The sequence below is a fragment of the Nylanderia fulva genome, unplaced genomic scaffold, assembly GCF_048542155.1.
Source record: "Nylanderia fulva isolate GAGA-0341 unplaced genomic scaffold, ASM4854215v1 Scaffold223, whole genome shotgun sequence".
Lineage (NCBI taxonomy): Eukaryota > Metazoa > Arthropoda > Insecta > Hymenoptera > Formicidae > Nylanderia > Nylanderia fulva.
Window position 1 is genome coordinate 91,550 of NW_028190288.1, and position 72,089 is coordinate 163,638.

Consider the following 72,089-nt stretch of genomic DNA (forward strand, 5'->3'; position numbering starts at 1 on the left):
CATTTTGTGAAACAATCCACCATTACAAGAAGATATTTATTCCCTGACTTAGTCAATGGAAGAGGACCAAGGATATCCATTTGCATCCTTTCTAATGGAGCTTTGACGTTATAAATTTGCAAAGGGGATTTTCCTTTTCCAGAAGGACCTTTCTTTGATATACATATCTTGCAGGTTATGCACCACTTTTCTACGTCTTGCTTACAATTTGCCCAAAAGAATCTTTTTCGAATCTTCTCAAGAGTCTTGTTAACTCCGAAATGTCCTCCAGACGGAGAATCATGAATTTCCTGTAAAATCTCTTTGATCCGATCTTGAGGAACTATTAATTGAAGGAAATTAGTTTGAAAATTTGGGGCTTCCCATCTCTTATAGAGAATTCCATTTTTTAGAACGAGAAAATCCCAATAAGACCAATAAATCTGAACCGAAACATTCTTGGTAGGAACTTCCGAATGCAATGGTCTTTTTCCTGTTCCTTTTTCTTGTATAATAAATGAAATGCTTGGATCTTTTTGCTGAGCACGATGCCACTCTTCTAGATCTTCTCCCACAAGCATAATGCGAGCGACTATTTTCTCTCTTTCTTCTGCGTTTTTCGTCTCAACTTTAGCGCAGTATTCGCATCCGAAAGCCTCACATGACCGCCTGGATAATCCATCGGCATTCCCGTGAGATTGTTCTTTTTGATGAATAATTTCGAACTCAAATTCTTGAAATCTTTCGAGCCAACGAGCCAATTGTCCTTCTAGATCCTTAAAAGACATCAACCATTTTAACGATACATGATCCGTACGAATTACTAATTTTCTACCTGAAAGATAATGACGGAAAAATTTCAAAGAATCTATTATTGCTAACAATTCTTTTTTAGTCACACAATAATTCCGCTCAGTCTTGCTAAGCGTTTTACTAAAATAAGCGATCATTTTCTCTTTTCCCATCTGTCTCTGGGATAACACTGCACCGATACCGATATTAGACGCGTCAGTATCCAAAATAAATTCATCTTCCCCCTTAGGAAAAGATAATATCGGAGAAGACGATAACATCGATTTTAATTTCTCAAAAGCATCTTGGCATTTTTTTCTCAAAACAAATTTAACTTGATTCTCTGTTAATACGTAAAGGGGTTTTGCCAAAGAAGAAAATCCTTTTACAAATTTACGGTAATACGAACAAAAACCGAGAAAGCTTCGTAACTGTTTTCTAGTATGAGGGACCGGCCAATCTCTCACGGCTATAATCTTTTCGGGATTCGTAGTAATGCCTTCTTCTGAAATAATATGTCCCAAATATTTCGTATTTCTTTGAAAAAAAATACATTTTTTCGGATTTATTTTTAAATTAGCTTCTCTCAATCGCGAAAATACTAAATTCAAATTCTCTAACATTTCATCATAAGTTTTACCAAAAATTATTATATCATCTAAATATACTAAACATTTTTTGATAAAAGTCCATGTAAGACTTTTTCCATTAATCGTTCGAAAGTCGCGGGAGCATTACATAAACCAAACGGCATTACTGTAAATTGCCACAGACCTCTGCTGATCGAGAAAGCCGTCTTTTCTTTGTCCTCGGAGCGGACTTTTAGTTGCCAATAACCGCTTTTTAAATCTAATGTGGAAAACCAAGAGTTACCTGAGAGTTGATCTAAAATATCGTCAATCCTGGGAAGAGGGTATAAATCTTTTACCGTAACATTATTTAATTTCCGATAATCAATGCAAAATCTTATACTGCCGTCTTTTTTTTCACCATAACGGCCGGAGAGATCCATGGACTTTGCGATTCCTCTATTACTCCTTGTTCCTTCATGTCCTCAATAATTTTATCTACTTTCTTCCTTAAATGAATGGAAATTCGACGAGGTGCCTGCTTAATGAGGAGAGAGTCTTTTATGTTAATGACATGTTCTACAACACTACAGTTGCCAGCCACAATGTTTTCAGAAAATACATCAGAGAAATCATTTAAAAAATTTGCAAAAATTTCTTTCTCTGTTTCTTTCAAATTCAAAGAATTATTTTCAAAAAGATTTTTTAAAATAGTTGGAACTTTACAAGAGTTTTCAATTCTAGAACAATTAAAAGTTTTATTTTTTTTTTACTTTAATTCATTAAATTCATCATCAAAAATATTTTGTAAATTAATTTTTTTAAGAAAGTCTGTTTTCAAAATACAATTATCATTTATGGCGGCGACAAACATAGGAATAGAAACACAATATCTTCCAATCTCTACTCTAACTTCTACTAGAAAATTAATTAAAACTTTTTCTCCCGTAGGATATTTCAAATTACAATTTTTAATTCGAATCTTTTCTACATCTCTATTCAACAATTTTTCATTTATAAGTGAAACATCGGAGCCCGTGTCTATTTTCAAAGAACATTTTTTACCGTTAACCTTTCCGAGATAATAGAAAAAATTTTCTCTAATTCTACCAACACTAAAATCTACAGATTGATTCGATATCGGGGCTTTTTCGGAAAAAGTCGAGCTCACCCCGCAGAGCTCAACTAAACCGCGTTTTCCTTCTCCTCAAGACACTCAAATCGAAAATGTCCCGTTTTACCACACGTCCAACACTCTTTGCCCTTCGAGGAAAAATTATTTCTTCGCCATCCCCCTCTCGAAGGATTTCTATTTTCATGATCAGATTTTCACGCGCTGTTTTCATGGTAAGACTTTTACATCCTCCCAATTAAAATCATGATTCAGTAATCTATGCTCCGATATGACTGATAATTTTGACGCGTTTCTTTTTATGTTATTGCGATGTTCTTTCGTCCTAGTTTAATATATATTATATTATAGTAAAAAATATATACTATTGTTATAGTATTTTAAAAGGCTCTTCAGGTAAACTATAACAAAATGCAAAATAGTTAATTTCATTTAAAAAATTAAAAATGACTTTCCAACAATTATTTAAAGTCAAACTAATGACATTATCTCTTTTTCGAAACAAAAATTTTATACAAAACCTTTTTCCCGAAAATGTTTTATTTTGAAAATAATTAATTGTATCTTTTAAGTAAAATAAACTAACATTGCACACACACACACACGCACGCACGCACACATATACAAAATATCACAAAAATCTAGAAATGATATCTCATAAACTATGCATTTAAAAAAGTGTTTTAGACAATAGTTAAAAAGATGCATTTAAAAATAATTTGAGCTTAACCGTGAATAATATTGCCAATGTTGCCACATATTTCCTTTACATTATTGATAATATATATGCATATATATATTTGTTATGGTCTATTTCTATTGATAATTTTACCTTAATACTTTTATACACAAAATAGGGATATATATATATATATATATTTATATATATATATATATATATATATATATTCATCCCTATTTTGTGTATAAAAGTATTAAGGTAAATTTATCAAAAACTGAATGTCTTAAAAGTTTTAAACTGAATGTTTTGGTTCAGTAAATAGATCTTTTTAAACCTTATAACTTTTATCTGAAACATTTTTTTCATAAAACATATTTTTTGAGATATTTCAGTCAATCATATTTAACTTTTAAATTAAAAGAAATAGACCATAACAAATATATATGAAATTAAATGGTTCGAACTGAACTCTATTGTGAGCATAGTGGTTGATTTTAAAAATTATTTATATTGAAGAACGGAGAGATATGTATAATTTTTGTATAATAATGTACATATTTTGATATAATAAAAGTTGTAGTAGTATTTGAAACAAATACAACGATGTATAATTGAATATAATTTCATATATTATACAAGTTTTATTGGTTTGAAATATCGTGGGCGACGTCTACCTTTTCAGTTTCAGCCCTGCAATATGACCAACTTCTGACGTGTATTAGAGGTTGACGTATGTCACATTGTCATTTAATCATAATACACGAGTCAGAAGTTGGTCATATTGCAGGGCTGAAATTGAAAAGGTAGACGTCGCTCACGATATTTCAAATCGATAAAACTCGTATAATATATGAAATATTTATATTCAATCATACAAAGTTGCATTCGTTTCAAATAATACTACAACTTTTATTATATCGAAATATCTACATTATTATACAAAAATTATGCATACCTCTCCGTTCTTCAATACAAATAATTTTTGAAATCAACCACTATGCTCACAATAGAGTTCAGTTCAAACCATTTAATTTCATATATATTTGTTATGGTCTATTTCTTTTAATTTAAAAGTTAAAAGGGATTAGCCACATCTAGGTGGGACACGCTGTATACAGGGTAAGTCATTTTAATGTCCCACCTCAAATATTTCTGTTCCTATGCATTTTACGAAAAAATGTTTCAGACAAAAGTTGTATGGTTTCAAGGGGGCCATAAGATGATACTATTGGTTTGACCTTAAATAGTTATTTCAAGGTCACGTAAAGGTCTCCTTCACTTTCTTAAATGGAACCTACTATTTTTTATTACATATTCTTATAGTTTACCACGAGAGCTTTCTAAAACACTGTAATAAAATATTTTTTTATTAAATATTTTTCGAATTATAAGGCTCCAAAGTTACAGTATTTTGACATAAAATACAAAATATCTTGTAAAATATTCATTTTCCGATTATCATACCTTAATGCACAGAATAATGAGACGAATCAGGTGATGTAAAGAAAACACATAGTTGCCTTAAAAAAAATATGAAAATTACAATAAGCAATTGCACAATTTTTCTTAAAGACAAACATGTGTTTTCTTTATACCAACTGATTCGTCTTATTATTCTGATAATAAAAGTATTAAGACATGATAATCGAAAAATGAATATTTTACAAGATTTTTCGTATTTTATGTTAAAATACTGCAACTTTGAAATAACTCAAAAATCATTAAATAAAAAAATACTTATAAATAATTAATAAATAATCTATAGAATATAATGTATATTTACACATAGTGTTTTGGAAAGCTCTCGAGGTAAGCTACAAGAATATGCAAAAATATAGAGGGTGTTCCATTAAAAAAAATTGAAGTGACCTTTATGTGATCTTCCAATGACTCTTCAAGGTCAAACCAATGGTATCATCTTATGGCCCCCTCGAAACCATACAACTTTTGTCTAAAACATTTTTTCGTAAAATGCATACGAACAGAAATATTTCGGGTGGGACATTAAAATGACTTACCCTGTATATGTATACATATATATATATATATATATATATATAATTTATTTATCTAATATTATACACCTTCCTTCCTTCTCTTTCTTCCTTTCTCTATTTCTTCCGAATCCTCTTTTCTTCTTTTTCTTTCTTCTTTTCTATGAACCTCCTTTTTCCTTACTCTCTTTTTTTTAATTATTCTCCGTCACTTTTTTCTTTCTGTTATATATATAATTTATAAAATATAAATTAAAATATATATAATATATATATATATATATATGGAACATTCCATACCACACAAATAGACAACTTTTTTCCCTAAACATTTTTTATTTGCTTCATTTTTTAAATATTTTTGCACTTATTAAAAGTAGTTTCCAAAAGTAGTTTCCATGATTTTTTTTTAGATTTTTATTTCTATTCATACTTGAGTTATGTATTTCAATTTTATTATTTTTTTTCCCTTAATGAGATCCCTTCGATTTTTTTCCAAAAAATTGATAACATTTGAAACTTACATACAAAATTTTGGAGTTATAAGTGAAAAGGGGATTCAAATAACTTCGATTTTTTAACACCATTTTTTTGCAATTTTTTTCCAAAAATCACATTCTTTAATTTTTTGCATTACTCCAATAAAAAAGAAAGAGTTTACAAAGATAATAATTACTTATTTTAAAGTATTAATAATCGAGAAAAAATTCTAATATTATTTAAAACTATTTTTTTGCTATTTTGCTAAAAAATAATGTTTGTTAATTTCTTAGACGACTGGTATCAAAAAGAAAACTGTGCAAATAAAAGACATTAATTAAATAAAACATATATTATTTTATTAGAAATTATAACATAACATTTATTACGTACAAGTACGATAAACATTGAAATCTTTGATTTGCATAGACAGGTAGAGTCATTATATAATAGGATTTTTAATCTCACCAACAAATTATTTAATTAATAAGAATATTTGTAAGTCAGCTCTCCAATTGTTTTTAAAAACTCCATATTCATCTCGACTAAGAGCCAAACGCGATGTTATTGCGACAAATTAAGATAAGAAAATTTTTGGAAACTGAGGAATTTGAATCCTATGGTTGGGATCTCAGAAATTCCCCTTGTTCCTTCTCTAAACATCCCCTGTAAGAAAAAGACGAGAAAAATATTGGTCCGAAAGTCGGCTGAATCGGGAATCGAACCCGAGACCTTCCGCTTGCCGGGCGACTGCTCTTCCAACGTTGGAAGAAACCTTCTCAGGAAGGACTTTATCATTCTATTCAAACCACCCATTATGCCATAAAATTGGAATAATATACAACCTTGTAGATAGAGGTCTGTTGTTATCATATCCACAATATTTTAATAAAAATTTGGAGTTAATCATTAATATACTCATAAGCAATGGTTACCCTCTTGATCTGATCTTTAACAAAATTAATCGGCGGATAGAACACATCATATCTAAAGAAAGCATTATAAAGAGACAGGCCAACATAGAAAGAACCGAAATTATAGAAAAGGACTCAGTTAATAAAAAATTCTTTGTCATTCCATATATAAGTAGGATCTCTGAAATGATTGTTTCCTCGGTAAAAAATACAGAGTGTATTGTAGGATATAGATGTCTAAACAAACTTGATAATATTATTAAAGCACAGAAAGATAAAACTAAACATCCATGCAATTCGAATGTGGTTTATAAGATCAGTTGCAATAATTGTAATGCTTCTTATGTAGGCCAAACGAAGAGGCAATTACAGACGAGACTAAAAGAACATAAAAATAATATCAGGTTGGACTCAACGAAATATTCAGTAATTTCTGAACACATAAGAAATGAACACCATACATTTAATTGGAATAACGTAAAGATTCTGGACAATGAAAATAATTATTATAAATGACTCATTTCTGAGATGCTACATATTAAAGAACAAAAAAATGGTCTAAATTTAAACAAAGATACTGAGTTTCTCAGCGAGTCGTATTTTGATATCTTGGAAAAATTAGCGAATCAATAAATAATAATAAGACAAATAGAACATTAACGGTTTAAACATAGGTAATAGAGCATATATAAACACGCACACTCTCCGATCAAGTAGAGTTCAAAATGAGCTGTCTTTTCATACTGTTGGTTTTGTCTTGTGTCATCTTCAACAACTTTTTTAAGTAAGACGTGGTTAAAAATTGTCAAGAAGGACGATGTCAAGTAAGCATAGTACTAATTGTTGGGGATTTATATTTTAATTTCGACATACGTTAATCGTTAATTTTTATTAATCACAGCGCCTATGGAACATTTTAATTTTTCGCTTATTAACGACGAAACTTTTCGAGATCTGACTAAAATCAAAGATCATACCGAGGCGAACATTGGTTTGACATTTTTCCTACACATGATGGATTGAAACACGCGTTAACTGCTCATAAACTCTCGACTCCGAAGAACTAAAATTAATTTTCGACATTATATGAATTTTTTTATGATTTTATATTTTAATAATATACTGAAAAGACCGCGTGCGGCCGAAACGTTTATTTTAGAATGACTGTATTTTTGCGTTAGTTTTAATATTCAATGATTGTAACTTAATAATTTATATATGAAATAAATGTTATTTTATTGAACAGCTTGAATAATTGCTCAATAGTTGGCCTTGCATTTATCACTTTTTGTTATAACATTTATTTTTTAATAATTTAAATAATTTATTAAAATAATTTATTTTTTAATAATTTAAATAATTTATTAAAATAATTTATTTTTTAATTATTTTTTTTTCTTTGTTATAATTTTTAATAAAATGTATTATATTCCATTAATGTCTTTTATTTGCAAAGTTTTTTTTCGATATGAGTCGTCTAAGAAATTAACAAACATTATTTCGAGCAAAATAGCAAAAATTTAATATAAATAATATTAAAATTTTTTCTCGAGTACTAACATTTTAAACTAAGTAATTATTATCTTTGTAAACTTTTTCTGTTTTATTTGAGTAATATAAAAAATTAAGGAATGAGATTGTCAAAAAAAAAGTTTCAAAAATGGTGTTAAAAAATTGAAATTATTTGAATTCCCTCTTTGTTTATGGCTCAAAAATTGTGTATTTAAGTCGCAAATGTTATCAATTTTTTAGAAAAAATCGAAGGGGTTTTATTAAGGGAAAAAAAATAAATTCGATTAAAATTGACTAAAACATTATTAAGTTATTTTTGAAAATTTTTTAAATATTTTTTTTTTTTTTAATAATTTAAAAATAAAAAAATGGCCACTTTTTCAATAGCAACATCTTTATTCTTCTTAGAGTAATAAATATTTGAAAATTTTTAATTTCATTTTTTAACATTTTTTTTAGAAATTCATAACTCAAGTATAAATAGAGATAAAAATCTAAAAAAATCATAGAAACTACTTTCAATAAGTGCAAAAACAAAAAAAATGAAGCAAATAAAAAAATAGTCGATTTGTGTGTGGTATGAAATACCCCATATAAATATAAATATATATATATATATATATATATATATATATATATATACAATATATATACACTTATTAAATTTATAAAAAAATATAAATTTATTTACCTAATATTGTACATCTCCTTTTTCTTTCCTTCTGTTTTTCTCTTTCTCTATTTTTTCCAAATCCTTTGTTCTCTTCTTTCTCTTTCTTTTTCTTTTCTATGATCCTTCTTTTTCCTTTCTCCCTTCCTCTCGATTATTCTACGTCACTTTCTTTCTTTCTATTATATATATAATTTATAACACATGATCGTTACGATGGTATGAAATTGTAAAATACTACTATTCAATAATGTCTAAATAATTTCAAATCATGAAAACTACTTTCAATAAGTACAAAAACAAAAAAAATGAAGCAAATAAAAAAGTGGTCGATTTGTGTGTGGTATGAAATAGCCTATATAAATATAAATATATATATATATATATATATATATACACTTATTAAATTTATAAAAAATAAATTTATTTACCTAATATTGTATATCTCCTTCTTCCTTCCTTCTGTTTTTCTCTTTCTTTATTTTTTCCGAATCCTCTTTTCTCTTCTTTCTCTTTCTTTTTCTTTTCTATGGTCCTTCTTTTTTCTTTTTCCTTTCTCTCTTTCTCTCGATTAATCTCCGTCACTTTCTTTCTTTCTATTATATACAATATAATTTATAACATATGATCGTTACAATGGTATAAAATTGTAAAATACTGCTATTCAAGAATGTCTAAATATTTCCATAAAAAGGTAGATTTTATAATATATAAATATAGATAATAAAAAAAATATATATAAAGACAGATTTTATAATATATATATAAATATAGACAAAATAGAAAATATATAATAGAGAGGTTGTAAAATTATATTACTACATAACAAATAGAAATGTATATAATATATTACATACATACTTTCCTATTTTCTTCTTTTTCTGTATTTTTTTTTTAAACTTACACACACTATCTTTTATATATTTATATATATAATGTATTTTATTCTCTGTATTTTTTTTTCTTAACTTACACGCACTATTAAATTACATATACGCAGCCAGTATGACAGTTTGACAGTCGTATCGTATAACCAACATACGAGGATACAAGTGAAGCAAGTCATAGCGCACGAAATGCTCGACAACCAACAACCAATCGGCATCACGATAAAAAGGCAACAATACATTCGAGATATTGCGAGAATACATAACATGCACTTTTTAGAAAGGGACTAGATCGTCGCGCGCGCTTCGCGCGCGCCAATGCGATTATCTTATTTCGATATTTTACAGCATATAATTTGTATATTATTGCAAAACTAAAACTTATCTATTTTAATATATAATTCCTACCTTTTCCAATACCTCTCTTCTTTTTCTTTCTCATTTACTTTCTTCTCCTCTTTTACTCTTTCTCCATTTTTTTATACATTCTATTGTATATTTTCTTTTTCGATTTTCTTGCTTTCTCCTCATACTTGATCTCCATTTTCAATGCTCTCATTTTTATTTCTTTCACTTTCGTCTCTTCCATTATTATGTAATTTGGCGTTCTTCTGTCCAATCTTCTGTCTAATCTCCATTTCACATATTTTCTCTTTATTTTGTCTAGTTTTTCTTCCATCTTCCATATCCAGATCTCTGCTCCACATAATATGCTATGCTTGCTATTAAGGTTTCAAACATCTTCATTCTTCTCCTGTTTAAAATCCTGTTTAAATAACCTTTCTCCTACGCTCTATGTCATCTTTATTGCTATCGTTGCCTTTCTCATCTTCTCTATTATGTGTTTCTATGATCCTCCATTTTTTTACATATTTTATTTTTTTTTTACAGCATATAATTTGTATATTATTGCAAAACTGAAATTTTATATTTTGAACTATGTATTATTATATATATACATGAGCAAATAAATATTTTTATTAATATTATGTTTTACATCTGTTGATACTCACTGTATCTGCTTTACTTTAAAACGTTAATTAAATTTTATTCCTCTATTTGTTAAATTATCATCTTAAATATAATTTTTATATATTACAATTGTAAATCTAAAAACTTATGTATATTTTAATGTATATTATTTATATCATGAATATAAACAAATATTCTTATCAATATTATAATTTATACCTTACTATTATATATATGTTAAATTCTTTATTTAAAATTTAATATTTTTTATAAAAAATTAATTTTTTTAACATTCTGATTTTAATTGTATATAACATGCACATATAAAGTTTGTATCATTATATTCTTTTTTTTCTATTAATTTTACAAATACTACAATATCATGTGTTATAAATATTTAATTAAATAATATTTAATATAATTTTAAATTAATTTATGTTTAATTTTAAAATACTTTTGTTATTTCCTTTTAGATATTTTTATATTAAATATTGAATTCTAACTTATTGTTTCAATAATTTTTCTTGTCATATATGTACAAAATAAATTATTTTCTATTATTTTATTTGACAATTACTTTTGTAAAAGTAATTCGACAATTACTATTGTAAAAATGCATCCTCAGAGTTATGCTTGAAGAAATATGGAATAATCCATTTTCAAAAAGCATTTTTTATCACAGAATGCACTTTCGAAGAAATAAAAATATATAAAACATATTATATTATAATATATTAAAATTTATATCTGTTTGTAATGATAAATATATCATTACAATGTTTGTAATTGTAAATATATAATATATAATATAAAATTAAAAAATTGTAAATATGTATATATAATATAAAATTTACTATTATAATTTATTTAAAGTAATTATAATTTACACTGTAAAATACCAGCATTCTTATTGAAATATTTCTGTATATACATAATTTTTAACCAATCTACTTTGTTTTTCTTGTCCTAAATAAATTTTTAATGATTCCCAAGATCTAACTCGTGAAAATGCAACATAAAGTTGTCCATGACTAAAAACATCTTTTCTTAAATCGATTACAATTTTATCAAATGTTTGTCCTTGTGATTTATTTATGGTCATAGCAAAAGCTAATTTAATTGGAAATTGTCTTCTTTTAAATACAAATGGGTAAACATCTTCACAGTATAAAGTTATACGATTTAAAAAGATAATTTCTCCTCTTGTATCACCAGTCAGAATTTCACATTTTAACAAATTATTTCCTAATTCTAAAATTAATAATCTTGTTCCATTACACAAACCTTCGCTGATATTCAGATTTCTAATCAACATGATAATTGTATATTTTCTTAATCGGAGTTCATAAGGTGGAAGATTTGTTGGATTTAAAGTATTTAAATATTCTGTTAAAATAGCTTCATTAATATCATTATTATCATCAGTAGTTTCAGTAGTATCTATACTTGTGTATACTCTTTCTGTTGATTCATCAAGTAAATTTACAACTTGTTTGTTTAATTCATCCACATCAACATTTCTTGCAGAAAGTATAACACGTTTTGCTGCAAGTCTATACTGATTGTGTTTGATTATTTCTTCGTATGTATCTTTCGTTATATTTGCATTTAAATTTGCTACACATCTTAATGGAATTTCAATATTATTAGACTGATCATTTAGAGAACCATTACCCAAATCTAATAAAAATTGAGCAAATTCCTGTTCATGTGGTAAAATACGCATATTTTCTGTTAATGAAAAAATTTTGAAATATTGCCATAATGAACTGAATTTAATTGATAAATTTACAGTTTCAGAACGTGTGGCATTTTGTTTTACTGGCAATAATTGTCTGAAATCTCCACCAAAAATAACAATTTTTCCTCCAAATGGTATATCATTATGCATTAAATCTTGTAAGAGACAATTCATTACTTCAAGAGCATATCGCGGTGCCATTGGTGCTTCATCCCAAATAAAAACATCTGTTTTTTTTAAATAATCAGCTTCTTTGGATTGAACTTTTATATTCGATGTTGAATCATTAAAAAGAGGTACGGGCAAACCTAAAGTTTTATGTGCTGTTCTTCCATTTGGTAGTAATGTTGTAGCGATACCAGTGAAAGCCATTGTATTAACAACTTTGCCTTGAGATTTGAGTAAATAGTATAATGTTGTGTAAACAAAAGTTTTACCTGAACCTCCTGGACCGTCAATGTATAAGCATTTTTTTTGTTGACTGTTAGTTTTTGTTAAAAGAGTTAAAACATAATCAACAACATTTTTTTGACCATAATTTAACTGGCTATACTGTTGTTGACCACATAAAGCTTCTCTTTGCAATTGTTCTGCATCTTCTTCTTCATATTTTATCTTTATTTGTTCCATTTCTGGAAATTGCTTAAGTTTCCAACCTTCTTTGCGAAGTAATTGATTGATTTGAGCATAAGCTTTTTTTATTCCAATGACTCGTCCAAATCGTCGTATGTAATCTTCGGACATTGCAACTTGAAATTCATTCCATAATTCTTTTGGATGCAATGGTTGGCAATGCATTAGTATTCGAACAAAAAGATACCTAAGTTGTCTTGGCATCATCCATATATATAGAAGCTTCGCTAATTGCACGTTTCCATTCATCATCATCTTCAATTAAACCCAAAGCCAAACATGCAGAAGTAAATGTTTGATGTAATACACCATTAACTGTTTTTAAAGCATTATAACTTGTTGCTCCTTTAATATTCAATAAAAGAATACGTAAATGGAATAATTCAATTTCAGTTGGACTAACTGAGTACATTCGTCCAATACAATTAAATTTACTCTGATGTTTTTCCCAACGACTAATTTGTTTTCCATCAAGAATTACTTTCTTGAACACGTAATATAAAGGTATATCTGTATATACATATTGGTGTGCATCAACATCTCGTTTATTTAATTCAAAATAATCCATTAACATTGTTATACGTTCTAAAGCAGATTGTAAATCTTGTTCATTTAAATGATCAGAGATAATTACATTTTGTTCACTTGGCAAATGTACAGGTAAACGAATGATGGCATGACTTTTTTCTTGCAATATTTTATTTACAATACGCCAATAAGCTTCAACTGGTCCTACATAACGTGCTTCAATAAAATCTTTGATTTCGTCATGAACAATTTCCATATTATTCACATCTTCTTCTATAACTACAGATGCTGCATCGTGACCTTTGTAAATATATTTATATAAATACTTTACTGACTTGATACTTGAAACAACTTCAACATTAATATGACAATTAAAAATTGTTGATAATATTGGACAGTAAGGAACAACAAATCGATTATCTACTACAAATCCTCCAGGTTTCTCATACAAAATGCTAGTGTCTCTTCGACGGTATTGTGGATAACCATTTTCATCCATAGTTGTTTCCTTGTGAAAAGATTTTGGAAAATGCTTTGAACATTTTCCATTTACCATACACCAATTACCACATGGTCCATGAATCATATTTTTCATGACAATTTTATGCAAATTTTGATCAATAGCAGGATCCGGAATTTCAGCAGAAATATACTTATCAACGGTTTCCGAATTAATAATTTTGCATTGTTGTTTTAAAGTTACTAATATATGCACATGCGGCAAACCACGTTTCTGAAATTCGATTACATAAACAAATGCTTTTACTTCACCAAAAAATTTTTGTCGAACAATCAAATCTATCAAATAATTTTTTTTTATATCATACTCTAGCACAAATATCAGGTCTATCAGCAGGTTGTTGATTTGAAAGTAAATTTTCTTTAATTTCGAGCCAATTTGGATTACAAGTCATTGTAATAAAAACATCTGGTTTACCATATTTACGAACAATAGCCATCGCATCTTGATAATTTTGCATCATATTTCGAGGTGAACCAATAAATGTTGATGGAAGTATCATTATTCGTCCAACACGAGCATTAGCATCAGTCGCTTTTTTTTCTAAATAATCGATTAGTCCCTGATGATTTTCAACTCTCAATTGTTTTTGATTTTCTTTACACCAGTTAATTCTGTCTTTTTCTATTTTTACATAATTGTCAACAAGCCATTGTTGAAATAATCGTTTACCCATTAAAAAAATATTAGTATTGTCACGAATAGCTATTCGATATTGAATGTACATAGATCTAGTTACACGTTTTCCATTAATTTGTTTAATATTATCGTGCCAACCTGGCGTACCATGTGGATAATACATTGGATAAATCCAAGGTTCAACGTTTGGATCCATTGTACTAACGTATTTTAAAGTTTTATCACGTTTGTTTCTAATTGTAACATAACAATCAGGAATATCTCCATCTGCAGTAGTTGAAAAAATTGCAGCAACTTCGTTAGTTCTTTGAATATTATATCTTCCGCGATCAATACCTGTTTTCTTATTTAAGAATGCCATTTTTAAATTAGGCACATTTAAACCTGAATTTTCTTGATTACAAACTTCTTCATGCATCATTTGATATGACTGAGCAAACATATTATTGCTGCGAATAATACCATCTAATGTATGTAATAACTCTTCATCAAGATTTGTATTTACATTTAAACGACATTCTGTAGCTTCGTTAGCGTCAAGAATGAAAAGCTGTCCATAACTTGATTGTTCTTGTGCAGCAGGATATACTGCAGTATTAATTTGATAATAAATTTGACCTTGAATTTTGAAGCAATAAGGACTTCGTCTTTGTACATTAAAATTAACCAAGTTAGCATTAAAAGAGGCAAAAGAAAATGCACTATTATAACTTCGCAGATTTTTGAAAAACTCTTTAGATTTTTTATGATTTCCAAAAAATAACTGTTGTAGTTCATCAGGAAATGGTGATAGAGATTCCAATATAACTTTTCCATGACTACAACAATCATTGAATGAATTACATTTATTATAAACTTTTTCAGCGTGAAAATGTTTTGCTTTACAATATTTGCACTCTACTTCCATTTTTCCTATGTAATGTTGATTTATATTATGATAATTTATGTTTTGAAATCCTTTATAATTGGCTCGATAATTTTGCATTTTTCTTTTATCTGTGATATTTTGTAATTGTATATTATCAATTTCGGAAAAATTATCATTTATATTTACTGAAATTAATTGACTTGAATCTGTAGTATTTTCAACACTTGTAAGTGTACTTTGTTCATGGTTGAACAGTTTTTTTAATTATATTAACATTATCGTTATCAAGTTTTGAATTTGAAGTTATCAAAGAACTATTGCTCGATAACTTTGATATGCAGTTGTTAATTGTAGTAACAGAATTGCTCAAAGTCGACGTTGTAATAACACATTTTATTACTGATGAAGCAAGATAAATATTGTTTGTGACCAAAGGATTTTGCGATTTAGACACTGCAACTGATGAACTATTATTTAATAAATTTCTTGATTCACAAACTTTAGATGACTCAGCTATATTGTTTGTTGCATTTTCTTTTTTTCTCTCGCGGTATTTTTGTTGATTTAAAGCCTTTCGTTCTCTCTTTAATCGCTGAAATTCTTCTTCTTCCTCTCGAGTACGAATAGCTTTACGTTTACCCATTTTTAAATTATTTTAATTAAATCTTTTTTGTTAAATGTTTACACAGATCAATAAAATTTAAATATTATAAAATGTAACGAATATAAATGTATATACAAACAAAATATTTGTTTATATAAATTTTAAATTAATTTTTAGTTAATAAATTTGTAGTTAATAAATTAAATAACAGACTATTATATAATTTTATTAAATTTTATTTAAATGAAAATAGCACACTGATGATTTAAAATTAAATAAAATATTACATAAAATAACTGTTTTTATTTTACACAGTTGTTAAATTATAAATTTCAATATTGCACTTACATTAAATATCAATTTAATAATAAATAACTATAACACGATAATATTAATTTAACATTCAAATAAAAATTTAATTTAATTTTATATAGCGAATATAATTGTTATGTAACAAGTATATGTATAGTGTTCTTGATAATAAAATATTTAAATGTAAATCAAACATTCATTAATTTCTTACAAATTTCAAATATCAACAATTAAAATATCAAATAATACTTGTAGTGTTACAACTATAATGTCAAATATTTATGTCAAATTTTTATCTAAATTTTCACAATTATGTCCAATTGTCAAATTACAAAAGCTGGATTGGAGCTTTGTTTTAGCCAAAAAATATAAGTGGCTACCAAACCTGAAACAAAATATTTTTATTAGATTATTTATTATTTACATATATTAGCTTATTTATTATTTATATATATAAGCTTATTTATTATTTATATATATTTGTCTTATTATGTGAAATAATTATTATTAATTCAAATAAAAAATAAAATAATACCTGAATATGCTATATTTTGCTCATATATATTTAGTTGGATCATATATATTCAACGATAAAAATCAAATATCAATCCACTGTAAAAAAAAATTAAAATTATATTAACACATAAAACTATTTAAAATTATTATTTTATCTTTAAAACAAATAAATTTTTATATTATCTATATGTATATGACAATGTATTTAATAGGTATATATTATATATTATCAATTGATATTATTTTGTATTTTCAGCAAATATTTTGGCAGTGATATCATTTCTTTTCAAGAATATAGTAACAAATATATTATATAAAAAATATATGAAATGGTAATACACATTTGATCTTAAGTGTAGTCATAAAGAAAATCTCAAAGTCAACTTTAAAATTTTTAATGAAAACCCACATTTTTATTTGATATTTTTCTATACCTTATCTCGAGAGCTTTTCAAAATATTACAAAAAAATATTTTTTTATTAAATACTTTTTTTAGTTATAATATTTTAAACAGTATTTTGACATAAATTACAAAATATCTCGTGAAATGTTTAATTTTGTGTAATTTTAACATTTTATATATACATAATATTATATACATCGTATACTTAATATTTTATGCACATGAGACAAATCAATTAATGTAAATAAAATATAATTTTTTCTTTAAGACAACTATATATATATAATTTTACCGATCCCATCCTTTTTATACTATATCTTGTATAAATTTTATACAAACTAATTAATATAAATTTTACATAAATTTTTTAAAAACTACATACAATATTAAATTTATATAAAATTTATATACATTGTTCAATACTGGTTTTGTATATATCAAGAGACACGGTAGTGTCTCGCGACCAGTTAAGGGCGTAGCGGAGACACCGTGTATCTTAACGCGAGTCGGACATTTGAGTCTTTATAATATTTCGAATCCTCAATAATGGCTGAAGCAATCGAGTTTATACTAGACTTAATCGATAGATTGAGTTCGAATTATATAATAAAAGTGTCTTTATTTCTGCTCTACGTGATTTGTAAGCAGAGATATATAAATGCAAAGTCGAAATATGAAAAATTTCTATTAAGAAACGTCCCCGTCATCATTATATCATCATTATCATCATTGTCATCATCATTATCATCATCGACCACGCATTCATAGTAGTATCGTGCTACACGTATTCACACGTATACAACACATGCGCACACATATATCACACGTACACAACACATGCAAGATGCATGTAGTGGTAATTTTGTCCATCTCGCACGTTTTACAACAGATGGCGATAGTGGCGCTCCGCCATATCGGCAGCGTGCGGGGTTATGTTGGCTAACTCTCTCTCTCTCTCTCTCTCTCTCTCTCTCTCTCTCTCTCTCTCTCTCTCTTTCTCACACACACACGCACACACACACACACTCTCTCATTCTCACTCACTCACTCACTGTTCGTCTTATTTAGTACATTCATGATTAAACATCTATATGCATTAATGTGAAATTTACTTACAATTAGTTTACTTGAAATATTCAATCTCTAAAGTGTTTATCTTATAAGATAGACAAAAAAATCTGAGTAAATAATAAGAAAAAAAAACAAGGATTATTATTGTCATAATTTTTTATCAATTAAGTACTCTCAACTATCCAATAATTAAATAAATACGTACAAATGTGCGCGCGTGTACACACATACACATATTAATATTAAAGAGATTGAAGGAGAGGAAGGAGAAGATAAAAATTTAAATATTCACATATATTTTCAAATATTATATATGAATTTATAGTTTACATATCTAATTAATAATGAATTTCTAATTATATTAATCATATCAAAATAAAGACATACATGTATTTATCAAATGAATAAAATTATTGAATACAGACTTAAAAAATTTATTAAACATAGACTTAAAAAATTAATTAATTAAACATATTCCAAATTTAGAAAAAATAAACTTTATTTATATATGCAACAGCTTTTTAAACTAAATTTTTAAATTCTATTTTATATTAGACAATTATCTCAATCAACATCTACGTCCACATTAGCTGCACTGCAGACTACCTCTACAGCCACATTATCTGCTCCGCGGATATAGCGTTATGCCAATACGATACATTACATGTACTTACTTACTTGCCTTTACTGTACCAACTCTTGTTCTTTCCACGTAATCATGTTTTTACAGTTATCGTTTGCTGTATATCTTCCAGCAAACTTTATTTCGTGTGAAGTGTATTTAATTAATTAAATCTCTGCGAAAGATTGAGAAGATGAAGGGATAATTCAAACTATGAAGACATGGTTACATGGAAAAGACAAGAGTTGATACAATAATAAAGACATACATGTATTTGTATCCTGCTGGCATAAGGTTATAGAAGTTGATTGAGATTGAAAAATAATAATGAAAATAATAAAAAAAATAAAGACACATGTATTTGTATCGTGCTGGCATAAAGTTATAAAAGTTGATTGAGATTGAAAAATAATAATAAAAATAATTAAAAAAAGGAAATATTCAATCATCATTTAAAAGCATATTTGAAATCTGTAGAATAAACAGTTTTTGCAAAAAATGTGGAGCATTTGAGCTCTAGTAAGTCTAAAAATAAATGTAAACATCAATTAATAATAACTGATGTTATATATATATTATATATATAAACCAATTTGTTGCAATATTCACTATAAAAGGTTGTAAGGGTAAGATGGCTAAAAGTGAATAATTTAAAAGATAGTTAACATAATTTTACATAAACTGAAATATTTCATAAAATAAAATATTTGTAATATTTCGAAGTTTATGTAAGATTATGTAAAAATTATACCTTTACAACTTTTTATAGTAAATATTGCGAGTTAAATCGATTTATATGAGAAAAATTAAGGTAATTCTATTTTGAAAATATAAGTGACCTTTAAATAACCTTGAAAATCGCCGTTTAGGAAAAAGTCTGTGTCAACTTTTTCTTTTTCGAAATCCTGCAACTTTTATCTAAATTTAATAGAAAATGTATAAAAAATGCTCGACATTAGTACACACACACACACACACATATACACACACACACACATATGGGTAAATTTATATAAATAGGGTGCTTTAGGAGGAATGATCAGGATTCTAGGATATGATTGTACACATCATTTTAAGCAAAGAAGTTTAGATAAACATGTTTAATAATTGTTCTATTCCGGTCATAAAAATATACAAAAATGAATGATATAATCTCTAAAAACTCACCTTTAAAAAAAGGTAAAAAAAGGCGACCAGTTAAGGGCACGCCATTAACAAAAATTATCCATTGCAAACCCATGTAGAATCCTATCCTATTGCAAACCCATGTAGAATCCTATGAAAAATTAATCATTGCAAACCCATGTAGAATCCTAGGCAAAATTAACCATTGCAAACCCATGTAGAATCGTACCCATTGCAAACCTATGTAGAATCCTATGAAAAATTAACCATTGCAAACTCATGTAGAATCCTATGAAAAATTAACCATTGCAAACCCATGTAGAATTGTATTAAAAATTATCCATTGCAAACTTATGTAGAATCCTACATTGCAAACCCATGTACAATAGAATCGTATGAAAAATTATCGATTATAAACCCATGTACAATCGTAACAAAAGTAATGAAATAAAAAAAAATTGCGCCAAGTGAAAGTAGAAACTTGTACCAGTGGAAAATTAAAGTTGCAGACATATATAGAGTCGTATAATGAATCAGTAAAAATTTAAATTTGCAAATGTAGAATCGTACCATAAAAAAACTTATCTTTTAAAAAAAAAGATAAACAAGATGCCAAGTCCATGCGCCATGTGAAAAAGAAATAAAAAAATTTTAGTTAAAAAAACTGGGAGCGCTGCTAAATAATATTCTAACAATATTAAAATTAAATTGTTACTTTTAAACTCATTACAGTTAAAATATGTTTTGTGTTTAAATTAATTAATGTTACTTTAAGGTGCATTGTAATTTTGAAACTTAGCAGCGCGCCCAGTTTTTTTAACTAAAATTTTTTTATTTCTTTTTCACATGGCGCATGGACTTGGCATCTTGTTTATCTTTTTTTTTAAAAGATAAGTTTTTTTATGGTACGATTCTACATTTGCAAATTTAAATTTTTACTGATTCATTATACGACTCTATATATGTCTGCAACTTTAATTTTCCACTGGTACAAGTTTCTACTTTCACTTGGCGCAATTTTTTTTTTATTTCATTACTTTTGTTACGATTGTACATGGGTTTATAATCGATAATTTTTCATACAATTCTATTGTACATGGGTTTGCAATGTAGGATTCTACATAAGTTTGCAATGGATAATTTTTAATACAATTCTACATGGGTTTGCAATGGTTAATTTTTCATAGGATTCTACATGAGTTTGCAATGGTTAATTTTTCATAGGATTCTACATAGGTTTGCAATGGGTACGATTCTACATGGGTTTGCAATGGTTAATTTTGCCTAGGATTCTACATGGGTTTGCAATGATTAATTTTTCATAGGATTCTGCATGGGTTTGCAATATAAACTATACACGTACATACGCACGCACGCATGCACGCACGATTTGAAATGGAATACCTCATATATTTACATATAATATATATATATATATATATATATATATATATATATTATATATATATATATATATATACTTTAAATATATTTAAATTTTCCAATACTCAGCATATGTATTTTAAAGTTATATATTTACATAATCAATTATTAGAATATAACAGTATTTATATTTTTAAATGCGATTTTGTATTTTCTTTAATGATCTTATGATATATTATATTTCAAAATAATTTACCTTATTGTTATTATATCTGTCACTTTATATATTATTGAAACAAATAATTTCTTTGCTGCTCGACGAGAAATTTTCAAGAATTTTTAAGAATTCTTTTAAGGTGTAACGATATCTATAACCTTTTAAGTTGTCACACACAATTAGAGTATGTAATGTACCTACTATTTATTTTCAAATCAATTGCTACCAATCTTTAAAACTAAAAATTTTATTGTGCAATAAGTTGACATGTTCAGTTGATATTACATTTGTCGTAGAATAAATTTTTCAAACGTATTAATTGGCTGTAGCATAGAAAAATTTTCGAATCTAGACATTTTATTGGTCCATCAGCACATGCATAATAAAATTCAACCAATCAAATTCTTTATACACTTACATTATATGTCATGCAAAAGTGTGTGCGGCGGCCTTTAATGCTATCGCACACAAATTGCATAAACTGCATATGCATAGCATAAGACCTTATGGACCAATGAACATCGAGCATGTGATTCAATGCTTGATGCTCATTGGTCCATAAGGTCTTATGCTATGCATATGCAGCTTATGTAATTTGTGTGCGATATCCTTTAGTCCTAATAACGATGGTTGCTATGTAACATTGTATCATGGTAATGTTATTACGCATATATTTTAACATGTACATCGCTACGTAATGATGGTAACATCATCGTTAAAAGTAACAGACATCGTATAATTCATTTAGTATTATTAATTGTGCATAAAATTGAAATATTATTATAATTATTATATAAATTTGATTCTTTGTGATTTATTAAACTAAACGGTAAATATATATGAAGTTATATGAATAATTTATTTATACTAATTACAATTATATAACTTATAATTAAATATGTGCTTAAATCTATCTTACAATTAAAATATTGTATACATATATTGTATATTTTGTCTTATAGTCACTTAATTATGATATTTCAAAAAAATTTTCGCTAAATATTTGTTACATATATTAATTACAACTTATATTAATTATTTACAACTTATATTAATTACAACTAAACATTTATATATTTGCTAATATAAACTATTACAAAAAATTATTTTACAATTATTTATATTCCAATTGATTTTTGTTAAAAATATTTATATTATTTGTCTTAATAATAATATATTCTTATAAATATATATTCTTACTATATAATATTAAATTTTAGTTGCTATTTATATTTTTATTTTAAAATTGCGTGTGTACGTTACATTGAAATATTTTTTATTAAAAAATTCTAGGATAAAGCTACAAAGAAAATGGATAGCGAATCAGACATTTATCGTGAGTTGTGTGATAATCCAACATTATATGTTTCACCAAGAGAACTTTTCAAAGTTATGTTACCTAATGATGGTACAGTGTAAGTTTTAAAAATTTTTTAATATTTAATTTTTTATTCATAAATTACTTATTCTCACTATTTCAGTATTATCGTTAAATTTGTAAAATTCTGTCAGTTTAAGAATAAAACTATATAATAGTAGCATAAAATCATATAAATGTAATTGATGTATAAAAGATACATTTATTAAAAATTTTATTGAACTTTTAATTATTTTTTTATTTTTTTAATAAATATAAAATATTAATTGTTTATATATATATTTTTTTTTAAGGTGTTTTATCAGTATGGTGGAACAAATCGACAGTACAATTGCTGTTAAAACTAAAAATGGTGAAGTTCAACGTTGTCGAGTAATTTTGACAAATAATAAAGACTGGAAGGTTCAAGTTACTATATGGGGCAATAACATAAATCGAGTTATACATAACTTTAAAACATCATTTGTAAGTTTTTATCACAAAATTAAAATCATTTTATTACAAATGTTTACAACATAAATTAAGACATTATTTTATATATTTGTTATTACATAAAATATTAACTGTTCTTAAAAAATCTTTTTATAAATAATTATAAAATGTAAAAATCAACATAATTTATAAATAATCTTACAATAAAATAAATAATTAATTTTATGATGTCAATTCTATAAAAAATTGAGATAAAATTATTAATAAAAATATTCTATAAAAAATGTTTTTTTTCAATAAAAATCATTAATAATAAAAATTAATAACAAAACTAAATTTTAACATTTAGAAATAATGTTAATTTACTGTTAGTAAAATATTACAAATAAAAAAATCAATTTTATAATTTAAAAAAATTATTTACAATTGATCAATTAATTTTGATAACAAATTTTTTAATGTAAATTTATGTTTTTATCTTGAATATAAAAAACTCATATAGGAAAGTTTAAGTTTTATAATAAATAATGTAAAATGACTTTACAAAACACATTTTTTGTTAAAAAATCATTTTCTAATTATAAGTTATAAATATTGTAAAAGAAATTGACTTTTGTTAAATATTTATCTCATTATTTATTTCATTATAAATAATTTTAAAATGTATGTATGTATGTATACATAAAAACATTTCTTATTACAATATTTATAACTTATAATTTTAGAAAATTCTTTTTTAGTAAATATGTTTCAAAGTCATCTTACAACAATTGTTGCAAAATTTAAACTTTTCTATTGATGAACATTTTTAATAATAAATTTCATAATTAATAAGTATTTTATAAAATTAATAATTATATTTTTTATATGTATATAGGTGGTACATGTATCCGGAGCTTTTTCTCAAAAACGTTATTCTAAGAGTTTAGGAAATGTCCCTATGGATTTAACTATCAAAGATTATACAGTTGTGAATGTCATTGGAAAAATTCGAGAATATGAGGAAACTAAAATTTATGAACCAGTTACTATTCAAAACATTTTAAATTCTAAAACTCAATATGGTAATTATACATATACTCTTTATTTGAAATTATATACGTATATATACATACATGAAGTTTGAATTAATATATTTCCACCAAGTTTTTTATTAATTTTACGATATAAAATCAAGTTTTTTTTATTAATTTTACAATATAATAAAAATTTTTCTCATAAAAATAAATTAATAAAAATTAATTTTTGGCAATAAAGTAACTATTTAAATTTCATCTATACCTGATAGAATCCTTTCAATTTATACACATACACACACGCACACGCGCGCGCACACACACACACACGCACACGCACACGCACACGCACACGTACTTACGAGTATGCGCGCGCGCATACTCGTAAGTACGTGTGCGTGTGATTTATTTAGTTACACCCTGTATATATATATATATATATATATATATATATACTGGGTGTAACTAAATAAACATATATGACATATAATACCGAATTCTCTGGCCAATTTGGAAATCATTTTTCCTCAGCGAAAATGTTGAGAAGTCGATAATTTTCGAGTTAAAGCGATTGAAAAAAACGAGTTTCTCGCAAACTAAACTTTGTAGAGTTAAATGGTTAACATAATTATATTCTTCAGTTAATTTCAAGTGGAGTTTACTTTACTAAAATTTTAATTTAAAGCTTAGTTACAAAGATATATAATAATAAAAATTGGAAGTTTGTAAAAATTGATGACCTTTCTCGACATCTTCACTGAGGAAAAATCGTTTCCAAAGTGGCCAGAGAATCTGACACTATATGCCACATATATGTTATTTCATCTACACTCTGTATATATATACATAGACAAAAGTAAAAATATTTATATAATTTTAAGATTTTTTCATAATTTAAATTTCTTTCATTATTTTTAATTTTTTTTCCTATTTTTAAAACTTATTTTTTATTTCTTCTAAATATAAACATTTTATAATTTATTTTGAACTTGTTTTTTTATATTATATTTTATATTTTCAACAATTTTAATCAAAAAATTGTAAAACATTTTATATTTTGATTAATATACTTTAAATAATACGTTTTAATTTCAATAATTGTAGTGACTTTGGAGGCCTTTTTAAAATATGATTTTACTGAAGATACATTTGGTGAACGTGTACTCGTATACATTTCATCAGTAGGATTTGAAAAATACAGATTTGAAATACGATGTAAAGATCGCAACATTCTTGATAAATTTAAAATAAAAACAAAATTACAAATATCAGGTATTCTTATGGCTGACAGAATGCCTAATTTCTTGTTGATTGAGAATGTCTCAAATGTCAAAATTATACCGGGTACCATATCAGATTAAGATCTTGCGAAAGCAGCATTTCTCCCCAGAAAAAGAAAGTTCAATGATGATTCAGAAATGGTAAACTTTTTATTAAAAACAAAATAAAATAAAAATTTAAGCATTGGTCTAATCTATAACTTTTGAATATAATATAAAGTTTTATTTGAATAAAAATTAAACTAATTAATTTAATATTTTATTTATAGGATTAAATCAAAAGCTTTAACCTACAAAACATTATAAAATTGTTAAATTTGTAAGTATAGAAATTTTTTATTTTTAATAAACAAATTGATTTATTTTTATTTTTTATTCATATCTTTCTTTTTTTATTAAATATTATTTATTAAATATTTTGTTTTAAATTTTTTAATTAAAATATGATTTAACTTATGAAGTGTATAATTAAAATTTATAATCTAAAAGAAATATATTAAACAAAAAAGAATATTTAGAGTAAATATTATACATAAACAAAAGTAAAAATACTATATAACATTATTTTTTTTAAATTCATATATCACAATACATATAAATATAAATACTATATTTATTAAATATTTATTTATTAGTCTATAGTTATTTATTTATAAAGTTTGTAATTAAGAATTCTTAATAAAAATATTACTTTAATTTAGTAAAATAAAATTAAAATTAAAAATTTATTAATATTTATTTGTTTCTAAGTATCTTTTTTCCTTGATTTTTTCCAGGAAAGACAAATATTTTTTTTTCTTTAAATTATTTCTAAGGATTCTTTTTCTAGAAGAAAACATCAATTTTTAAAGTAAATAACTAAAAAAAATTAAAAATATTTTGTTTACAAAGAAATTTTGGAGCACCTTGTAGAAAATAATATAATTTTGTAAGTTACAGCAGCTTATTAATAATTATAACATTGATCATAATTATAGAATTAAATTTACACACACAAATATGTATATACACACACAAATACATACGCACGCATATACATACATGTGTACATACTCACGCAAATCACACATGTACACACACACGCACACACTAACATATGCACATACTTTACCTATACTACATACACATTATACACATGTATACATTATATACTTATTGATAATAATATTAAAATTTTAGTAATAATTTATGATCATAAATTTTAACCAATTTAGATATTTTATTCCTAATTAACAAAATATTTCAAAATTTTATTAATACAATTAATTTATTTTATAAAATAACAGGTTATAGCAGTTCAACATTTTAAATCAGATCAACCGAAAACCAAAAGGAATGGTAGAAACGCATCTTTATAATTTTATTATGAACAACAGTGAAATTATCATTCAAATTGCTGCCTGGAATGATTGAGCTTTTAAATATACATAATAACTTAAACAAAAGTAAGATATTTATATAATATTATAATAAAACATTTATAAATTAAAATAAATATTACATTAAAAACATTTATGTAATTATTTGTTATATTAATTAAAATCAATTATTAAATTTAAATTATTAATACAAAGTTTACCACTATTTATTGTGCCTATTAGCATTTATAAAATAATACTCTATGTAACAAAAAAAGCCGCGCCTAATTTCTTATTATAAATATTTTTAGAAATAAAGAATATAACGTAAAATTTGGACAAACATAATGTAAATATATAGGTATAGAGAAACTGTGTCATTATTTTCATTATTTTAATATATTAATGTGGAATAATATTATTAATTAAATTCTATATTATTAATTTTATTAATTACAATTAAAGTTATTCATATTTATTTGTTTTTAACTTTCTATTGTTTTTCAAGGAAAAACAAATATTTCTTTTTTCATCGTTTCTAAGGAAAAAAAAGACGCTAGCAAAAAACCGTAGAGCATTTCTTGTGTGTATCGACTCCAAGACGGTTGTGTAGTACATTCATTTTCTTTTTAACGTAAGTATTAAAGATTATTATGCTGAAAATATCAGTATCAAAATTAATAAATTCTACTTTCACAGAGCAAAATTTTGGTATAAAACTCAATGTTGAACATTATTTATATTATTAATAATTGTTAAAAAAGCATTTAATAATATAAACACATTAATATAGGTTTAACATGGCTTTAAAAGAAATAACAAATACCAATTTGTTTACAAAAAAAGAAATTTTGGAGGACATTATGGAAAACGATACGACTTTGTAAGTTATATTTTCTTAATGATTATGTATATTAATAATTAGTTATTATAAAGAAAATAAAAACTATAAAATTAAATTTACACACCTCGCGCGCACACAGCACATGCATACATAAACACACACACACACACACACACACACATACACGTACACTTAAATTTTCACATGTTGTAACGGCGTAGCCGTTACTAACGCCTCGCGGGCCGATCACCCGCCCGCCACTTGAGGCTATGGCGCCTAAGGCGCCCCTAAGCACAAAATCATAACTGATACACGGGTCACCCTACCCCAGGGGCGCCCCACTACAACCCCCAGAGGCGCCCCACTACGACGCCGGCGTTACCCCCACCACAGCCTCGAGGTAGAGTGGGGGAACCGCCGGCAGGGTATATAAGCCGGCTCGACGGATGAGCCGGCACCAGTCCTGTTCCGGACCTCCTAGCCAGGCAACGGGCTTCTCGTTGTTACGCCGGGTTTCTCGGTTTCTGGCCTCCTACCTTTAGTATCGGGCAACGGGTTTCTCGTTGTTACGCCGGGTTTCCCGGTTTCCGGTCTCTTCCTGCTATACACCGGGTGACGGGTTTCTCGTCATTACGCCGGGTTTCCCGGTTTCCGGTCTCTTCCTGCTACACGCCGGGCAACGGGTTTCTCGTTGTTACGCCGGGTTTCCCGGTTTCCGGTCTCTTCCTGCTACACGCCGGGCAACGGGTTTCTCGTTGTTACGCCGGGTTTCCCGGTTTCCGGTCTCTTCCTGCTATACACCGGGTGACGGGTTTCTCGTCATTACGCCGGGTTTCCCGGTTTCCGGTCTCTTCCTGCTACACGCCGGGCAACGGGTTTCTCGTTGTTACGCCGGGTTTCCCGGTTTCCGGTCTCTTCCTGCTACACGCCGGGCAACGGGTTTCTCGTTGTTACGCCGGGTTTCCCGGTTTCCGGTCTCTTCCTGCTACACGCCGGGCAACGGGTTTCTCGTTGTTACGCCGGGTTTCCCGGTTTCCGGTCTCTTCCTGCTACACGCCGGGCAACGGGTTTCTCGTTGTTACGCCGGGTTTCCCGGTTTCCGGTCTCTTCCTGCTACACGCCGGGCAACGGGTTTCTCGTTGTTACGCCGGGTTTCCCGGTTTCCGGTCTCTTCCTGCTACACGCCGGGCAACGGGTTTCTCGTTGTTACGCCGGGTTTCCCGGTTTCCGGTCTCTTCCTGTTACACGCCGGGCAACGGGTTTCTCGTTGTTACGCCGGGTTTCCCGGTTTCCGGTCTCTTCCTGCTACACGCCGGGCAACGGGTTTCTCGTTGTTACGCCGGGTTTCCCGGTTTCCGGTCTCTTCCTGCTATACACCGTATCTCTAAGTTATACCGGGTAATTTGTAAATCTTTTCCGGACACCGCTACAGGCTATACGCCTCCTTATTTTGTTTATACCGAGTAGTCAATAAGTTTCTCTATTTAGGGCTTTATGCCAACAAACATTTCGTTTATACCGGGTAGTCAATAAGTTTCTCTATTTAAGCTTTATGCCAACAATCATTTTGTTTACTTGTTTCTTTTTGAATAAACCAAAGTATTGTTAATAAGGAATAAGCGAGTCTGAATCTCCCCCTTCCTCCCGAATCCTGGAACCGGCGAGCCGATCCGCGGCGTCGGGAAAGGTGAACCGTTACATGGCGCCCGAACAGGGACCTGCCCAGTGGAGATCCCGACTCGCTTAAGCCTATCCAGATGCCCGCGTGGGTAAATCAATTATCAAAAACCGAAGCTATTGCCTTGGCCAAAAGACACGGAATCGATAGCCAAGGAACTTTAGACGAGGTCCGCCGACGCCTCCGCCGATTTGTCGGGCAAAACCCTGCGCTATTTCGAACTCACCTACCTGTGCCCACTATCAACGTCGAAATGGCCACCGGAAGCCCAACCAAAGACGAAGAAGCTACCACCCCGACACCTGTTGAACCAGCCAGGATCATGGACCAGATCCGAAAATGGGGGTGCCACTTCGAGGGCAAGGACCCCCTGGCATTCCTCGAGCGTACGGAAGAGCTGTGCCTGGGCTACGGCTACACCGACGCCCAGATGCTGTTAGGGCTACCCGAACTCTTACGGGGAGACGCCCTGCTGTGGTATCGCAACATCCGCGATACCATAGCCAGCTGGGCCGACTTTCGCCAAGCTGTCCGCCAGCAATACCTGCCAAGCGGGTATGAGAGACAGATGAAAAGGACGATCCAGGGACGTCAACAACGCCCTAAAGAGTCCTTCCAAAAGTACGCCACCGAGGTCCTGACCATGATGCGGCGCGCCGGGGGATATTCACCCCTAGACCAACTGGAACAGCTCTACGAAAACATGGATCCGGAGTACCAATTGTACATCCGTCGGGCGGACGTGCTCAGCGTCGGGGATCTGAGCATCCGAGCCACCGAATACAAAGAGGCCGACCGCCGAAGACAGGAACGACGAAGGGACGTGCCGCAAAGCCACACCCCGGTTGTAGCTTCCGCGGTCTACAGTCGGGAGGAATGTTGCTGGAGGTGCAAGCAACGAGGACATACACGCCTGCACTGCCAGCGACCTCCGAAGAAATTCTGCTCGAGATGTGGCAAGGACGGGGTCCTCACCCGTGACTGCCACCCCCCGACGGGAAACGGGGTGCGGGCCGGAGACGTCGCGGCCGTCGTCCAGCCCAACTCGGCCTAAAATACAACCCGAGACCGCACCTCCGGATCCAGATCGCCGGACAACATTTGTGGGGCCTCCTCGATTCCGGCTCAGAAATCTCATTCGTAAACGCTGAAACGGCCCGCCGAATCAACCGCACACCGTCTAGCCCAGATCTCAAGGCAGCCCAGATACGCCTGGCCGACGGGACGCAAGTCCCCATTGCCGAGACCATCGAAGCAACGGTCAGGTTACGAGGAAAATCGTACCGCCACCGCTTCTCCGTACTACCACAACTAGACAACGCCGTACTAATAGGCATAGACCTCTGGGCGAAATTAGGAGTCGAGCTGCGCCCGCCGCCCAGACCTGTCACCGAGACAACAACCAAAGATGGAATCGCGACAGCCAGTATCAGCCCAGGAACTACCAGCGAGGCGCTAAGGCTACAGGCCTTTCTAAATAACGAACTTCCAAAGTTCGAATCGGTCCGCGGCCCGACCGACAAAGCCACACACCAAATTCGGCTAAAACCGGGGCCGCCCATTAAACAACGATATCGGCCCCGTAATCCGGCCATGCAAGCCGTGATCGACCAAGAGGTCCAAAAGATGGAAGCCGAAGGAGTCATCGAGCCCTCCACCAGCGCCTGGAGCTCTCCGATAGTGCTGGCAAAGAAGAAAGACGGGACCTACCGATTTTGTATAGACTTCCGCCGATTAAACGCGGCCTCAGAAAAAGATGCATACCCGCTGCCTCACATTGCCGCCACCTTAGATAAGCTACGAGGCGCACACTACTTGTCCACGTTGGACCTACGCAGCGGGTATTGGCAAGTGCCACTAACTCCGGAGAGCCGCCCCGCAACCGCCTTCACGGTGCCAGGGAGAGGGCTGATGCAGTTCCGCGTCATGCCATTCGGACTGCATTCAGCACCGGCCACCTTCCAACGGCTGCTCGACACCGTGCTAGGACCCGAGTTAGAACCCCACGTCCTCGTCTACTTGGACGACATAGTTGTCGCGTCCCGTACTTTCGAGGAGCACCTAGGCCACTTGGCCGAAGTCTTTCGCCGCCTCCGTGACGCCCGACTCCGCCTCAACCCAGAAAAGTGTCACTTCTGCCGGCCAAGTCTTCGGTACCTCGGACACGTTATCGATCGGCACGGAATCCGGACGGACCCAGAAAAAGTGCGAGCCATTACCGATTGGCCTGCCCCCACGACCCTCCGCAGGGTTCGGCAATTTCTGGGGGTAGCGTCATGGTACCGCCGATTCATCGCTGACTTCTCCACTATCGCCGCCCCTCTCACTCGACTCACTAAAAAGAGAGCGCGCTGGACCTGGGCAAAAGAAGAAGAAACCGCGTTCCGGAAACTAAAACAGGCCTTAACCACCGCACCTGTCCTCGCCTGTCCAGATTTTGCGCGACCATTTCTACTACAAACCGACGCCAGCGCCCACGGGTTAGGGGCCGTATTAACCCAACACCTCGGCGAAGGAGAGCGGGTTATCGCGTACGCCAGCCGGACCCTCAACGCAGCCGAGAAGAATTATAGCGCTACCGAACTAGAGTGCTTGGCTGTCGTGTGGGGTATACGCCGGATGCGGGATTACCTCGAGGGCTACCGATTCACCGTCGTGACCGACCACCAAGCTTTAAAGTGGTTACAACACATCGAGGCCCCTACCGGACGACTAGCCCGCTGGATGTTCGAATTACAACAACATGAGTTCGACATCCAGTACCGGCGCGGGACACTTAACCAGGTGGCAGATGCCCTCTCCCGCCTTCCGGAAGCTTTGGCGGTGACCCGGCCGAAATGCCGGTGGTACCACCGTAAACTAGCCGAAGTACGGAGACATCCGACCGATCACCCGGACTATAAAATCCAGGATCAACGATTGTACAGGAATGTACTCCACGATCTGGACTTCCGGGAAACACCAGCCGAAGAGCAATGGAAGCAGTGCGTGCCTACAGACCAACGACCCGCCCTGCTTCAGCGAATGCACGACGACCCGGCCGCCGGGCACCTAGGCATTTCCAAAACATTGGCTCGGGTGGCCCAGCTATATTACTGGCCCGGCATGTTTCGGGAAATTGCCCGGTATGTCCGAGGGTGCGCTAATTGTGCGCGGCACAAGGCCAGTCAACAACGACCGGCTGGTCGGATGATGGCCACCTCTGTCCGCGCACCATGGGAACAAGCCGCCGTAGACCTGATCGGTCCCCTGCCTCGATCCACTAGCGGCCATACCTGGCTATTAACCATACAAGACCGGTTCAGTAAGTGGATCGAAATGGTCCCGCTTAGAAAAGCCACCGCCGTAGCCGTAGCCCGAGCACTCACCGACCGCCTGATTAACCGGCACGGGTGTCCGGTCGCCCTGGTATCCGATAACGGGACTCAGTTCGTCGCGCAACGCATTAAGGCCTTGCTAGCTTCCTACGGGATACAACATCGGACATCCCCCGTGTACACTCCGCAATGCAATCCGGTAGAGCGAGCGAACCGTACGGTTAAAACAATGATCAGCCAGTACGTAGGCCGGCGGCACAAAGACTGGGACGAGCGAATCCCCGCCTTACAGTTCGCCATCAACACCGCCCGACATGAGGCCACCGGATACACTCCGGCCTACATCCTGCATGGCCGAGAGCTCGCCCGCCCACATCCAGAGGATCGACCAGGAACCGCACCAGCACCAGGACCAAGCACCCGCCAGACCCAGTTGGAGGACGCCTACAAGGTGGTCCGAATCCACCTCGCCCGGGCCTTCCAGCGGCAAGAGAAGCCGTACAACCTGCGGCGACGAGACTGGCGACCGCAGCTGGGCGAACGCGTCTGGAAACGCGACCGCCCCCTGTCCAGCAAGGCCAACGCGTTCAACGCCAAGCTGGCCCCGAAGTACAGCGGACCGATGACTGTCCGGAGGATCGTATCCCCCGTAATCGTTGACCTCAAGGACGCCCGAGGACGATGGCACCGCCACATCCATGTGCAGGACCTCAAGGCGGCATCCGAGGAAGAGGACGAGGAAACCATCGGGGCGTAGGACAGGACCAGCCGCCGTGATTCCTCCAGCGCCATACCGCCCACGCCACTCGGAAGTTCCGAGCCACTTTCCCTACTGGACGGTGGATGATACGGTTCGACCGTTTCGGCCGATCACGTACGGTCCACCGTCTAGGGAGGGGGTAGTGTAACGGCGTAGCCGTTACTAACGCCTCGCGGGCCGATCACCCGCCCGCCACTTGAGGCTATGGCGCCTAAGGCGCCCCTAAGCACAAAATCATAACTGATACACGGGTCACCCTACCCCAGGGGCGCCCCACTACAACCCCCAGAGGCGCCCCACTACGACGCCGGCGTTACCCCCACCACAGCCTCGAGGTAGAGTGGGGGAACCGCCGGCAGGGTATATAAGCCGGCTCGACGGATGAGCCGGCACCAGTCCTGTTCCGGACCTCCTAGCCAGGCAACGGGCTTCTCGTTGTTACGCCGGGTTTCTCGGTTTCTGGCCTCCTACCTTTAGTATCGGGCAACGGGTTTCTCGTTGTTACGCCGGGTTTCCCGGTTTCCGGTCTCTTCCTGCTATACACCGGGTGACGGGTTTCTCGTCATTACGCCGGGTTTCCCGGTTTCCGGTCTCTTCCTGCTACACGCCGGGCAACGGGTTTCTCGTTGTTACGCCGGGTTTCCCGGTTTCCGGTCTCTTCCTGCTACACGCCGGGCAACGGGTTTCTCGTTGTTACGCCGGGTTTCCCGGTTTCCGGTCTCTTCCTGCTATACACCGGGTGACGGGTTTCTCGTCATTACGCCGGGTTTCCCGGTTTCCGGTCTCTTCCTGCTACACGCCGGGCAACGGGTTTCTCGTTGTTACGCCGGGTTTCCCGGTTTCCGGTCTCTTCCTGCTACACGCCGGGCAACGGGTTTCTCGTTGTTACGCCGGGTTTCCCGGTTTCCGGTCTCTTCCTGCTACACGCCGGGCAACGGGTTTCTCGTTGTTACGCCGGGTTTCCCGGTTTCCGGTCTCTTCCTGCTACACGCCGGGCAACGGGTTTCTCGTTGTTACGCCGGGTTTCCCGGTTTCCGGTCTCTTCCTGCTACACGCCGGGCAACGGGTTTCTCGTTGTTACGCCGGGTTTCCCGGTTTCCGGTCTCTTCCTGCTACACGCCGGGCAACGGGTTTCTCGTTGTTACGCCGGGTTTCCCGGTTTCCGGTCTCTTCCTGTTACACGCCGGGCAACGGGTTTCTCGTTGTTACGCCGGGTTTCCCGGTTTCCGGTCTCTTCCTGCTACACGCCGGGCAACGGGTTTCTCGTTGTTACGCCGGGTTTCCCGGTTTCCGGTCTCTTCCTGCTATACACCGTATCTCTAAGTTATACCGGGTAATTTGTAAATCTTTTCCGGACACCGCTACAGGCTATACGCCTCCTTATTTTGTTTATACCGAGTAGTCAATAAGTTTCTCTATTTAGGGCTTTATGCCAACAAACATTTCGTTTATACCGGGTAGTCAATAAGTTTCTCTATTTAAGCTTTATGCCAACAATCATTTTGTTTACTTGTTTCTTTTTGAATAAACCAAAGTATTGTTAATAAGGAATAAGCGAGTCTGAATCTCCCCCTTCCTCCCGAATCCTGGAACCGGCGAGCCGATCCGCGGCGTCGGGAAAGGTGAACCGTTACAATGTAACATACACATTATACATTTAAATATACATAGATGCAGATACACACAAATATACAAACGCATACGCACAAAAACACATATACATATACACATTATATATTTATTTACAATTATAGTTTTATATTAAATAATTTTAGCAATAATTTATAATTTTAAATTTTAATTATATTAGATATTTTAATTTTAATCAAACATTTCCTTATTTCAATCAAATAAATTCTTTCATTATAGTGAAATAACTGGCTACGTCAGTTCAATATTTCAAATTAAATCAACCACAAGAAATGGCAAAACAACGCATCTTTTTAATTTTATTATGAACAACGGTGAAATTACCATTCAAATTGCTGCCTGGAATGATTTAGCTTTTAAATATGCAGACATAATAACTCAAACAGAACAAGTAAGATATTTTTATATTTATATAGTATTAAAATAAGATTTTTTATATATTATTATTTATATAACATTACATTTTAATATATTTATATAATATTATTTATCATATTAATTAAAACAAATTCTTAAATTGTATAGGTTTATTCTCTACAAAAAGTGGTACCTAAAATCCCTTTGAGGAAAGAATATTTACATAATGCTTCATTTCCATACGAATTATTAATCCGAAGTTTCACTATTGTCGTTCCTATTGGCATTTATAAAATACCAAAAGAAATTGAAACAATTTCTTTGATTAAAATGCAAAATGCCAGAACCAAAAGTGGTTTAATAATAGGTAATTTAATATTATAATCTCTCTTATATGTTAATCAATATATTTAAATTTAAAACTTTTTGATTATCCAAAATCAAATTTTGATTTTTAATTGTAAATTTAATAATAATAATCAAATATAACAATATCAAACATAATAACAATAATCAAATATAACAATTTAACGATATCAAATAATAACAATAATCAAACATAACAACAATTATCAAATATAATTAAATATACTCAGTAAACACAAAGTAACTGTAACATAACATATATATTAAAAAGTCCGTTTTAATAAGATAACAGTTACGTGACATGCTCTGTTATATAACAGTTACATTATAGGAACAGACATTTTAATATATATTATGTTATTATTATTTTGTGTTTACTAACATAATCACAAAAGAATTTAATTTAAGTTTTAGTAGAATATGCTTCTTTTATTTCAACTATCAATTCTGAAACATTCTGTATATTTGTTTTCATTAAAATTCCTAATTATATGAATTAATTATTATCTAAAATATTTTAATTTTCTTTTCAGAAATGAAACATCATATAAAAATGATTTTTGAAAAATCATCTAATAATCATTTTTACATTGGAGCGATTACAGATGGTTATTATAAACTGTCTGTTTTAATAACATGTAATGGAGAATTTGAAGATAATTTCACTTACGGCTCACCAATTAAAGTAATAGGAAAAATGCAAGTACCTGAAAATAAACCTCCATATCTTTCAGTTTTTCGTCAGTGGAAAATGTGCAATTAATTGACGGCGAAAAAATGTCATTTTTGCAAACCTTAAAAGGATATCATCCTATTCCATAAATTTTAACAAAATTATTTTCTTTACGAAGAGACAATTTGATTTTAAAAATACAAATATTTTACATATTTAAAGTAATAAATAACATATTTTAAATACTTTAAATATTTAGCATTATTATACGTATTATTATATGTATTTTATATTAAATATTTAATATTACTATGTTTTACTTTCTCGTTCTCATTAGCAAATAATATATATATATATATATATATATATATATATATGTATATATATATTGATAAAATGTTACAAATAAAATTCAGAAAAAGAATAAATAAATGATCTTCAATTAAATAATTATCTCCATAATTTTATCTTATTCAAATTCTGAATTTCTTTCTAGCTAATATGCGACTATAAAAAGTTATTCATTATATTATATTATACTTATATTTTTCAGAGTATCAATAATACAGTCATAAAATATAATTTCTTTCTTTACTTGAATAATGACATAATATGTTATTTCGCTATAATAAAAAAAATTATTTTATTAAAATAAAGAAATGTTTAATTAAATAAAATTAAAATATATAAATTAATAAAAATTTAAAATTATAAGTTATTGCTAAAATTATAATTTTACTGTAAATATAAAATTATAAAAACTATCAATATTGGTAACATTTAAAAGACGTATTTTTTGTATTTTACATTCTAAATTGTAGTTAAAATTATATATATAATAATTCTACTTAATTATTTTAGTTGTAATTACGTATAATCAAATTAAATAAATAGTAAATAAATGTGAATAATTATGTGTGTAAAATATGATGTATTTATTGATAAAATGCTACAAATCTTTGATAAAAAAATTCCAAAAAATATATAATTAATTTTTAATTAAATAATTATTTATCACACGCGCGTACTTACGCACGCGCACACAAACACACACAAACACATATACACAGACATACACACACATGTACACACATGCACACACATGCACATACACATGTACGTACACACGCACACTCGCACGCACGCACGCACAGTATAAAATTAAAATATCTATACTGATTCAAATTTTAAGTTATAAATTATTGCTAAAATTATTGATTAAATTATGCTAAAGTCATAAAATTATTATGAATTATTATAAAATTATAAAAAAATGTCAATATTTTAAATATTTTTTTAAATACTAAAAGATTATCATTTTCTGCATTGTTTTTACGTTCTTATTTGTAGTTAAGATTATATAATATCTTATTTGTAGTTAAGATTATATAATAATTATAGTTATAGTTAATTATTTTTAATTCAAAATTGCAAGCTGTCAAACGAACATTGCATCGCTCATCGTCGCGCACTTCACGTCAACTTGCGTCGCGAGATCGATCGCGTCGCCACGACCAATCACGATCGGAATAAAGCGGCAACAATGGGATCGCGATTTTCGGCAAACTTCCTGGTATCACAGAGATTTTACTGTAGGGACTAGCACGTAGCGCGCGCTGACGCGCGCGCCATCTTCAAACTTTAATTAATTAATTACCTAAATACTAAATTAATTAAGTACAATATTTCGGTTTGTAAACTTCTCAATTTCTGCTTTGTTTTTAAATATTAAAAACCGACAATTATCACCGCGCGGTTTATACAGCGCTAACTATATTTCAATTTCTTTAAATAGTTATATAATTTTGAAATTCAATTAAGCACAATTTCTCTTAATGTTCTTAATGTCCTTTTAATGTTCTTTTAATGTATTTTATTAATTAAAATAAAAATCGTCGTTTATAATTAAAATACTGTAAAATTTATTAAATGTGTACTTTTTATAATAATTTTATAAAATGGTATAAATATTATCCTTTAATTTAAAAAAATTAAATATATATAATACAATATAAATAGGCTATAAGAAAAAAATAAAAATTGTTTAGTTAGTTTTCATTTTCACTTCAAATACGATTAAAAGAACAAAATAATTTCTAATCTTTAATTAAAATAATTTAATTATTAATCTTTAATTAAATAATAATCGTTAATTAAATTAAATATTTGAAATAAAAATCTTTTAAATTTTTATTTGTTTTATTATTTTTTATTATTATTATAACATAATCATATGTCACATATTTATTTGTTATCTTTTATTAATCTAGTATTTCTTTATAAACATAGTTTTTGATTTTTTTAGTCACATTATTATCTTTTAAATAAATTTTCAACGAATCCCAAGAACGAACTCGTGAAAATGCGACATGCAGTTGTCCATGACTGAAAATATCTTTTCGAAGATCTATTGCAATTTTATCGAAAGTCTGTCCTTGTGATTTATTTATGGTCATAGCAAATGCTAATTTCACTGGAAATTGTCTTCTTCTAAATGTAAATGGATATATATTTTCGCAATACAGAATGATACGATTAATAAAAACAATTTCTCCAATTTTATTACCTGTTAAAATTTCACAACGCAATAAATTATTATCTAAATCTAAAATCAGTAATCTTGTACCATTACATAAACCTTCATTAATACTAAGATTTCTAATAAGCATGACAATAGTGTATTTTCTTAAACGTAATTTATAAGGTGGAAGACACAATGGATTTAAAGAATTGAGATATTCTATTGGAATTATTTCATGTATATCTTGATTATCTCCAGTCGTTTCAAGAGTATCTATACTTGTATAAATTCTCTCTGTTGTTTCGTCCAATAAATTTACTACCTTTTCGTTTATTTCATCAACATCAACATCAACATTCCTTGCAGATAATATAACGTAATTAGTCATAGTTTTATATTGTTTATGTTTTATAATATCTCCGTACATATCTTTAACCGAGATCAATATCCGAATTTGCGTTTGCTACACATTTTTCTGGAATATGAATATTATCTGAATGGTCATTTAAAGAACCATTACCTAAATTTAATAAAAATTGTGTAAACATGTTTTTCCTGTGATAAAGTTCTCATATTTTGTGTCAATGAAAATATTTTAAATTGTTTCCATAAACTAATAAATTTTATCGATAAATTTATAATTTCACAAAGCGTAGCCTTTTCTTTTACAGGTAATAATTGTCTAAAATCTCCACCAAGAAGAACAATTTTACCACCAAAATATAAATCATTTTGCATTATATCACGTAATGTTCGATCTATTATTTCTAATACATAACGAGGTGCCATAGGAGCTTCGTCTATAATAAAAACATCTACAAGTTTTAACTTTTCAGCCTCTTTAGATTGAATTTTAATATTTGATATAGAATCAGCAAAAAGAGGAACAGGTAACCCAAAAACTTTGTGTATTGTTCTTCCATTTGGAAGTAATGTTGCAGTAATACCAGTAAATGCCATCGTACTAACTATTTTTTCACTATTTTTAAGTAAGTAATATAAGGTTGTATAAATGAATGTTTTACCAGAACCACCTGGACCATCGATATAAAAATAATTATTTATAAAAACAGTTAATCTCGGCTCGAATTATTGTGTTACAATAAAAATAAAATCTCAACGGCAATCGGAGCCTGTGCGGACGACATGCACAAAATTAATAAATTAAAATGAGATCTCAAATCAAACTCATTTATTAAATTCTAAACGTTTCGACCCACTTCGGGTCTTCTTCAGTAGCTGCAAAATACAAAGAAACAAAAATAAAAGATAATCGGTACAAACAGAAAATTATAAAACTCATATACATACAATCCGCAAATAAATTAAATATCATTCTCCTCCCTATTCAAACCGTCCGGCCGTCGGAACGTCTCCCTAACGGTGACCATCGTCAGGAAGGAAGCAGAGCAGTGACTCCCTTACCAACACTAATCAACATAGTATAGATTAAACGTAGAAAAATCCACAAAAATTAAAAATTAAAAACCGGGAAGTACACTCACCCCGACAGTAAAAACAGAGAGAAGACGATGCTACACGTGACACATCACTCTAACGACTGTGCGGTATTCTACCTCGACCCAGTCGATACATATATACGCAAAAAACAAATATAAAAATATAAAAATAAAATATGAAAATAAAAATAAAAACAACTAAAACTTATCAGCACTCATGTCAAAGGTCTAATAAAAAAACCGGCTATGTATAATCACAAAGCTAGATTTTGGTAAATTTTTCTATTAACAGATCAAAATTCTCGTTTAATTTATCAGTGTCGCTATGTAAATTTAAACTATTCCTCTGCCGTTTTATGTGGATCATTTCGGATATCAAACGTTTACCTAAAAAAGGCTCCTCGTCTAAAACTTTTACATCCTCCCAATTAAATTCATGGTTCAATAATCTATGTTCCGATATGACTGATAATTGTGACGCGTTTCTTTTTATGTTGTTGCGATGTTCTTTCATCCTAGTTTTCAACAATCTACCCGTCTGCCCTACGTACGACGCATCACAATCCATACAATCAATTTTATAAACTACATTGTTATGGAGTTCCCTTGGTAACTTATCCTTGTGTACTTTAATAAATTTACGGAGACTGTTAATTGCTGTATAGGATGGAATGACATCCAAATCACGTGTAATGTCCTCAATTCTCTTCGATACATTATTAATATACGGAATATTAAAGTACGAAACTTTTTTCTGCGTAAGGATCTTGTCATTGCATATATTTGCTCTATTGTTATGCAACTTATTATTGCAGCGGAAGAACAACTTTTTTAACCGCGCTTGTAATGTTTGAAATATCAAATTGAGAGGATAATTATTAGACAAAAGAACTCCAATCATAGACTCAAAGTTACCTTTATGGAATTTCGGATGAGATAGCCAAAAAACTCTATCAATGAGGCTGATAATGGTGCCTTTTTTATGACAGAGAGGATGCTGCGATTCAAAATTTAAATATCTGCCTGAATACGTCGGCTTATGAAACAAATCAAACTCAATGCTCCCATTATTTATAATAATGGTGACGTCTAAAAAATTCAATCGGTTGTCAACCCCCTCCTCCATGGTGAACTGCAATCTAGGATGGAAAGAATTGAAAGTGTTTAAAACAATTTTAAGCATGGAGGGTGGGGCCGCCAACGCGATATCGTCAACATATCTAAAATAAAATGGAAATGACATTGGAATCGCAGCAATCGCTCTACTCTCCAAATCTTGCAACGTGATATTCGCAATGATTGGTGAGAGGGGGGAACCCATAGGCGTGCCAAAAGTCTGTTGATAACATACATTATTAAAGATAAAATAAGTCGAATTCATAATAAAACGAATTGCCAATAAAAATTCATCTCGTGGAATAATACACTCTTTTTCAATATACCCCCATCTGTTAATTAAACTATCAATAGCCATATCCAATGGTACATTGGTGAACAATGATGCAACATCTAGTGAAACTAGCTTCACATCACTATCCACACATAAACCATTTAATTTGTTCACTAATTGGAAACTATCAGAAATAGCCGAATCAGGTTTCGGAATTGCCTTATATATTATCTTATGTAAAAATTTTGCCAAGTAATAAAGAGGTGTATTCCTAGATGACACGATGACACGTAAAGGGCAATTCGGTTTATGCACCTTCGGCAGACCATACGCTCTCGGTAGAACCCCGTCCGTGCAGTTCAGGGATTTATATGTTGTTGAAGAAATGTAATTCTTCATTTTCCATCTCATTAAAATTCCGTGTAATTGATTAATTAGGTTCCTAGTCGGATCTTTTTTAACAACAGTATAAGTATCCCGGTCAGCCAGCAAATCACACATTTTGTCCATGTACATATCTCTGTTCATCGCAACCGTGATGTTACCTTTATCCGCCTTCATAAATAAAATATCGGGATTGTCTTGGATGAATTTACCCGTCAATTTGTAAGCCTTACAAAAACTATTTTTTGTGTGAGCTTTTTCAGACATGGAAATATGGAATTTATTTATTATGGGAAAGGCTCTATTTCTGACTGCAGATCGTTTTTCCACAGGGAGTTTAAAAATATTTTGTTCTACATTCTTCAACAACTCTATGGTGGTTTTATCTTTGTCAAATACTGGCAGACAGAAGTTCTCTCCTAACCGCAACAAATCTCGAATTTCAACCGGTATCGATACGGATGATAAATTTAAAAACCATTTATCTCTTTTGTCAGCAACATCAGGATTTAAAGAAACAAAGGAAGTCGGGTTCAAGGAAACGCTGAGAGACTGAGACGGCCCTGACTCACATGGCCTTGAAGAAAATTCTTTCGTACATGTGTAATAATATTGGATAGGACGAATATTTCTATTATTGAATTTATTTTGTTTATCTAAGAGCCATCTAAATTTATCATCCAGTCGAACCCGTTCCTTATTATAAAAATAATGTAATGATCTGCTTTGCTCACCGAAAAACCCATCGCAATAACACACTGGGAGATCTATCATGATGTAACGAACGATTTCATAAATATCTAATCTAACTTTGTGCCTCTGTCTATGAGCATCATAAATTTCATTTCTTAAAATGTCTTTAATAGTACGTTTAAAAATAAATTTGTGTTTCAATGCAGACTTATAATGATATAAATTATTAACATAACGAGAAAGAAATATAAGATGAGACGGTGTAACATTCTCATTTAAACAATCTTTTAAAAATTTGATTCGCAAGTTTAATCTAATCAGGCTTTTGTTTAATTTAATCCAATCCTTCAAATGTTTGACAGCGCTCCAATTGAAACTGTGTCCAACAAATTGGAAGAAATTCCTCAACGGACGCATTATTACAGCCAGCGTAAATTCAATATAAAAACAGTTAATCTCGGCTCGAATTATTGTGTTACAATAAAAATAAAATCTCAACGGCAATCGGAGCCTGTGCGGACGACATGCACAAAATTAATAAATTAAAATGAGATCTCAAATCAAACTCATTTATTAAATTCTAAACGTTTCGACCCACTTCGGGTCTTCTTCAGTAGCTGCAAAATACAAAGAAACAAAAATAAAAGATAATCGGTACAAACAGAAAATTATAAAACTCATATACATACAATCCGCAAATAAATTAAATATCATTCTCCTCCCTATTCAAACCGTCCGGCCGTCGGAGCGTCTCCCTAACGGTGACCATCGTCAGGAAGGAAGCAGAGCAGTGACTCCCTTACCAACACTAATCAACATAGTATAGATTAAACGTAGAAAAATCCACAAAAATTAAAATCGTCACAATTATCAGTCATATCGGAACATAGATTATTGAACCATGAATTTAATTGGGAGGATGTAAAAGTTTTAGACGAGGAGCCTTTTTTAGGTAAACGTTTGATATCCGAAATGATCCACATAAAACGGCAGAGGAATAGTTTAAATTTACATAGCGACACTGATAAATTAAACGAGAATTTTGATCTGTTAATAGAAAAATTTACCAAAATCTAGCTTTGTGATTATACATAGCCGGTTTTTTTATTAGACCTTTGACATGAGTGCTGATAAGTTTTAGTTGTTTTTATTTTTATTTTCATATTTTATTTTTATATTTTTATATTTGTTTTTTGCGTATATATGTATCGACTGTGTCGAGGTAGAATACCGCACAGTCGTTAGAGTGATGTGTCACGTGTAGCATCGTCTTCTCTCTGTTTTTACTGTCGGGGTGAGTGTACTTCCCGGTTTTTAATTTTTAATTTTTGTGGATTTTTCTACGTTTAATCTATACTATGTTGTTTAGTTTTGGTAAGGGAGTCACTGCTCTGCTTCCTTCCTGACGATGGTCACCGTTAGGGAGACGCTCCGACGGCCGGACGGTTTGAATAGGGAGGAGAATGATATTTAATTTATTTGCGGATTGTATGTATATGAGTTTTATAATTTTCTGTTTGTACCGATTATCTTTTATTTTTGTTTCTTTGTATTTTGCAGCTACTGAAGAAGACCCGAAGTGGGTCGAAACGTTTAGAATTTAATAAATGAGTTTGATTTGAGATCTCATTTTAATTTATTAATTTTGTGCATGTCGTCCGCACAGGCTCCGATTGCCGTTGAGATTTTATTTTTAAAATAATTATTGTTATTGTTATTTGTTATTGTTGCTTCTAAAATAGTATCAACAATTTCTTTTTGTTCTATATTTAATTGTTCATATTGTTGCATACCTATCGATGTATCTTCCTCAATTTGTTCTTCATTATTTATTTCTTGTTCAATAATTTCTTGTTCTAATTCAGGAAAATTAGCAATATTCGAACCTTCCATTTGAAGCACATTAGTAATATAATTATAAACTTTCTTTATTCCTATTATAGGTCCAAATCTTCTTGCATAATCTTCCGACATATCTATTTTAAACTTATCCCATAATTTCTTTGGATGAACTGGTTGGCAATGAATCAAAATTCGTACAAATAAATTACGAAGTCGTCTTGGCATCATCCAAATTTTCGCTTCATTCATTGCACGATACCATTCCTCATCATCTTCTATGAGTTCTAATGCTAAACATGCGGCAGTAAAAGTTTGATGTGTTTCGTTATTAACTGTTCTTAATTCTTGAAAACTTGTAGCTCCTTTAACATGTAATAAAAGTATACGTAAATGAAACAATTCTATCTGAGATGGGCTGACGGAATACATACGACCAATTAAAGTATCTTTGACGTTTCTCCCAGCGATTAATAATTTTGCCACTAATTTTTATTTTTTTAAATACATAATGACATGGAATATCACTGTATAAATATTGTTTTGCTTCTTCATCTCGAACATTTAACTCAAAATAATCTAACATCATTGTTACTCGTTCTACAGCAGATCTTATCGCATCATTATTAATATTATTATCGATTATTACATTATGTTCATTTGGTAAATGAACCGGTAAACGAAATATAGCGTGACTTTTTTCTTGCAAAGGTTTACTTAAAATGCGCCAACATGCTTCCACAGGCCCGACATACCGAGCTTCAATAAAATTTTGAATTTCATCATGATTTATAGTTTTATCTATATTTTCTCCAATAACTATAGATGCTGCATCATGACCTTTATAAATATATTTATATAAATATTTTACTGACCGTATACTCGAAACTATTTCAACATTAATATGACTATTGAATAAAAGTAAAAGAGTTGGATTAAATGAAACAACATATCGATTATCAACAACGTATCGTCCAGGTCTTTCGTACAGCAATCCATTATTTCTTCGACGATAGTGCGGGTAATCATCTTCATCCATAGTCGTCTCAGGTCGAAATGGTTTTGGAAAATGTTTTGAACATTTATCATTTATCAAACACCAATTTCCACATGGTCCATGAATCATATGTTTCATTACAACATTATGTAAACTTTCATTTTCATTAGGATCAGGAATTTCTGCAGAAATAAATTTATCAACTATTTCAGAATTTGATATCTTACAATTCTGTTTTAATGTAATCAATAAATGTATATGTGGTAATCCACGTTTTTGAAATTCTATTACGTAAACATATGCTAAAACTTCACCAAAAAATTTTTGTCTAACAATAATATCGATTAAATAATCCTTTTTTATAAATATAAATTTAACATATATAAGATAGGCAATAAGAGCCAAATCGCGGATGACAGTGCGTTATTCTAAACGAAACTAAATTTTTTCGTTAGAATTAAATACCTGTGCACAAGGCACCAAATTTTTACTTGGACACGGCCAAGATATAAAATTGGAATAATCTCTACAAGAGATTTTTAATTCCATGTATCCCCTATTCCCCCTAAAGAAATAAAGTGCGAGAGAAAAATATAGATCCGAAAGTCGCAGAATCGGGAATCGAACCCGAGATCTTTCGCTTGCCGGGCGACTGCTCTTCCATCTGAGCTATTCAGATCCTTTCGATTCTATACTTTTCTCTGTTATATATATTAATGTTGGTAAATAAACGCCTTTAAGCCAGCGTGTATAAATTAAGAGTTTAACTAGGCTCTGTAATATATAAATATAAATTTAACATATATAAGATAGGCAATAAGAGCCAAATCGCGGATGACAGTGCGTTATTCTAAACGAAACTAAATTTTTTCGTTAGAATTAAATACCTGTGCACAAGGCACCAAATTTTTACTTGGACACGGCCAAGATATAAAATTGGAATAATCTCTACAAGAGATTTTTAATTCCATGTATCCCCTATTCCCCCTAAAGAAATAAAGTGCGAGAGAAAAATATAGATCCGAAAGTCGCAGAATCGGGAATCGAACCCGAGACCTTTCGCTTGCCGGGCGACTGCTCTTCCATCTGAGCTATTCAGATCCTTTCGATTCTATACTTTTCTCTGTTATATATATTAATGTTGGTAAATAAACGCCTTTAAGCCAGCGTGTATAAATTAAGAGTTTAACTAGGCTCTGTAATATATAAATATAAATTTAACATATATAAGATAGGCAATAAGAGCCAAATCGCGGATGACAGTGCGTTATTCTAAACGAAACTAAATTTTTTCGTTAGAATTAAATACCTGTGCACAAGGCACCAAATTTTTACTTGGACACGGCCAAGATATAAAATTGGAATAATCTCTACAAGAGATTTTTAATTCCATGTATCCCCTATTCCCCCTAAAGAAAATAAAGTGCGAGAGAAAAATATAGATCCGAAAGTCGCAGAATCGGGAATCGAACCCGAGACCTTTCGCTTGCCGGGCGACTGCTCTTCCATCTGAGCTATTCAGATCCTTTCGATTCTATACTTTTCTCTGTTATATATATTAATGTTGGTAAATAAACGCCTTTAAGCCAGCGTGTATAAATTAAGAGTTTAACTAGGCTCTGTAATATATAAATATAAATTTAACATAACTTTAACAATCCTTTTTTATATTAAATACCCGAGCACATATATCTGGCCTATCTGCAGGTTGTTGATTTGGAAGTAAATTTTCTTTAATTTCGCGCCAATTTGGATTACAAGTCATAGTAACAAAGATATCTGGTTTTCCATTTTTCCGAACAATAGCCATTGCATCTTGATAATGTTGCAACATATTACGCGGTGAACCCACAAATGTCGATGGAAGTATAATCATTTTTCCAATATGAGCATTGTTATTATTGGCGGTGTTTGCTAAATAATCAATTAATCCTTGATAAGTCTCAGCTCGTAATTGTTTTTGATTCTGTTTATAATAATTAATTCGATTCTTTTCAATTTTTATATAACTATCTACAAGCCATTGTTGGAATAATCGTCTGCCCATAATAAAAATATTAAAATTATCACGTATAGCTATGTGATATTTTACATATGCAGCTCTACTTACTCGTTTATTACAATTCTTACGTTGTAAATTATCATGCCATCCTTGATTACCATATGGATAGAATAATGGATAAATCCATGGTTCTACATTTGGATTCATTGTACTGACTTGTTGTAACGTTTTCTCATTTTTATTATATATTGTTACATAAGTTTCCGGAATTTCACCATCTGCTGTAGTAGAAAAAACAGCTGCAACTTCATTTACTCTTTGCACATTGTATCGGCCACGATCAATGCCTTTTTTTGTCAAAAATCTCAATTGTAATTCACGTATACTATTATTTTCAGTGATTTGTTCAATTTCTTTATGCATCATTCGGTAAGATTGTGCAAAAACATTATTCGTACGCATTATATTATCTATTAAATGTAAAATTTCTTTATCAAGATTCGAATTTCGATGTAATCGACATTCTGTTGCTTCATTATTATCCACAATAAAAAGTTGACCATAACTTGGCATTTCGTTAGATGAGGGATATAACGCAGTATTAATTTGATAATAAATTTGTCTTTGAATTTTAAAACAATAAGGTCCACGTCTTTGCGCACTAAAATCTGCTAAGTTTGCATTAAATGACGCGAATGAAAATGTATTATTGTAACCATGAATATGATTATAAAAATGACTTGATTTTTGATGATTTCCAATAAATAATTCATAAAGTTCATACGGAGGTTGTGGTAAAGAATCTAACTTAACAGAACCATGGCTGCAACAATCATTAAATGAATTACCCTTATTAGCTACTTTTTCAGAATTAAAATGTTTTGCGCCACAATGTTCACAATATATATTCATTTCTCCTATGTAATACTCTATGATATTTTGTAGTTGAGTAGTATAAGATTTATTAATATCTACAAATCCTTTTTTTAAAGCTCGAGTTTTTTCATTACGATTTGCATTTTTACTTTTATCAATTATATTGTGTGATGTGCTAGGTATAGAGAAAGTAATATTGTTATTTAATAAAATTTCTGTAGTTGAATTGTGAACATTTCTAATTATATCAGTATCATCGTTAACATTAACATTATTTGTTGGAGATAGTACTTTCATATATGAATTAACTGATTGTGAAACAACATGATCTATTACTATATTTTTCGAGAAGCTTGTTAAAGTTTGCGCTATATTTAGACAAATCTCACTGCTATTTGATAAAGATTGACAATCTTGTTTAGTTATCATTCGTTTCATTTCCCGTCTTTCCATCTGAGATTTTGCTTTTCTTTCTCGTTTATTACACTGGAATTCTTCTTCTTCTTCAGCAGTTCGAACTACTTTTCTTCGAGGCATAATTAATTTTAGTAGTGTAATAAAATAATTAAATAATCTAAATCAAAGTCAATTTCAATTCAACATCAAGCCAAAGTCAATTTTAGTTCAAATTACAGCCAACTTTAATTTAAGAGAAAAAAAACCAATTTCAATAATCAATTTTAATTTATGTATCATTAAATAATAATCAAATAATAATTATCATTATAATAATACTTTATCAATTTTTATTTATTTCAGTTTAAAATTAATGAAATTAGTATATTTAATTTAATTTAATATTAATTTAAAAATATAAAAGAATTTTAATCTCATAATTTTAATAAAAATTATTTTTAATTCAACAATTTAAAGTAAAATTAATTTTAATCCAACACTTCAAATCAAGTAATATCAAAAATAATTTTAATCAAATTAAAATTAATTTAAATTTACAATTATAGTTAAAATTTATTTTTTAATCAAATTAATTCGAATTAAAATATAATTTTAATTAATTAATTTAAATGGAAACTAACTTTAAACTAATAATTTAATTAAAATTAATTTTAATTTAATAATCTAATAATAAGTTAAAATTAATCTTAATCAAAATAAAAATTACTTTTAATCTAGATGTATTATAAGTAAAAACGATTTAAACAAAAGCTAATTTTAATTAAATAATTTAAATCACAACTAATTTGAATCAAATAAAAATTAATGTCAATTTAAGTTAAATTTTTATCTAATAAAAAATCCAAATTACAATCAATTGCAATTTAACAATCTATCATAATCAATTTCAATTTAATTCAAATTTCAATCCAATAATACAAGCCTCAAAATCAATGTTAATTCCTCTAATCCAAATCACAATAATTAATTTTAATTCAATCAAATTTCTATCGCTAATAATTCAAATCATCAATTTCAGTCCAACAATCCAAGTAACAACCAATTTCAATTTACAAGTCAAATTTCAATTCATTTCAGTCCAACAATCCAGGTAACAACCAATTTCAATTCACAAGTCAAATTTCAATTCAATAATAATTTCAAATCAATAACTACTCACAACCAATTTCAAGTCAAGTTTATTTTCAATCTAATAATCCAAATCACAATTAATTTCAGTCTAATTCAAGTCACAATCAACTTCAATTCAAGTAATGTCAAATCCATTCAATTTTATATCAAATAAAATTCAATTTTGGTAAAAATAAAAATTAATTTAATTTTAACGAAACAATTTTAATTAAATCTAGTTTTACAATTTTTTTAAAATTTTAATCTTAATATTTTTATTTTATTTATTTTTTATTATTTTTTATTTTTATACTTTTTAATTTTTTTATTTAATTTAATTTTTAAATTATTAAATTTAATTGTTTATAATTTAAATTAATTTTAATTAAATAATTATATCAATCAAAACAAATCAATTTAACAATAAATTTAATCGCAATTAATTTCAATATAATTTAAAATTAAAACTTTTTAATATAATAATTTATAATAAAATAAATTTTAATCTTAAAATTTAAATTAGAATCAATTAAAATTAATTGTAATTAATCCAAAAATTAAATTATTAAGTTAATTTTAATTTAATAATTAATATTAAAATCGATTTTAGTATAATAACAGAAAATTAAAAAGAACTTTATTTTTAACTGAATCTAAATAAATTTAAATTTGATAATATATATATATTGATAAATGTAATATATATATATATATATATATAAAAGCAGAATAATACATTTTTATACATATATAAAATTTAAATAATTATTTGGAACAAACTATATGAAAATTTTGGTGTAAAAAAAGATATAAAAAAAGGATATTTATTCTTTTCTTTATATATTGTCTCTCTCTCTCTTTCTCTCTCTCTCTCTCTCTCTCTCCCCCCCCCATCTAATTCAATCTTCCACTCTCTATCTTCTTCTCTTGATGAAAATCTTCTTTTCTCTATATCAAGAGACACGGTAGTGTCTCGCGACCAGTTAAGGGCGTAGCCGAGACACCGTGTATCTTAACGCGAGTCGGACATTTGAGTCTTTATAATATTTCGAATTCTCAATAACGGCTGAAGCAATCGAGTTTATACTAGACTTAATCGATAGATTGAGTTTGAATTATATAATAAAAGTGTCTTTATTTCTGCTCTACGTGATTTGTAAGCAGAGATATATAATTGCAAAGTCGAAATATGAAAAATTTCTTTTAAGAAACGTCCCCGTCATCATTATCATCATCGACCACGCAAACATAGTAGTATCGTGCTACACGTATTCACACGTATACAACACATGCGCACACATATATCACACGTACACAACACATGAATAGATGCATGTATTGGAAATGTCCATCTCGCACGTTTTACAACAGACGGCGATAGTTGCCCTCCGCTATATTGACAGCGTGCGGGGTTAGATATTTTCAATTTCAATTTTCAATTTCAATTTTTACATTCAATTTTAATGTTATTATTTGCAAATTTATTGTCATAATAATTTATGTGCAAGTTTACAGTCTGTGATACAAAATCAGATATTTTGCTATTATTTCAATAATATTTCAATTATATAAATGCCTATGTATGAGTATGCATATATTTTTAATAATTTTCTTAATTAGCTTCTATATTTTTTTCAGTTGTACATCAAGCAGGTAGCATTATCAGCTCACTTGTGAGCATGGGTTGGGCAATGGCTAGTTATCATCGCAGCATTCGATTAGCTTAACAAGATAAATCTAATATCAGTGCTATAGGAACTATTTTACAATTTTTCTGGCATTTTCTTATTGCAGGTACATATATATCCAATAATTAATATACAAAATTAAATATTATTCATCACACACTTTGTATCAAAATAATATATTTTTTTAAATTTATTTTAAATTTATTTAATCATTTTTATCATTGTGATTGTAGTGGCAAGGATCTTATTGCTCAGTGTCATTGCAAGCATCTGGCCTATATATACCATAATATATTGTGTAATACATTGGCTAAGTATGACAATATAGATTTTGATAGATTCCCATGGAATATTGGAATTTTGTCGGACTTACAGTCATCCACCACATATGCAGCCTACAATTAAAGAACGCATTTATTCCATATGATTTGCTTCCGTTATTGGAATATTTAAAATAAAAATTTTATTAATAAATTTCGATGAAATAATTTATAAGAGGTTGAAGAAACTATGAAACAAATTCAGTCTCATAAAAGGGTAGTTGGAACAATAGTGGTGAATGCAGAAGGTATTACATGAGATCATTGACATGATTTACTTGTAGTTGTAAACAAAAATTTATAAAATTATATTTGTTTTAGGTATTCCTATAAAGTCAACATTAGATAATACGACAACAGTTCAATACGCAGGTTTGATAAGTCAATTGTCAGATAAAGCTCGTTCTGTCGTACGTGACTTGAATCCAACAAATGATTTAACTTTCTTGCGCATACGTAGCAAAAAACATAAAATTATGATGGCACCAGATAAAGAATTCATATTAATAGTAGTACAAAATCCAGTTGATTGATATTTAAAAGAAACAAAAATATATTTCAAAGTTAAGATTTATTTTTTTGGTTGTTAATTTAATCTGTATGCTACATTGGATGTTAATATCTATTCAATTAAATAAAGAAAAATAAAAGAATAAAGCTTAAAAATTATACAAAATGCAGTATTTAATTACTAATTTAACAAATTATGAACTTTTAGAGTTTTTAAATAGTGCTTTCTTCTTTGGTAACAATATTATATTTTTAAGTTTGATAATTATGAAAATATGTATATATAGTAATTCATGGCATGTTTATTTTTGTATTTAATACAATTATAAATGTACATTTCTCATCAATAAAATATCACAGTATCTTTTTTATAATTTAATTTTAATATTGAGATTGTTTTTATTCAGTGGAAAAAAAAATGTGTAGTTGGTCCCTATTAATTATACATACATATAAGAGTGTCGCACAAATAATTCTATGCAGTCTTTTTAAGATAATATAAAAATACTTATAAATATAATCAATTAAAATACAATACTCCAACTTCCTCTCATACCCTACCGCCCTCTTTCCTGCCCTTATCCTAAATTTGTCTTTTCCTATCTCCTCTCTTACCATATACCCCGGTGTGCACCAGTCTACTCCTAACGTCCACCTAATCCATCGCTCCTGCATTGCCTCCACCTCTCTCCTCTCCTTTCATCCCCATATTTCCGCCCCATATTCCAACACCGTCCCCACCAACCTTTCCATTAGCCATACTCTTTTCATCCAGTCTCCTGCAAACCTTCTCTTTCCCATTCCCCACACCTGTCTTATCACCGCTCCTGCTTTCCTAACTCTGTTCTTTACCTGCGCCTCCTGCCCCCCGTTCCTCTGTAGCTTATACCCTAAATATGTGAATTCTTTCACTTCCTCTAACCTTTTTCCTTTCCATCTCCACTCCACTCTCTTCATTCTTCCTCCTCCCTTTTTAAACCTCATTACCTTTGTCTTATCCACATTCACCTCTAACCTTTTCTTGTCCATATAACTTTCCATTTTCCCCAACATATGTATCATCCCTTCTTCATCCTCCGCCAACAGTACCATATCATCTGCGTACGCCAAACAATGCACCTTTTCCCCTTCCAGTTTCACCCCCCCCAACCTCCTTTTCTTAGCACTTCCTCTATATCCGCTATCAGCAGACTGAATAAGTGCGGACTCATTGGGCAACCTTGCCTCACCCCCCTTGCCGTCCAAAAATTTTCTCCTTCCTCCTTCCCCACTCTTACCTTACTCCTCGTTTCCCTGTACACCTCTTCTATCCTACTCCTTAATCCTTTCCTCACTCCCCTCCCCTTCATTGCCTCCATTAACACCTCTCTATCTACCGAGTCAAACGCCGCCTTCAGGTCCATAAATGCCGCAACTACCTTTCCTCCCTTCTTATTTACCCTCTTATTCACCAGATAGTTCAACACATAGATACTATCCATCACCCCCATTCCCTTCCTAAAACCTGTCTGACTCTCCGGTATCATATTCTTCCCCTCCATTTCTTCCTTTAACCTTTCAGTTAAAATCCCCACGTATATCTTGTATAGCGTTGGCATCAATGTCACTCCTCTATAGTTTTCCACTTTATTCCCCGTTCCCTTTTTCAACAGTGGCACTATTATCCCTTCTTTCCACCTCTCCGGCCATCCTTCTCCTCTCCATACTCTGTTGCACATTTCCCATACCCACTCTTCTACCCTCTCCCCTCCATATTTCCATACCTCACTCGGTATCCCATCCTCCCCCGCTGCTTTTCCTTTCTTCAGTTTTCCCAGCATCCTCTTTACTTCCTCCCTGCTTATCTCCTGCTCTTCATCTCTCTCCCTTTTTTCTTTTCCTCCTCTTACAACTTTTACCTCTATCCCTCCCAATAAGTCCATGAAGTATTCCTTCCATTCCTCCGCTTTTATCTCCTCATTCACCCCTTCTCTCTTTTTCCTTTCCCTGTTTATAATCTTCCATACTTCTCCTTCCGTTTTTGCCTCTATCGCCTGCTTGTACCATCTTAGCCTCTCCTCCTCCTTTTTTCCTTTACACATTAGCCTATATTCCGCCCTTACTTTTCTATATCCTTCTCCTCCTCCTCCTTTTTTCCTCCATTCCCTTAACTTTTTCCTCACTTCTTTCCTCTTCTCCTCACATTCCTCGTCCCACCACCCTTTCCTTTTCCCTTCTCCACTCTCTTTTTCTCTTTCTCTCAATTCCTCTTCTATTCTTCCTATTTTTTCCTCTAGCTCCTCTTCAATCCCCTCCTTCCACCCCTCTCCCCACTCTATTTCCTCTCTTATTCTTTCTCCTCCCCTCTTTGTCCATCTCCCTCTTTTTCTTATTCCTTTTCCCTCCCCCCTTTTTCCCTTTTCAGCTCCTCTTCTTCTTTCTAGCGTTACAATCAATGGGTGATGGTCCGATTCTATGTTATCTCCCACCTCCATTCTCTTTATCCTTTCCTTTACTCTATCCTCTCCCACCACGTAATCTATTACCGATTCCCCTCTTCCTCCTGTATATGTGTACTCCCCCTTCCTATCCCCTCTTATCCCTCCGTTAAAAATTCCCCATCCCACCTCTTCCAACTCTTTTATCAACTTCTTCCCTTCCTCATTAACTTTCTTGTCTTTTGATCTTCTTTCTTCTTCCTTCTCCCCTCCTATCACCCCCCCTTTCTACCTGTCCTTGCATTGAAATCTCCTCCCAAAATCGTCTATTTATTTTCTTCTTTCTCTTCCATCCATTCCTTCATTTCCTCCAATTTCCTTTCCATGTCCCCGTTGATGTATACGCCTATTACCCTCCACTTCTCTCTTCCTACTTCTAAATCCGCCATCATTATTCCCTCCTCCTTTTCTCCCATTCCTGATACTGAAAAAAATATTAAAAAATATTTAAAAAATATTTTTTTATTTACACATAACATATATTTGTATATATAATATTATATACTTATTATTGATATTATAATATATAAATTAATTTTAGATAATAAACTGAAATATTCAAAATTAGAAGAAACGGAGGAATTAACACGCTTCAATAACTCGATTAGGTAATCTTTTTCATTATTTTTTATAATATGAATATCTTTTCTTCAATAATTTTGAATTTAATCATTTAATTTACTTAAAAAATTTTTTTAATTTTGTATAATTATGTGTGATATAAACATTTATTTATTAATGTTTAATTATTTAAATTTCATTAGGTTAATTTATTTTATAACAAAATTTATTATATGTTATTATTTAATTCTTATGTCATTGATTATTACTAATAATTAATAATCGTTATGATCATAACTATAATTATTATTATTAATTTAGTAACATTTTATATATTTATATTCATAGTATATCTAAAAATGAAGATATTTAAAAAAAAGAGGACATTTCAATTTTAAAACATAACAATATTATTGAAAATACTAATGTTTCGACAAAAAGTGGAAAAGAAATTACAATTATAAATCGTAACGATGAAGAGGAAATAATACAATTCGTATCTGATGAAATATTAGAAACGATACAATTTGAAGATTCAACTCTGTGTAAGTTTTTATATTTATTCTTAATTCTTACTATACGAAATTTATACACTTACAAAAATAACATAATTTGTCATCTGTTGTTGATTTTTATAAATCAGTTAATATTGATTTTGGGACAGTTAAATTTGATTTCTCATGTCTACGTAATATCTATATATATAGATTAGAATTGACAAAATATAATTAAATATGTAGTAAAATTAATATCAAATGATGTAGAAAATTATTGTGACTGTGACATATAAAGGATATTACTAAATATGATTTAACCATGGATAAAATGATTAATTTTATTTATGTTAAATTTTTCGAAAAAAAATATTTCAGTGAAATTATTGGTTTTATTGATGAAATAGAAGGACCTAAATTTGTTGGCAAGACTAAACAATATACATTATTTAAGTTTATTGTAAATAATAATAGCCGGCATCGAATCCAAATTATTGCCTGGAATAAGGAAATTGAGCGAATAAAATTTCATTTGCAACCAAACCAAGTAATTAATATATTATTTATTTACATTTATGTTCTGTTACATTAATTATACTTGGAATAATTTTATTATAATAATTTTTATTTGATAAAAAATAATATTTATATACAAATAAGATGTTAATTCGACAAGATTTATTATTAGTACTAAGTCGTTATTTAATTAATAATTTCAAATTGTCATACTTTAAAGATAATTCACATTGATGGTGCTAAAGCCAAAAAAATAAAATTTTCAGAATTTAATCACTGAACTGTTCCGTATAAACTTGTAATTCAATCACACACCGTAATCAATACTTTAGGTGCTTTTGATATAAAAGCAACAATTAATATAGCAAAGCCAAAATTAATAAAGTTTGAAGAAATTCCTGAATATTTAAATAGCTATATACGTAAGAAATACGATATATATTATTATATGATATTATATTATGATTAAATATGTTTTTAAAAAATGAAAAATTTATTCACAATAATCGATATTTTATTATTAAGTAATAACATAAATTTATTATTATTATTTTAAATTGTTACATAAAATAAGACAATATTAATACATTTTTTTAATCATACATGGATTTATTAAAACAAATTTTAACGTATCATCATCAAATAATTCTAAATCCTTCGGTTATGGTTCTATTACAAATGGAATTTATAAATTGGAAATAAAAATAAATGATTATGACAATAATAATGATTTCGAGAAAGAGCAAAAAATTAAAATAAAAGGATACTTGAAAATTATTGTACAAGTAAATAATTAAAAAATTTTAATTTTAAAAACAAAAGTATATTTATTATTTTTATTAATGTTACAAATTTATTTTATAGATGATATCTTCTATATCTAGATGTTGAAAAAATAACGGATATAAAATACATCGAAAGAAGAAAAATGTCTCTTATGGAAGTTTTACTTGGATCGAAAGTAATTATGAAGAGGAAGGGTGACGAAAATAAATTAGAAGTGCCAAATAAAGTTTCTCGTAGTTTTTAAGTAATTAAATATGTTAATGTATTATTTATTTTAAATTATTTAAATCTTCATAAAAAAAAATATTAAAAGTTTGAAAGTATGTTATAATAACTTAATATATCATAATAATTTAATGTTAAACAGTTAATTTTAGTGTGTTATAATAATTTAATGTTAAATAGTTAATTTTAATGTTATTAATTATAATTTATATGATGTTAATGTTAATTAATTATATTTTCAATAAAGAACATTATTAATAATATTGCTTAATTTGTTAAATTAATAATTCTTTTATGTATACGCACTCAAAAATCAAAATTAATCTTATATTAATGATACATCAATTTAAAAAAATCATTAATCTTTGCTAAATTGATGATATATTAATATCGTTCTATAGACATATACATATTTTTTTTCAATATTCTAATTTTTTTTAACATTTTTTAATTATTTATTTATTATATCTTTATTGGTACATTACTTTGTCTGTAATATAATAAGAATACATAAAATTTTGTATATGTATGTATGCTTAATATATGTATTTTAATATAATTAAAATTTGAAAATTTGAATATTTAAATATATATTGCTAATTATGTAAATATATAGTACAAATATTGGATTAATAATAACAAAAACATTGGATATGAATATTAATAAAACATTGGGATTAATATTAACATTTAAATTTAAATTTATAATTAGATGTAAAATTATAATTGTACTTATATATATCTATATTAATATTAATATCTTGCAATTTTACCATTTGTAAAATTAACATTAATTTTACCGATTATTATATTGTAATATTAAAATATGCTCGCACCATATTTATTATTACTTAAATAATATACAATACATATGTCTCAGTTTTATTAACCCAGCGAGAAATGTTGATCAAATCGCCATCGATTCGACATCTTTTTGATCGAATTGACGTCGAATCAATATCGATTCGACCAATTATTTCTCACTGGAAAGATAAATAGAATTATTTTGTATAGTTAGAATGTGAAAATAATAAGATGGCTCAAATCATACGAATATGAATCTTACTTCATTTTATCTTGAAATAAATGAAATTTCTTATTATCTGTTCATTCTATATATTTTTAAAAACGTTTTCATTTAGTTTAACATTTTTATTTAATTTTTATTTACTTTATTTTTTCAAACTGTTAAAATTGACAATTTATTTGACAGCAGCTAATCTCTCTCTATATCTCAATCTCCTTCTAATATGTATTTTTCATCTTCTCTAATTTTTAAGCTTTCTATTTTTCTTCTATCTTTTTTGTTTTCTCTATCTCTTTCCGTTGCCTGTTCTTTGTATTTTTCTTTAGCTTTAAATAAAATATTTAAAAGATTATTAGTTATAATAAAATTTAAATACACACATTGAATATTTTATATAATTATATAAAATATTAAATATTAAAAATATGTGTTTAAATATTATTATTTAATATATATTTAATATATATTATAAACATATTCTACATTTTTACGTTTAAATATTTAATTGTGTTGAAAAAGGCAGATATGTGAAGAAATATATTCTCTCTTAAAATACAATATCATAAATGTTATCCTAGACAATATCGATAACATATATAAAACAATTTAAAAACGAATAATAATTTTGATGATATTAAAATTATAAATTTTTAATGTTAAAATTATAGATATTTAAAAATTATAGGTTCTTTTATTTACCTTACATAAATAGTATCAAAGTTTATTAGCGCTGTCAAATTTATCCGGGTTAACATTGTCCAAATATATCGCTAATAGGTACCAGAGAATGATATGCAAGAACCACGCAAACAGGATCATACCAATAGAGATGATAGTCTTCTTGGCATGAATAATATCATAGATATGTCGTAGAATAATTAATTTGAAGAGCCATCGTGGTCAAAAATAGGAGATGGGACTGATGTAATTGCGCGATTTCATTTTCTGCCAAATATTTTTCAAATCTTTAGTTTTATAATTGTCTAATAAAAAAATTATAATATATAATTTTATTATTATAAATTATTATTATATATATATATATTTTTTATTTATCAATTGTATATAATGTCTCCCAAAATTATCTGATACTACTTTGTTCTTTAAAAATCCAATAATTCTAAGATGCTCTATATAATACGATTAATCTATACTCTATACTTACGAGATATTAATTTTGGTTAAATAGCAGAAATAATATTTTATTTATCTTTTTATAGCTTTAAACTTTAAAATACAAAAAATATTATATTAAATTTTTAATTTATTAAAATAATCATAATTTATAAATGTATATTTATATAAAAAATACAAATGGTATATGTGTATGGTATGTGTAATTTTTTTATTTTAAATTATTATCTAAATTATTATTTCTTAAATTATTATTAATTGTCTTATTTAATTATTTTATTTGAATTATTGCAATGCATGCATACATAAAAATATAAATATAAAATTATTATTGCAATGCATAAAAATTCAATATTTAAGTCTTTAAAATAATATTTTCTACAAAAATCTTTCGATCAAAATACCTGCGCTTCCATTAAATTCGCGTATACATTCACCACGTTGTACATACAACGCTGCAGCCGCTGGACATCTCTTATATTATATTTTTAAATATCTGTCCTCTGTATTATACATTAACCCCACTTACGATGTGTCACGAGATATTATTAAAGACTGTCACCGAACTTTCAGCGATTACGTTCACATCTTTCTCTAACGACACCATCGATCGCCAATCAGACACGCGGAAAAGCGGCAACAATACGAGCGATACAAAGCACACACTTCATGCGTGTCATGAGTTTTTTCATATAGGAGGATTGAAAGTAGCTTTGATAAATTTTTTTAGATTTTTCGGTAATCATACCTTAATACTTTTATTCACGGAATAATGAGACCAATCGATTATGTACGTGCCCGTTCACACGAATTGTCCGTAAAAAATGACTTAATGATAAGTGGACTGTATTTAATTTATTTTGCGATTTGATTTACAATATTGGAGACCCTTTTAGTTCCCTTTGTCAAAACTAATCGAGTTAAATATATAATATGGTTCGAACGAATTACCAATACTAACAACGGAACAGAGCAGAGAGAGCGTTACCACGTCCTTCGTTTTTATTCCTCTCTCCTCGCTAAGGGTTTCTCCCACTCATTACAACAGACGCACGCCAACGCTCCCGCTTTACATAGATTTTCAAAATATCGATGATCGATCCTTTATCGTTCTAATACTGTACAATTAATATAAAGAAAACACATAATTGGTTTTAAAAAAATATGTTGCAAATTATATACACCTTTTTTAAAGCAACTATGTGTTTTCTTTACACCAATTGATTCGTCTCATTATTCCATGCATATTTTACACGTTATTAAAAAAAATTGTTAATTTTAAATTTTTATAACTCAAAAAGTACTTAATAAAAAAATGTTTTATTATAGTGTTTTGGAAAGCTCTCGACATCAGCTACAAGAATATGTAATAAAAAATAGAAGATTTTATTTAAGAAATTGAAGGTGATCTTTACGTGACCTTGACAACGCTATTCAAGGTCACGTAAATCATAGATGCTTATTATGTTCAAAAGGTTTTCGATCATGGATGAAATATACAAAATAAAATTTATAATAAATGTGTATTCTGTCTGTCACTATCTTGCTCCAGGAACGTTCCAAACTTCAACCAGCTAGATAAAGAGCCTGGCGAGAGAGACTTCGGAACTCTTTGATGATACGCCATCTCGCTTGCACTTTATTCGTTCTCGCTCTCGCTTCGACGTCTGGAGAATCTTTCCTTATTTTTGCAATAACTCACGAATATAAACATCTCTTATATAAAAACTAAAACTTTAAATTTACATTTAATCAAGTTGAAAATAACTTTAATGGATTAATGAAACTTTTGCGACTAGAACGACACCAAACACAACATAAATCAGATAATTCTGAATTATATTATATGTCTGACGATAAATGCCACAAGCATATAAAATATATATAGAACAAGAATTAAAAATTACAAGCAACGTGTATTAGGAATATCGCGACCGGTGACACAAAACAAAAAACAAATAAACGAGCGACTAACATGACTAATGTAAATTTCGATTTCCGAACATAACAAAAAGTGAGAGTACCTCAAAATAAAGAAAGAGTCTAATCACCTAAAAATAATGATTAAGGTCGAGGAAGGATGGAGAGAAACGAGGCAATGCGCGGTCTCGAGAGGCAGAGAGAAATTGACTCGCGTTCGCGTAACACATCTTGGTTTCCGGCGAAAAGATAAAGATTGTATTAGGTTCTTTGCTAAACGAATAAACAAAGTAAAACGTATTATGCTGTGTGAACCCAATTAATATTGCGGATAAATTTCCTCTCACCGTTCCGCGACAACGGCGAAATATTATTGACGGACAAGAACGCGCCTAAAAATGTAATTAAAAATTATCCGATTATATAATATAATTAGGAATTATCCGATTAATGCCGTGTTCGGTGTCGTCTTAATCGCAAAAGTCTCATTGATTCATTAAAATTATTTCCAACTCGATAAAATGTAAATTAAAAGTTTTAATTTTTATATATAAGATATTTAAATTTGTAAATTATTGCAGAGATAGGGAAAGATTCCCGAAACGTCGAAGCGAAAGCGAGGACGAGTAAAGAGCGAGGGAGAATAAGATATATCATCAAAGAGTTCCGAAGTCTCTCTCGCGAGGTTCTCTTTAAATATAATTTTTTGTATCACGTCACATTACAATAGAAAATAAAATTTGTGTATTTCGCAATTTATCGAGTTGAAAATATTTTAATTTTGGATTAATGAAACTTTTGCGATTAAAACGCCAAACACGGCATAAATCGGATAATTTTTAATTAGACAGGTAATTAAAAGTTAAAACAATAAAATTACAAATCAACGCTCGTGTAAAATTTAAAAATTAATAAAACATGAAAAGTAGGCCAAATATACGAGCCGAAATAATTTAGATGTAAGAATAATTAAAAATTATTTATTCATAATATAAATGTAGACGTTTCGACCTTACTAGGTCTTTATCAATACAATCAACCGCAAGTATAAAATTATAAAATATAATAAAGAAATTTAAACATAATCTCGCAAGCTATGTAAAGACGAAACTTCGATTATCATTCGATTTAATTACAATGGTTGAAACAATTATTCTTAGATGTCTTATGTTTAAGACCATCTCTCAATTAAATGCACGGAGTCCAAATTGGTCGTTGGACAGCGCGAACAGTCTGTTCCGGCATCTTCACGAGATGAGTCCATGGTAAAAATTTGCATACAGTTATAAATGTTTTGTTATCAAATGGTTACCCTTTTGCTCTTATTTTTAATGAAATAAATCGCAGGATTAAGAATCTTATCGGCAGCAAATTAAATATAACTGATAAAGAAAATAAAAAGAGTCCTCATGATAACAAAGATAAAAATAACTAATTATAATAAAATACTAATTATAATAAAAATAAAAAAAATAAATAAATAATTTTTTATTTATGTAAATTAGAATATTTATTTATGTAAAACAAAATTAATTTAACAATAATATTAATAAAAAAGAGCTATGACGAGTATAAAACGAGGATGTGATTTCGTTACTTATAATTTATTACAATAAAAATCTAAATTATGTCTGGACGTTACGACCCTTTTTTGGGCCATCTTCAACAAACAAAAAATTCCGCAATTAATAAAACATCATGTGTAAAATTTGTTTACTAATCAAAATAGATATAGTCGCAAAAAAAGAAAAACATATTTAAACACTGACTTAAAATACTAAAAACAAATGGACATTGCGCAAAGTTAATCCAGAAGAATCCAAACATCTGTCAAACTCTGAGGTTATCCGTACCTATGTTATAAAGTCGACCAAGGACTCGCATCCTCTAACTCATCATTGGTTTATAAACTAATCATAAATTATACGTTACAAAAATATAATAAAGATAGTAAAACGATCAGAAACAATTACCAATGATGCCTGTCAGATGTTTTTTCTTTTTCTCCATCTCACACTAACACAATTTAAACTCAGAAATTATAACAGAGAGTAGGTGAGAGACAGTTAGACAAGAGTGTCTCGTATCATATCGCAACTAAGACTGAAGACGTTCGCGAGAAAGTCAGACACAAGAGTCAAAAACAAAAACATGTTTGTTTTAACTTTAAATTTTCGGCAGTTTGTCGATGATTAACGAATAAGTTTCATTTAAATTTTCGGTGTCAGTCTGCAAATTAATACCTGCTTTTTGTTTTTTTATAAATATCATTTCCGAAACGAGTCTTTTGAAATAAAACGGTTCTCTATCTAAGACTTTGACATTATTCCAATCAAAATCATGGCCATGACTTAATCTATGCACCGATATTACGGAATGGTTATTAACATTCTTTTTAATATCGTTTCTATGTTCTGTAATCCTGGTTTTAAGTTTCCTTTTGGTTTGACCCACATATGTTACCTCACAATCAGAACAGCTGATCTTATAAACCACATTCTTTTGATCTTCATAATTCAAAAAGTCTTTATGTACTTTGACAAAATTATTTAATTTGTTCATGCTATAATGTGTCAAATTAACCTTGATATCTTTTGTTATCTTAATGAACTGTTTACTAAAGGAAGGTACAAACGGTAACAATAAATAAATCTTTTTTTCGTCATTAATATTACTAATATTATTACTATTAAATATATTGTTCGTGCCTAAAGAATGTTGATTAATTTATCAATTTTGTTTTTTCTTTTTGCACTTGTAAAAAGCAATTTTTTAATATTGATACACAACTGGACAATTTTTATTTTACATAATCTTATATTTTATACATTATAGATAATATAAAATGAAGCAAATAATACGCTATTACAAAAGTTAAAAAAGTTTAAAAATTATTAAATAATTTTGTTTTAAATAATTAAATATTCTAATTTGCATATATATAAATGAAAAAAATAACAAGAATTGCACCCGAGTCAACAGGGTGATAATCGCGGACTTAATGTATATGTAACATATATTATAGGCCTGTATTCATATTCTAATCTTATATTTAAGATCGTCTTAAGTCTGAGCTTAAAACTCCACACAGGTATTTGATTGGTTAAATAGGATCTTAAGTCAGCCTCCGACCAGTCTTAAGACAATCTTAAATATAAGATCGGACTATGAATACGGGCCATAGTGTATATGTATATAGTACATATTGAAATAAAGATATCAGGGAATCAATTGACCAATACTGGCTAAGGTGAAAAATCTTTTATTGAAAAAGACGCAACGTTTCGATCCCGAATTGGGTCCTCTTCAGGCTGTTACAAGAAAGTGGTAAAAACTAAATGATCATAAAGTCAATTTCCTGTCTACGATCAGAACATGACAAGATATCAGTAATACACGAACAGAAATGCTCACTCTGACATATAACATTACATTAGAAATAGTACATATTGTTATATTCCTAAGGAATATAACTAATAAGATATAATTACTCATATTACATCCGCTTGACGACAGTTGCCGATCGCGCGAAAAACGCAAACAATACACGCGGAACCGAAATTGCACAAAAGTGCAAGCAAAGCAGAAGAACCTTTAAACTTACTTCGCTTGCACCTAAGTTTTTGACCAAGAAGGTCCGTTGCACCCCTTCCGATCAAGGAACCTCCGAAAAAAGCGATACTATATAAACCGAGCAGGAGACGCGCCCGGCAGTCGCTCTCGTAAGTCGTTAATTAAGAGTAACCACATTAACCGCGTGCGATCTATAACATTTTATCGCAGTCGCGCACGCAATTTGCGAAGTCATACGTAATTGCTACCGCTCAACTAGTTAAGTAACTAGAAAGTGTAATATTGTGAAAATAAAGATAACGTCAAGTGTTTAGTTCAAATAAAAGTTCTTTAATAGTGAGAACGTAAAGTGAATTAATACAATAACCTCGATCCAAGCCCTGACGCCCCGGATCCTCATCCTAATTTGGCGCGATCCCTTGTGCCCGACCCGAGGCACACAACAATATATATATATATATATATATATATATATATATATATACACTATGGCCCGTATTCATAGTACATATATATAAATATATATATATATATATATATAAATATATATATATATAAATATATATATATATATATATATATATATATGTACTACGCCGTTTTCTCGAAAATCAATTAATCTAACCGAGCCGAATATAAAAATTGCTATATATTGTTTAAATTAATTTTTCCTGGAAATAAGTAATTGTAAGTTTTACGCCCTATCCCTTTACTAGCAAAATATTTCTATTCTATCTCAGATATTTAGTAAGTCATCTCTATATAATGACTTTAAAGCTGGAAAATAAATAATAGAATATTTTAATAAAAAGCAAATTAAAAATATATGTACATAATTTTTTGATATATTCCTCAAAGTTAACGTCATAAAAATTATAACCCTCAAATTGAGCGAACGCAAAAGGTGAAACCTCGTGCCTGCGGCCGGACGAGTCCACGAGACGCATCGGTGAGGTGAGACAAAGCCAGAGCGATGGATCGTTGGTCCTTGTTTGACTCAGCTGTTCGATTCTCAACTTGGTTATTAGCTGAATAGTTTGAACATAAATCATATCGCGAAATCGAACCATTTACCGTACTTTTTACCGAGCGTCACGTAGTTTATATCCACTTTGTTAAGGAGCGCACTAGTACACGCAGCCGCTGAATCCCGATGGCCGCTCTCAGGTTAAGGTTTCTCTCTGATATATTTTCTTTTAATACAAATTTTAGACATCTTATTGTCGAAGACTTTAGCACAAGATGATTCGATATTATTAAATTATTTAGATATAAATTTAAAGATATAAGACAGGCAGTAAGAGCCAACTCGCGGATGACAGTGCGTTATCCTAACGAAACTAAATTTTTCGTTAGGATTAAGTATCTGTGCACAAGGCACCAAATATTTTACTTGGTCACGGCCAAGATTTAAAATATGAAATAATCTCATATTTGAGATTTAATTTCAATAACCCTTTCACCCCCCTACGGAAATAAGTAAATGCAAGAGAAAAATATAGATCCGAAAGTCGCTGAATCGGGAATCGAACCCGAGACCTTTCGCTTGCCGGGCGACTGCTCTTCCAACTGAGCTATTCAGATCCTTTCAATTCTATACTTTTCTCTGCTATATGCAATAATGTTGATAAACAAACGCGTTTTTTTTTAGTAAATTATTTATATATGAACATAACAAATTATATATAGATTAGGAGGAAACAACTCGAAACAGAAATTTCATTATTTATTTCATTATACCAAAGTGCTCGAAATGTCTTGGCTATTTATTCATCACTCATCCATACGCTTTGAATCCAAACATAGATCGTGTAGAAAAAGTATTGCCAAATCTGTAGCTATAAAGCACTAATTACAATTTTGTTTTAGACTAAAATCATGTATAAAAGCATATTACCTACAGTAAAAATTAGTCACAAAGAAATTGTGGATATAACCTTATGTAATTGATAATTGTGAATGATTTAAAGATATGTTACCACCAATGTTAGAAAATAAAATATATTTTGTCTTTAATTGGGTGGAATACAAGAGTTACCAGACAAAAATGGTATTAATAATAAATTATAATATTACTACCTATTTTTGGAGAGATTACGAAGATTTTTATCCAAAATAATTATCCATTATTTTTATGTTTTGCATATGAAACTATAGGCTACATCTCTCATCATGTTCATACATATAAAGTTTCAAAAAATTATAACAAAATAAAAATAGTAACTCAAGAGAATGTTTCCAATCCATTCCCTATATATTTACATGGAATAAGCAATGGTGAATTGTATTGCGTATTTACGTTGTTGTAAATACTGATTTTTTTTTCAACTTGTATTTTTTAACTATTTTCAATTTATATTATTAACTTATATTTTCCAGATTCATTGGAGTTTCTATGATTCTTCTGAATAAAATTTTAAAGAGTATTGACGTACTGTGCTTAAATTATTATATAATAATATATTTTAAATTTATAAGAATTAGGCTCGAAACTAAAAAATAAAATAATAACTAAATAGCTTATTAAGAGCCTGACGCGGGAGACGGTGCGTAAATAAATTTGTATAAGCTAAATTAGCTACAAACTATTATTTATTTTAATTATATTAGTACGTTTCGGTCCCTCGCATTGGGACATTTTCAGCAAAACTGTCGGATACAAATTTAATAAACTTATTATATAACAACAAATGTTAGATACAAAAAATTAATAAAATATTATACAAAATTCGAACCTGAGAAACGAAAAAACTTGTTAACTTACATTTAAATCAGTCGTGGTCAATGATCTTCGATATCGTATCCCACGTTTTATGTTGTATATGTAAGTCTTTTTTTTTTTTTAAACGGTTCCGGCCGTAAGAAGTGTACTTTTGTGGTCCGGGTTGTTAAAAACCATGATGTGAGACACCCTTTAATATTGGCACAATTTTCATGGTATAATTGATATGAACAAACATTTAAAATATGTGTTAGGACTTACTGTATTGTCAGAAAAGATACCGAAGATCTCGAACTGTCAAACATGACTAAGCGCTCACTTGTCGAAAATCCTTGACATTGACGTTATTTTAAAAAAATAGCCTAAATCTGAGTCGGTATGTTTATGTGTCATAATGATTAAATTTTTTTTATAAAACAACAACTCTACTGAATATTTAAAACTTCTCTAAATTGTCAACAATATTAATATATGCGTATTGTAGGCTTTCCGTGTCGCTTTGCAGATTTAAGCTATTCTGCTGCCTTTTTATGCATATCATCTTCGACATCAATCTTTTATTGTAAATACGCTCCTCATCCAAAATCTCCACATCATTCCACGCAAACTCGTGACTGCTAAGCCTGTGGTCAGTGATCACAGAATGTTGTGTCGTGTTTTTCGTATGATTCAGCGGTCTGTTTTGTACTCAATTCAACATATTTTACGTTTAAAGAGACAATTTATCGACAAACATATGGCACGCCCATGGGATCTCCGCTATCCCCTATCATTGCTAACACCACTCTACAAGATTTGAAGATGAGTGTGATCGGAACTCTACCTGTTGATCTGCCTTTTTATTATAAATACGTAGACGATATCGTGTTGGCTGCTCCCTCCTCTATGTTAAAAACATTGTTAGAATGTTTCAACTCAATACATCCAAGACTGCAGTTCACGATGGAGGAGGGAGTGGACAACCGTTTGAATATTTTTGATTTGACCATAATAATACGCAGAATAATTTTATAATCGTTGATTGGTACCATAAGCCTACTTTTTCAGGTAGATATTTGCATTTTGAGTCCCTCTCTGCCACAAAAAAGGCACCATTATTGGATTAATAGATAGAGCCTTTCGGCTTCCTCATCCTCGTTTCCACAAAAAGAATCTCGAATTCGCAGTAAATACCTTATTGTCGAATGAATACCCCCTCTCATTAATATTCTGCACCATGCAAGCTCGTCTAAAAGCTTTAATTTTAAAAAGTATAAACAACGATTTAACAACTAACATATTAGACGAAACAAACAACAACCATACATATTTCTTTAACATCCCATATGTACCGTCTATATCGGAGAAATTCAGGTCTGTTGTTCGTGATCTACAGACCAGATTGTCTTACACATGTATTAATAAACTCAATCGTTTTGTTCGAGTACACAAAGATAAGTTACCAAATGAAAAAAAGAAAAATGTAGTATATAAAATTGCGTGCAAGGACTGTAATACATTGTACGTCGAACAAACAAGCAGATTCCTAAAGACGCGCATAGCAGAACATATGAATCATATTACGAAAAACACGACACAACATTCTGTGATAAGTCTCCTTTTATTTCACTACCTTATGTTAATAGCTTAGGCAATATCGATCGAATTTTTAAAAATATCGGATTTAATGTTGTTCATAATGTTCTTAAAAAGCCGAATCATTTGATCACACTCGGCAAGGATAGACTGCCTACAGATAAAAAAAACTGAAGTAGTTTACAAAATTAATTGTAGGGATTGCAACGTGTCATACATCGGACAAACAAAAAGACATCTTTGTACACGTGTAAAGGAACATTTTAGCAACATCAAAATGCATTTGAGTAATTTATCAGTTATCAGCAAACATAAAATTGAATTCGATCACGATTTTGACTGGACTTCACCTGTTATCTTGCATAGTGGAAAAACACGTAAGAAAAAGAGAAATCGCTGAAATGTTCTTTATTAAAGGAGATAATAACGCTATTAATTTACAAAAGGATACTGACAATCTAAGTAATATCTACGACAAAATAATAAAGGTCGTTTAGTCTCCAATAATTCATCCAATAATAATTCCTAGTTTTACAACTATGTATAACTGTGACAATTGCGATCACAGTTATAGAAGAACCTCCCCGACCTGTAACATAAATGTAGACGTCATTATAAAAAATGGCTTAAGTAATATGCAACAAGCAATAAATGATAACATTATTGCGCGAAAAAAAACAACAGGCAATAATTGCAAAAAATATATTAATAGAACTATTTCCTATGGTTCTCATCTTATTATAGACACAAGTATTTTTAGTGATCCTAATTACATGCATGATCAAAATATTAATATTAAACACAGATTGGATACTATATCTAAAACTATTGTCGTTGATGATAATCTCTATATCCTGTCAGGAGTGATATCATATATTAAATTCGGCAGTGGTTATAGTAGTGGACATTACATTGCGTTCACGTACATAGGAACGCAATGGTACAAATACGATGATCTAGCCACAAAACGATCCACGGTAAGTGGAAAAGAAAACATATGTCCACACGTAATTATTTACGTTAAAAATTAATAATATATAATAAGTTACAGGCAATAATAAAAAAAATAAAAAAAAATTCTAAAATAAATATAAAAAAAATTTAAAATTAATTAATGAAATTAAAAAAATTTAGTAATAATATATATTATAATAAGTATTATAATAAGTAGTATTAGTATCTAGTAATAGTATTGTATGTATAAGTATATATAAATAAAAAACTTTCTACCCCTCTGGGACTTTAAAATTTTTCAAATCTGCAACTTCAAGGAACCAGAACTGTTTAATTTCGCGTCGTAGCGCTTCGATCATTAAGAAGAATCGTTAGAACTCTTCGGGGGGCTACCAGAACTCTCGAGAGAACTGCCGATTTCCGAAAAAAATTTCTACCCCTCTGGGACTTTGAAATTTTTCAAATCTGCAACTTTAAGGAGCCAGAACTTTTTAATTTCGCGTCGTAGCGCTTCGATCATTAAGAAGAATTGTTAGAACTCTTCGGGGGGCTACCAGAACTCTCGAGAGAACTGCCGATTTCCGAAAAAAATTTCTACCCCTCTGGGACTTTGAAATTTTTCAAATCTGCAACTTTAGGGAGCCAGAACTTTTTAATTTCGCGTCGTAGCGCTTCGATCATTAAGAAGAATCGTTAGAACTCTTCGGGGGGCTACCAGAACTCTCGAGAGAACTGCCGATTTCCGAAAAAAATTTCTACCCCTCTGGGACTTTGAAATTTTTCAAATCTGCAACTTTAGGGAGCCAGAACTTTTTAATTTCGCGTCGTAGCGCTTCGATCATTAAGAAGAATCGTTAGAACTCTTCGGGGGGCTACCAGAACTTTCGAGAGAACTGTCGATTTCCGAAAAAAATTTCTACCCCTCTGGGACTTTGAAATTTTTCAAATCTGCAACTTTAAGGAACCAGAACTTTTTAATTTCGCGTCGTAGCGCTTCGATCATTAAGAAGAATCGTTAGAACTCTTCGGGGGGCTACCAGAAC

At 30.4% G+C, this 72,089-nt stretch overlaps 2 protein-coding genes and 2 long non-coding RNA genes across 5 annotated transcripts; 2 read left to right on the forward strand and 2 right to left on the reverse strand.

Annotated features, from left to right (window-relative positions):
* Positions 1 to 23,163: 23,163 nt before the first annotated feature.
* On the forward strand, positions 23,164 to 25,953 carry LOC114943182 (uncharacterized). The gene is made up of 4 exons (XM_085482968.1): positions 23,164 to 23,181; positions 23,438 to 23,609; positions 24,454 to 24,640; positions 25,865 to 25,953. The coding sequence occupies exons 2-4, from the start codon at positions 23,451 to 23,453 to the stop codon at positions 25,951 to 25,953; spliced, it is 435 nt and encodes a 144-aa protein (XP_085339094.1). The 5' UTR covers positions 23,164 to 23,181; positions 23,438 to 23,450.
* A 14,620-nt stretch (positions 25,954 to 40,573) lies between these two features.
* Positions 40,574 to 43,239, reverse strand: LOC146723170 (uncharacterized). Its single transcript, XM_085482966.1, has 4 exons — positions 42,562 to 43,239; positions 41,772 to 42,192; positions 40,902 to 40,969; positions 40,574 to 40,826 (listed from the first exon to the last, which is right to left on the reverse strand). The coding sequence occupies exons 1-3, from the start codon at positions 42,895 to 42,897 to the stop codon at positions 40,932 to 40,934; spliced, it is 795 nt and encodes a 264-aa protein (XP_085339092.1). The 5' UTR covers positions 42,898 to 43,239; the 3' UTR covers positions 40,574 to 40,826; positions 40,902 to 40,931.
* A 639-nt stretch (positions 43,240 to 43,878) lies between these two features.
* LOC146723171 (uncharacterized) lies at positions 43,879 to 44,170 on the reverse strand. Its single transcript, XR_014924709.1, has 2 exons — positions 44,013 to 44,170; positions 43,879 to 43,940 (listed from the first exon to the last, which is right to left on the reverse strand). It is a non-coding gene; the product is annotated as an uncharacterized LOC146723171 (long non-coding RNA).
* Positions 44,171 to 51,594: 7,424 nt separating this feature from the next.
* On the forward strand, positions 51,595 to 53,131 carry LOC146723172 (uncharacterized). Of its 2 annotated transcripts, XR_014924708.1 has the most exons (4): positions 51,926 to 51,975; positions 52,203 to 52,358; positions 52,486 to 52,820; positions 52,894 to 53,131. It is a non-coding gene; the product is annotated as an uncharacterized LOC146723172 (long non-coding RNA). The 2 variants fall into 2 exon arrangements; XR_014924707.1 differs by having other exon boundaries at positions 51,595 to 52,358; positions 52,894 to 53,130.
* Positions 53,132 to 72,089: the final 18,958 nt, after the last annotated feature.

What these genes read in the sequence shown, in the direction of transcription:
- LOC146723170 (XM_085482966.1), bottom strand. Translation starts at nt 42,897, where the DNA reads ATGTCTGAAAAAGCTCACACAAAAAATAGTTTTTGTAAGGCTTACAAA. An exon ending in GAGCGTATGGTCTGCCGAAG is followed by an intron (nt 42,193 to 42,561) that starts GTGCATAAACCG and finishes TGTTATCAACAG; the next exon opens with ACTTTTGGCACGCCTATGGG. An exon ending in TCATCCGAAATTCCATAAAG is followed by an intron (nt 40,970 to 41,771) that starts GTAACTTTGAGT and finishes GGGTCGAGGTAG; the next exon opens with AATACCGCACAGTCGTTAGA.
- LOC114943182 (XM_085482968.1), top strand. Translation starts at nt 23,451, where the DNA reads ATGGTGGAACAAATCGACAGTACAATTGCTGTTAAAACTAAAAATGGT. An exon ending in ATAACTTTAAAACATCATTT is followed by an intron (nt 23,610 to 24,453) that starts GTAAGTTTTTAT and finishes ATATGTATATAG; the next exon opens with GTGGTACATGTATCCGGAGC. An exon ending in AAATTCTAAAACTCAATATG is followed by an intron (nt 24,641 to 25,864) that starts GTAATTATACAT and finishes TACAAATATCAG; the next exon opens with GTATTCTTATGGCTGACAGA.